Genomic DNA, 72089 nt, shown 5'->3' with positions numbered 1-72089 from the left:
GGACCTCTCCGGCCACCTCGGTCTTGAGAGTCTGGAATTCCTCCTTGAGGGAGCTGAATAAGTCCTCCATGAAGGACCTCGTGACCGGTGATACGCCTCCGGCGGTGTCTGTTGAGGCCCGGGAGGACCCCGGGGACGGCTGCGCCCTGTCTCGCAGTTGCTGGGCCCTGCCGAGCATGTCCGGCAGAGTGCGATCTCCCCGTGCCGCGCCTCGTCTCCCAGCCATCCTGGCCTCCGCGGTGGGTGAAGCCTAGAGCTGGCCGCTGCAAATGTACTCAGCCGCTCGTGGGCATCAGATGTGAAGTCCTCGCCGAGGACAAGGGTAGTGCGTCACAGGCGACAAAATGGTGGCACGGGCCAGGGCGAGACGACTATCGAGCCAGTCAGGGCGATAATCAAGGTTCAGGTCGGAGGCCCTCAGCCGCATGCTTCCAGGGAGGGCGGCAGATGCATAGGCACCAAGATGAACTGAGCGCCTGTATGACAAGGGCGCTGGCGAGGGTCACCAGTACCAGCTCCTCAACGACAAGATGGCGGGAGGGCGGAACCTAGGGGGGCAGCCCAGGCCAGCAAGTCTATGGGCGACCCTCAAACAGCAATGGGTCGGGGAAGTGCGAAACCAGTGTCCCTCAGTTTCACCAGCTAGTACGCCCGGCTCGGCACCGCACAAACTCCAACGTCCCTCGCTTCCAGGCTCGGGGTCCGCAAGGCGTCACACACCGACACCCATGGCAGGGGGGTAGATCGCCGACGCAGGTCTGGGGTCTGTCGTCCAGCGATGACTCTGGCCACCAGGCCGCCGGCCAGGAAGCCTCCGCACTCCACGGAGTCCGTCGAGTCCGTTCCCTCGTGATCCCCAGCTTTCAGCACTCGGCCCAGCCGAGGCGCGCGGACAGCGCCGCACTACGCTCCGCCTCCAGGCCCTTCTGCTCGGGGCGATCCAGGCTCCACTCCTCGAATCGAGCGTTGAACAAACTTTTCGGGGACTTCCCCCGGGGCAACAGAAGGCAAAGTGGTATCAAAATGTGCCCCAAGAACTCCGGCACAGTTCTCTCGCCCGCAGTGCAGCCGCGGGGGGAGAGAAGCGCAGGAATCGGGGCTCGAGCTGAGCTGGGCCGGAGGAGCTACGGGAGGAAGCGTCCGCTCACCCCGCCATCTTGGCCACGCCCCCAATATGTTATTTCTATATAGCTTTTGTATTCATTTGTAATTCTCTGATTGTGTTATGGCATTCTTTTCTTGTGTTGTTCTTCACTTTTTTTTTTCTTTTCTCTTTTTTTTGCGTCGTTATGACGCCATTTATATTCCTTTCTGTTCTATTTATGTTTTATGTGTAATGTATTCAACTGATGGCTATTGAAAACAATAATAATAATAATAATTATATAAAATGTAAAAAATATCAGAATACACAATATCGACTACACTAATTTCACAGAGAATAAAACCAAAAAGTACAAAAGTCTTTAGTAACGCTATTTCACTTAAACAAAATATTATTTAAATATTATGCCATTAAAACCCTTTAAACACATAAAAGAAAATGAAAATGTATTACAAAACATAAAATATTTAACAAATAATAAATGCGTAATACAACTATTATAAAATAATAACTACACAGTAATAAATAAAATTAAACCTAAAAAAGATATCCAAAATACCCAAAATAACAAAACAAAAACAGAAATATATTTTAAACATTAAAGCTAAAATACCAATTAGTTTCCACCAAATTGAAACTAAATGAACACTAACCAATAAAAAGAACTATAAAACAAAAAAACAACGATAATTTTACCAATTAAAAATACAATATAAAAAGAGCCAAAAATGTCTATATTTACCACACCAAAAATACTAAAGCTGCCGCATAGCAGCATTATACCGGATTGCCAACAGAAAACCAAAAAATAAAACAGGAGGAAATTATACCCCTACCTTTAAAAGTAAGTAAAGCATTTATATTAATATAGTGGAAATGTGTTTATTTTAATAATGTTAAAGTACAAAACCTTACCCAGCTCTCTGTTTTTTGTATATCTACCAAACTTTAGCTTCTATGACAAAGCACAGCACAATCTAAAACCTACAGAACCACCAATAAAATGTAATAATCGAACACCCCGGGAAAGGCATGCAAAAAATAATTAAAACCAAACTACTTCTAAAAATCAGATTAGCACTAAAAATAAATATGGTATACCACTTTACAAGGAGCATAGAGGTAAATGTCATATGACAATCAGGTATACATCAATGTCACGATGTTTAGGGGAGAAGCACATGCACTTTAGCACTGGTTAGCAGTGGTAGAGTGCTCAGAGTCCTAAGGCCACCAAAAAGGTACAGAACAAATTGGTGATAAGCAGGCAAAATGTTAAGGGAATAACACCCTAAGGATGATAGATCTAACAGGTGTCAAGGTTCTTTTCAGAAATGTTTAGGAGTTTATTTGAAAACCATTGTATTTCATAGGAAATTAGACCAGCCACACAGTGAAGCTTGTCAGAATCTAAGAGCATTTTGCATAGTAGCATAAGCATACTTAGACATTTTCATTATTGCCACTGGTATCATACCTTGCAGGTTTACGTAATGCATCAGTGGTCATAAAGTTCTGCAGTGTTCTGCAGAGTTGGAAATGTGCAGATTTCATAATAGCCCTGCAGGGAAATCCACTGGCAGGCAACACTTTTTCTCAGTTTTAAGAATATGTGTATATTTATCCTTTAGACTTGGGTCCTGGATCACAGCTGTTAGGAGTCTTTGTAATTTTCTATACTGCATGGCATTTAATTTGAATTGTGGAACTAGTTATCCAACTCCTCAATTTCATAACTAACCTAAATGCAACAGTAAGCGTTTTATAAAAATGTAGGTCCTTTTATGTTCTGTCCAATGCTATATGTCCAATGACCTATTTATTATTTGTCTGTGTTTTTGACCATCCAGCTATAACCCTTAATTGAGCCATTGTACAGTACAGGTGTTAAGGATGGTTCAAGCCCCATCTCCGCTTTACTTGCTGTAAAAGCCTTACTGGAACACTACTATGTTAGTACCTGCATAAATAATACTTCAAGGTTCTTGGAGGCCTATTACGATGGTGGGTGGACTTCGTTTGCTCGCCACCACAACGGAGCACGGGACCGACTGCTGAAGTTGCGGTGGTCTCGCCAGGCAAATTAGGATGCCCCCGCCACACTGGCGGGCACATCCACGACATTTACATTGCGGTGGGTGGTGCTGTAAGCAGCACCTGCCACAATGTTAATGCCCATGTTGTGCATTTCCACCTACCACCTTGTGCATGGCAATGATGGGGGATACCATGGCTACTCCCCAGTGTAAAGAAGTAAGGTGAGGAGGGGCACAGCGGTTTGTAAAAGTACGTTGTAGGAAGGTATAATGGTTCGTGTGCTCTCGAGGGTCGTGGTTCCGTCAGACCACGATAATTACATGCAGAGTGGTGTATGCATCGTGATGCAAATACATCCCCTAGTGGAGGCACAACGTTGGAGTTCAAAACAATGATTCAATAAAAGTTTGTATCCACTTGAAAGTGTTTAATCACATTTGATAAAGTTCAATCCATTGATATTCTTCGTCATATCAGGAATGTCAACGTTGCAAAAATGGAGTAACGGTGATGCGGGGGGAACGCCTCCGATGCATTTCGGGCGGGTGGCCCTTTGTCAAGGAGCGCTAGAGAGAAGACAAACTACCGTGAGGATTGGAGAGTAAAACGGGGTGTGGGTTTTAAAAGTTAAGGTGCCGATCAATGGTGAGGGCCGAATGAAATCTAAGGTAGTGAAGGGAGTGATGGGTACAGGGGTAGCATCAGCGTGTGACGAGGGTGGCGGGCGGTGAGGGAATGAGGTCGCGGTATCGTTGGCACAAGCGGTGCCGGTGTGAACTTACTTCGTAGCGCATGTAGTGAGGCTCACTACTTCAGGAAAGCTGGACGCCTAAGTTGTTTGTTGCGTGGGATCGTTAAATGGGAATGGAAGGAGTGGAGATCGAAGAGGGACTGGAGGGGAGGGAGGGTGTGGAAATCGATGACGGGTTAGAGAGGGAACTGTGGGGGCCATATTGGAAAGGTGTACAATGTTACGGAGGCAAATGGGAACAATGCATAGGATAAATAAAGCAATACATGGTCAACATGGAAAACAAGAATTAAAGATAACAACTGAATTCGATACCATCATTGAGACCATGAGGTTTAAGAGTCTGAAGACGATAAATCCATTCCAGTTCTCTTTGAAGAAGGAATTTGTTCATGTTGATACCTTCTTTTTTGGAAGCCGTCTCAAGGATGATAAATTGAAGTTGAGCAATAGTGTGTCTTGCTTCAGCAAAATGTATGGCAACATTAGACTTGTCATGTTTCAACCGTATGTTTGACTTATATTCGTTCAAACGTGTTTTGATCTTACGTTCGGTCTTGCCGACGTATAATTTGCCGCAGGGACATTTCAAAGCATAAATGAGATTGGAGGTATCACAAGAGGCGTTAACTGAACGTTTGATGGGATGGCCTTTCATTGGGTGTCTGATGATGTTACCTTTAATGATGTTATGGCAGTGACTGCAATTGAGACATGGTTGGGTGCCTTTGTATTGAATGGGATGAGTGGAGGATGTAGAAAGAATTTCTTGGATATTCTTACTCCTGGAGTAAGCAAACAGTGGTGGTTGTTGAAAAATGTCCCGAAAGTCTGGGTCCATTTGAAGAATAGGCCAATGTTTAAGAATGATTTTCTTATACATTGTACTTGAGGTAGAAAATTTGGAAACAAGGACAATGCGTTGTTCATCTTTTTTAGGTTTCTTGGTAAGGCTTTCCTGTCTAGAAATTTTAGCCACTCTGGTTTTTGCCTCTGTGAGGATGGTTTCTGGGTAACCTCGTTGAAGAAAACGTGTATGCATTTCTTTCATGCGAATGTCTGTGGTGTTTTCATCTGAGACAATGCCTTTGACGCGCAGCATTTGTGAAAATGGCATGTGTTTTTTAAGCGATCCCTGGTGGAAGCTGGAAAAATGGAGGGTGTTATTACGGTCGGTGGGTTTCCTATAAAGATCAGTGCTGAATCCATTGGGATTGATGGTCACATTCACATCAAGGAATGAGATTTGTGTGTCACTGATTTCCCAAGTAAGTTGAATTCTGTCATCATTCTTGTTCAGTTCCAATAAGGCATCATTGAGTGTCTGTTTGGTGTTATTCCATACGAAAAAAAGGTCATCAATGTATCGAACGTACATTTTCATGTTGTCTTGGAAGTGTAGCCACCCCCCCCCCCACCCACCCGGGGACCGGCAATTTAATTTCATTTAATTTAATAACGATTTGTAAAGCGCCTGGTGACCCAAGGGCACCCAATGGGCCCCTGTGGAGATTTCCCACATATCTTTCCATGGTGGAGTCTCCACCATGGAAAGGCATGCATCCTAATATGGATGGCATTGCCTGCAAGCCATATTGTGTCCCTTTTCTGCCTGGCCGGCAATCTGACCGGGGGGAAAGGTGGCAGATGGTTTTTCCATCTGCCGGTTTGCCCCTCGCCATACTAATATGGCAGGATGTGAACCAGGTACATTTGGCAGGTGGATCGGCAATTCCGGGCTGGCGGTGACCACTGCCGGGCCGGCGTTGGTGATCCGCCCGCCATCGTAATGGACCTCTTAATCGGGTGAATTTGGAAACTGTAGAGAGCCCTTGGCACGAAATTCATTTAAACTATGTTAATTCAAACTATCCTTAAAATAGGAAGGAGAATTTTTCTAAACCAAAGGATGAGTCAGATGTCAACCTGGAGTGTCATGTATATGACGTTAATGACTTTATATTATTTTGAATAATAATGGAGAAAGTGGAAATCATTGATGCAAAAGATCAGAGGAAGCAACCGCTACTGTTATTTTTGCAGTGCAAAGTAATACATTGCCATACCCATTGAAATGTACTATAGACTTGAGCTCAATTAACTCATGACAAAGATGGAAATATTGAGCCACCAGTCAAAGGTTTTTCAGCATTGAGGGAAACCAGAATCGCAGTTTTGTCTTTTTTATGGACATTTGTAACCAGGTGAAATCGACATCTTTTATTGTAATGCCCCTGTCTGGTGGCAGTCTAGCCTGTCTGATCAGTATACATCATGCTCAGTAGAATCTCATCAAGTCTGAGGACAAGAACTGTGTCGTGAGGTGGGGCATTCAAATTAAGAAGGGCTATCGGTCTATATAAAAAACAGGTTCAGAATTCTATCTCGGTTTTTGAATGAGCAAGATTACGACTTCCTGCATAGTGGGGTAACTCCTCCTTGTTTTGTTAAGCACTTTAAAAGTCAATTTTGTTATTAACTGGGGCATTGCTAATTAGGATATAGACCATGTGATAATAAGATGATGAACATGTGAGAAGTATGTGCAATCTATAGTAGATATGTGTATTTCTTGCAATCCCATGTCTGGCAGTGTTTTCTAAATTTTCATAGAGAAAGCACCTATCTCCCAATATTGGACGTGTCAGTCTACTGTCCCACACCAAATTAAAATATGCTGTAAGAATAAGTCACCTAACGCAAATTCAGTTAGCTTTGTTAAGAAACAAGAAAGAAATGTCTCATGTTCTGAGATTGGGGCATTTAAATTAGCTTTGGGAAGGTGGTGGGGATAGCAATGACACCGCACATTATTCAAACCTACCCTCCTTACCAGCTTTGGTGTATGTTGCCAACAAAGGGACCCAGTCTCAAAAATGATGTCCCTTTTGAGTTTCAAGGTAGTGGATGAATAGTAGCTCAAAGGGAACCATGTGCATTATACCTTCAATGATCACTTCTGCACAATTGAGTCTCCTACAGACACCAATGTTGGGTCAAAATCACTTCTTGTCCTCCAGGTCACCCCTCTTTTCACTGGAGCAAATGGCACTTGATGCTATATGCAATTATTTTCACCATTGTAATTGGAGAAAGTTTAATCTTGTGTGAGGTTTATGCTGGACAAAATGGAGAATTTGTGAGTGAGGATTTCAATAACCATCTTGTTATGAAGTTGTACAGTTGACGTGTAGTATTTCTTCAACCCCACATTCACTTACCCTAATATCCCAAATAACTTTGAAAATGATCAACCCCAGCATAGCATGTAGTCATGTAATTGGAATGTTCCATCATTGTCTGTATCTAACTGAAAGAAATGGTATTAAGCATGGGCGGAAAACCCGTTCCGCTTGCGGATTTTGCAGATTTTCGGTAAATTTGCAATCCGCGAACGCTCGCGAATTTACCGAAAATCCGCAAATTCGCACGCAGCGGATTTTTTTTTCTTGGTGATACAATTTTGCGGCCTGCGGCGTTCACTTACCGTCATTCAGCGTTTGCCGAGTTATTTTTCTCGATATTTTGTGAGTGCTGAGCCATTTTGGATCTTGCTGAGGGATCCCGCGGGAGTTTGGAGACGCATCGCGAGAGTTCGCAATTGCGAACATGTAGGTGCTGCGGGCAGCAACAATCTCGCACTCGGGAAATTACAAAATTTGCAATTCTGCACAAGAAATCCACTAGCAAGCAGCATAGACCTTCTTAAAATGATGATTTTTATCAGAATAACTCCTCAGGTTGACATTTGCCTGCACTTTTTTGGATTTGAGGCCTTTTGACTTTCTTTGGATCACTTTTGGATTATAAATCAACTTTCACAAGTAAGTTTGTTTGGGGCATTACAGTTGCTGTTCTGCAGAAAAACGAGTTTTGCAAAACCGAAAGCACTCAGCAGGTGCAAAAGTTCACTCATCATTAGTAACCATTCCCTGTAGTACTTCCTGAGGGGCCCCTCCAGAGTTCAGTTGCCTATGTTTGTTTGGGGCATTACAGTTGCTGTTCTGCAGAAAAACGAGTTTTGCTAAACTCAAAGCACTCAGCAGGTGCAAAAGTTCAAACTCATCATTAGTAATAGTAACCATTCCCTGTAGTGCTTCCTGACTGGGGCCCCTCCAGAGTTCAGTTGCTAGTTACAACAATTCTATGACCCTGCTCTGACCCTCACAGCAGGCTCATAGAATAGCTACAAGTAGGCCACAAAGGTCCTGGAAAAAAAATTGCACCACAACAGAAAGCAAATTACAGATAAGGAAGCAGGTGTCAGACTGAAATTTTAAAACAGTGACACATTAATAAATCAACCCCAAATTCATTCATGTCAGTTGAAGCAGGGCAGGTGTGCTTGCATTTCCCCCCCATAATCTACAGTGATGATGAACCAGAGGGTGGCATTGATGTCCCAGAGGGTGGCATGGGTGAAACAGAGGGTGGCAGTGGTGAAACAGAGGGTGCTGGGAACCTGTGATGATGAACCAGACGTAGAAACAACATAGTCGCGACCGTTGCGAGCCGACAAGTAAGTTCGCAATTGCGAACTGGTACAAAACCCTCGCGAACTGGCAGAAACCCTTGCGAACACACAAAAAAAATTCGCAAATTTGCGAGAATTCGTGGATTTTGCGGATTGCGAATTTGCAAATACGCAAATTCCCGAACGCCAGATTCACAAAATTCACCAATGCTTAAATGGTATCCTTAGCCTATATTAGGCTGCACTTTGAAGATAGGACTCTACAAGGTGAGTTCTCCCTCCCAGTATACTCAGGCAAGATATATGAATGGGGAAACTGCTATAAAACTACTTAGGGGTTCTGAACTTGCCACATCTCATCCCTCCCCACCATCAAACACCATACCAAGATGGTCACTTATTAGGAAGGTTACTTACTCTAGAGAGTATATAAAAGTCACCTCCATGCTCACAGTCTGTATTATTCGCTATTACATTTTCCAATAATGTTTATTCCATGTTGCTCTCTTTGTGGTTTTGGTTTGAGCAAGTTCTTCTTCAGCCCAAGGTGTGAAGGTCCCGGATTGTCAAAATTCATAAAGCCTTCTGTTTCAGCATCACCATTCACTAGCACAAGTCCTATTTATGCATTACTGCTTCATTTGTGAGTTGCAATTCGTACCCCCACATCAAAGATGATCCCGAAGGGGTATGTCCATTTGTACTGTGTTTTTCTCAGTTATATGTTTTGCTGAGATTTCCCTGAAAGTTGAACAACTCTGCAGGGTAGATTGTGAAATATGTTAACAAACAGCAAAGGTAGAGTTCGTAAAGGAAACTTTACAAATTTTGCTCGTAGCTTGCAACATCTCTTGTTTTTCAGTGTAATAATGACATTAGGCAAGTAGATGCTTTAGTTTATCATTTTGTTGGGCTTGTAGTTGAACTTTATCTAGGCGACATTTGGTGTACCCATCCTCAAACATGACACAAACAAACCTAACACAAAAGTCACAATGTCTTTGCATTTAGCCTCTCCACCAGACCTCTGATGCATTGGTTCTCTCTGCATGACCTGTACTCTAACTTCTGTCTTTTGATCAGTACTCCTTATAGTCTCATCTCAGCTTACTGACTCTGACGGTCAATTGTTGTACTGAATGCTTTAAGAGAGTCTGTCCTATTTTCTGCCTCTAGTGCTCTAGCACCTACTTAGTTGACATCTCAACGCAGATTATCAATTGTGGTTCTTAAAGCTCATCTACATTCTTGTAGAGATTTGTCCTGATATTTACATACTTGGGATTTCCTTTTGATAATAAAGGCACCTGCGGGCACTTGGTAAAAGTTAGGAAGACCAAATTTGACAGGTCCACTACTGCAATGTTTAGGTTTGCTGCAAAGTTAGGCTTCAAATCACTGCACGCAATGGTAAATGTATATAATGCTAGATGCATTTCAGTGGCCCCATATGGGGCGGCTATCTGTATAATGTCTAAAACAACACAAAGTCAGGTTAGCAAAAGTGCCTTTTTAAGACGGCTGCTATCTGTCGCCTCTGGTGTACCCGTATACTGTAATGCGGAGCTGGGGTTACCATATGTATAGGATCAGATAACTTTAATGCTATGGCTTTCGATTTGGGCTAAAACAGAAACATTGCTCAATGAAGCCATAATTACTGATTGTGTAAGGCTTGACAAAGTTAACAACATCCTGTGGCTGACATATATGAGGGTCCAACTTTGCTCAATTGGGTGTTGTTTTTTTTTAATAACCCACAGAACATTCATTCATCATCCAAGAAATTTGTCAAAGATTAACTCCTTGCATTGCTTATGAGAAGAAAATCTCAGGCGTGTTGCAAGAGAAGGCTGGTGGCCTGCCAACTATTTACCACAAGGAATGGCATTTAGCCTTATTTAAACTTTATGCCAAGTCAGCATCATAGGTACTATTTAATTGGGTTCCATTTTGCTATTGCCCTCTTCCTGGTTTCATATCCTAGAGATGCATATGGTGAAATAGGTATTGCACCATGCCCATGTGATTCAGAGTCTGTACTGTCTACACTACATATGTTCTTGTTTTGAAAACTTTATGAAGCTCCAATGAAATTGTTCTTAACCCTGCTACTCAGACAACTGAACACCTGACGACGAAGGCCAGCCTTACTCTATTTACAACTTTTACAGTCTGCATGTATCTGTTTTTCGGTCTATAGATTTATCACAGTTTCAGTCAGGTTACTAGCATGGTGGGCAAGTAATGGTAGGGTAGCAATATATTTCGTGTGAAGTGATTCATTATCTGTGTGTTTTACGTCTAATTTTGTTCTGCATGATTGGTATACTGGAGATAAATAGTCTGATGAAATGACGTAGGGTCTACATTAACAAATCTTTACTCCTGTAAGCTTGCTACTATGTTTTTCTTTTCTTTCTTAATTTCATGCACTAGGAGCTTTTCGACCCGATTCTCAAATCATTGACTGTTGCTATAGTTTCTTGCTATTGTCTCTTAGTATGTTTTTAATGCTTTTTCTATTTGTGTTCCTATCTTTAAACAATTTAATATGATTGGTGCTCTTATATGTGTAAGTTAAATGAAAATGTGTAATGTTTTATGGCTTTTTAAACCGAATAAAGAATGTTTGATGATAATTGTCAATGCTCCTTCTGAACCCTATAAACCGGTCTGCTGTGTGTGGTCAGCAGAGCTAGCTGTAGCACTGGTGGTGCCCAGCGCAACAGTCTTTTTTAGGGTCTCCCCCAATGACCTTCTCCACGGATTAACTTACCGCCACCCTCCAAACCCCCTACCTCTGTCAGTAGCCTCCTCCACCAACTTTCTTTGTTAATAGGTCTACATAGTGCACTCATACTCCGTTCAGTGAAATGATTGGTGCACATTCTTTGCAGCAGGCACATTAACCCTTTGTGCTATGGTAGGATGAGTCAAAATTGCCACAACACTCTGATCTCTCCCCAGCAGGAACATTAATCGTGGAGTTATCTTGACATTTTTTTTATCATTGCCTGAAAACTGCCGGATGTACTTTTAAGCCATAGGTTTAAAAAACAAAAAAAAGTGCCCCATATCTCCCATGGTTAGGCTGGACCAGTCGCACCACCCTAAAGCCAGCCCTGGTGGTCAGACTGCCCCCCGAGCGGATGGACACATTTTAACTAAGCCTATAAATTTCGATCACGAACAACATCTCTGAAGTTACTTTTTCGGCTGAACCCTGATTGTTTAAACATGCTCTTTGTAAACGGTCGCACAACGAACGGAAGGAATGCTTTCTGTCATGGTTAATGTGTTACTCGCAAAATCTTTTCTAATAACATTCTGCTGTATGTTTTTATATTTCATACATGAGAGATCATTTTCTTCAAATGAGAGTGTTCCTTATAGCACAGAACAGATTTTGTCGTACAGAATTTTTTTGTAGCATTTAGCTTATTTGGAAACATTTTAGAAACACAAGGCCTGATTTGCGAACTACACTTTGTAGTACTACAGTAGCACTACTAATATTTACTACACTCCACAGTTCATATGTTGGTTGCTGGAATCAATTTTTTTAAATGCAATGATTTTGGATTTTTGTAAAACTATAATCCTCCACTTTTTGTTTTTATTTTATACACGATTTCAGCACACTTTTTAAACATACATGACTGTTTTGTGAGCATATAACGTAATACGTTACAAAATAAGTGGTCATTAACATAATGATATCAGCTATTATATATGGGGCCTCATTTATGAAAAGTGACGCATCGCTGCGTGAAAACAGCGATGCGTCACTTTTCACTGCGCACTCCTTACGACATTCCTGATGCGTCATATTTAATGTATGACGCATCATGTCGCAAGGAGTTACAGATACGTCAGTATTTCTGACGTATCTGTAAGCGCAAAAGTGACGCATTGCTGGAGTGTGTCACAAAAGTGACGCAACTCCAGCAATGCGTCCTTTCACATGGGGAAAGCCCCATGTGAAAGGGCTTGCGTCAGTCTTACGTCTGCTGTGAGGCAGGCGCAAGATTTTGACGCAACAGCGTCCTAAAAGTGACGCAGTGAAATCTCATAGATTTTACTGTGTCACTATTACGAGGCTTTTTGCGGGGGAACGCCCCCTCTGCATACATTATACCTGACGCAGGTATAATGTGGCGCAGGGGTTTAAAAAGTGACGCATCTCCCTAGTTGCGTCACTTTTTAAATATGGCGCAACGAGGCGCATTTTTTACACCGCTGTTGCGTCACAAAAAGTGACGCACCGGAGGCGCAAAAATGACGCAAGGCCTTCATAAATAAGGCCCATGGTGCTTAAATGCCATTGGGGTCTCCAAGTACCAATAAATTCTGCTGTTCATTTACTATTGAACTTTAGAAGATAAAAGGCTGGTTCAGTATTTGGATTGATCTTTCACTCAGTCAAGGCATGCACAATCCACGGTGGAAAACATAAACATGTTTTCAAAACGATACAGGAACCAATGCTGTCATGAAAAAGAGGCTCTTGATATGTTTTGTAAAACCTGACTCGTAGTAAATCACTGAGAGAATTATGCAAGCTCTGCAAAAGTTATTTTTTGCGAAAGCCGTTTTAGTTGTTCTCCAAATGTCCTTGAGATATGAATAGACATTAAACCTTGCACCAGCCACATTAAAACAAAATGAACCCATCAAGATTAATGTTCAAGCAATGAATACCAGAAGGCAATAATCATGATGAATGATTGCCTGCTTTTGATCAATTGACGCTCTATTTTTAATGTTATTTTTACTGTCTCCATCATAGTTGGAATGTTTTTTGAGAACCCGAGTTTTGACTGCATAGCAGGCTTAATCGATGCAGCAGACTTTTGCAATCATGTTAAAATGGCAATCTTGTATACATTTTCGGTAAAAGTCTATTGCTTAAAATTAGCATACAGTATCCTCTGGAACACTATCAAATAGATTTAAAATTCATAGAAGCATATCTGGGCGACAAACGTCCCTCACAGCCATTACTTTTCGGTAGACTCTGTTGAGATCAATTACTTCTGATGGCCCTGAAATGGCTTGTCACCTTTCTCCAGGTCCTAAAGAGGCCATCGAGTCAGTTATGTCACAGTGCTTCTGAAAACTCAAGCAGGCATCACCAAATAAAGCAGCGTTCTAAATTATTGTTGATGGTTGGCAGCAACGCAGGAGTAGGCAAAGAGGCAAGTGTTGCTTACCAATACTGGATTGTTCCTTGTTTCCTGGGTTTTCAGTTGACATTCTGATGTGGTCTGGAAGTTATGTTTGCTTCATCCATTTGAACCAATCAGACTTTACACTGCTTATAGCCAGTGCTTAATTTGAGACAGTGGTTTCCGGTGCCTCGCACCGGCATTCAATTTTCAACACAGGCACTTTATCGAGTTGCCAGCTATTTGTGTAATTTAGAGATGAGTAGGACAGCAGTTGTTTAATAATTGAAAATACCTAATGCAGGTTGCCCAAACACATTGTTTGAAGTTTGGGGACCTCTAAAAGTCTGGACTGCCTGAGTTGGAGCAGTGTGATGGTTAGTAGTTGTGTAGGTACTATCATTGGCAGCGTTGGCAGGTACTCTGGGTGGTGCGAGCTTCAGCGGCCCCCTGACAAGGGCCCTGGCACTTATTGTTTTACAAAGTAAGCACTACTCATAGCAGTGACATGTCAGAGAAAAGCCCAAACCTGGTGACATGGCAGTAGGGGCTTCATGTACGAAGATCGCATTAGGTAAAAGGAGTCACAGTTTGCACTGCGAATTTTACCAAACGCGTTCTTATTTTGCAAACCAAACTGCATATTAATAGGTCAGTTCTGAACATACAGAATCGTAGTAGGTCCAACTTCTTATTTCTTAATGATGTAGATTGGCAATTGTGAGCACTATGATTGGCTACAAATACAGGCAAGGTGGCCTGCTGGGGTCAGAAAACCATCATGTCTGTGACAGCTTTTAAATAAAGGTGTCATTTTTTTTTTTTAAAGCTGCCGATTTTCCTTTTAGGAATCGGGCTGCATATAAAAAATTAAATGCAAGTATTTGCAAACCTTTTTTAAGGTTAGGCAGTAGTCAGTGGTATTTTTTTCACCATTCGCCTAGAGGATGGGTTACAAATGGGGACCCTTTACTGTTTGCTAATGGGTTACCATCACCTTTTAGTTGGTGGCAACGTTATAATGTTTTGCAACTGGATTTCAGTCTCAAAACATTAATTCATACCTTGAAGAATCAGTAATTGGAAAGAACATTCTTAAAATTTCCTTTCCAAATGTAGATTCCATATGTTCCCTGAACTTTAATGATTCTGAAACCTTTTCTCAGAATCAATATTTGGGAATAATACATTTTAACAAGTGTTTAAGCTGCCACAAACCCTCAGATTTACCGAATCTGGGGATTAACATCTGTTAGTTCACTTTGTACATGAGGCCCCAGATGACCTTGTGGACCCTGTCTGATGCAGGAATCAACTCTGTGTTTAATGACCTCCATTTTGTAGTGTTTGAAGCGTTCATGCTTCTCTATTTTTTTCCACAATGGTATTGTTTTTCTAATAATATAACACATTGCATGTGCTGTAATTTGTTCCCATTTTATACAAGGACCCGATGAAGGTGCAAACTGAGTTTGAGGGAATATATGAGACCCAGGTTTCTAGCCTACTTCAGTCATCTAGGCACTTTACCATGCACATTTGTATCACAGGTTGTAAGCCATATCGGTCTACCAGTTACGTAGTTGGGGTCTCATAATACGCCACAATGTCAATGCTCAACCTGCCATTATCATAGTAGGTCTTCTTTACTTACATTCAATCCATTCCAAAAACTGTCCTACGTCGTTTCTTCCTACTTCTATCATTACTTAATATCGATGGTGGTCTGTGGTCAGACAATATTTTAATCTCAAGGAGAACAGAGTGTCAAGCTGCCACCCTCTCAGGTCTACCTAGTCTGGACAATTTTTTTTCAAAATACAGCATTTCGCTTCTGCCCAACTGTTTAAATCTGCCAGCTTGACAGCCATGTTCAGAGCTTTCAGTGACATCCAAGCCATGTCAATATTGTGTTTTGTCATTAGTATTGCCAGGCCAGCAAAATGGCATTCAAACTTAAAGTCCCTAGGTCTTATCATACCCAGTAAACTAACCTGTGGAACACAATTTATATTCTTTTAAACCAATATTGGCACACTTTTATCAATTGCTTCCTAATAGGGTACTGGATTTGGGCAACTCCGCACCATATTGTAAAAGCCAGCATTGTTTTGATCACACTTTGGGCCACCTTCAGCCATCCCCGCATACATTATACTGAGTTTTGTCAGACATAGGTAGGGGTTGTTGTCTCTAAATAATCTGAATCAGTTTAAAACTCATACCCCCACATGCATCAATGTTAGGTTTTGCGAACCGGTATTTGCGAAAAAAAGGGAATCGCAAATACCGATTCGCAAAAAGCTATGCATCAAAAAATTCACATTTTTTTTGCGATTCGGTAAAAATCTCAATTTTACCGAATCGCAGGAAAAATGCGAATTCTTAATTGCGAATTCGCAAATTGCGATTTCGCAATTTGCGTTTTTACACACATGATGCATTTCATTCAAATCACAGCCTGCAAGCTCTGAAACCAATTAGACCCACCTGAGGCCCAGTTTGAACTGCTGGAGAGGCATTTGTCAGTTGGAACTCAGCCTGCTGGAGCAGTAAGAGGCTCTCTGTGTGTATTGTGGATTTTTAAATGGCAGAAAATCTTTCTGAGGAGCCACATGGCAGGAAAAGAAAAGTAAAATTTAGCGATCAGGAGCTGGAGATTCTGATAGAAGAAGTGACTGCACACAATGATCAGCTTTTTGGAAAGCTTTCCCTGCAGGTGCCTGAAGGGGTAAAAATGAAAATTTGGCTTGGAATACAATCCAAAGTGAATGCAGTTGGTGTAGCGCACAGGGACATCAACAAACTTCAAAAGAGATGGTATGACCTGCGTAGTAGGGCCAAGGATAAAATTGCGACACGCACCAAGTCTGCAAATCAAACTGGCGGAGGGACTCCCAGGGACAGGCCAAACACCCCTCTGGAGGACCTTGTTGAAGGGACCCTTTCAACAGAAGCAGTCATTGGTGTAATTAATATTGATACTTCAGATCAACCAGGACCATCTCAAGGTAAGAAATTGCCATTTTTTAATGTGAAGTTATTGTTAGTGTGACACACATGTCCTGGTGTGTTATACTGTGCTGAACTTGTGCTTATTTCAGGAAGTCTGTAAATTTAATGAGTTTTTCAGTGGGAAAATCAGTGCATCATGGGACTTGTAGTTTCATTCTCAGTAAGCTGACCAAAATGCTTTTTCAGCAACTTAAAAATCATTACCCAGACATGATTTATTGTTGGAAAATAATTAGGCTTGACTCAAGAGTATGTTTCTGAAAGGTTTTTATTTTAAATGACAACACATGTGGTACACTTTACAAATCTAAAAAAAATTCAACTCTTGTAAATCTTAGATGCAGAAGTTGAGACTGACTTCATTGACTACGCTGAGTCATTTACTGAGAATCTACTGAACTCTGCAGGCATGAATTCAGGATCAACTTCACCCACAGTGCAGCCTACAACTTCACAGCGCAGAGTGCGTCATAAAGAACAGTCAGATACTGATGAGGATACTAATGTCACAGTTGAAGTTCAGAACTTGTCAGAAACCCCAGCTCCAGGACCAAGTCAAGTAGGCCGGCGACAGAGAATCCAGCCATTTGTAAGGCAGAGGGCACGCCCTTCAATGCGCAGTACAGCCACAGATGGACACACAAGTGCCAGTGCAGTTGAACTGAAGCTGCTCAAAGTTCAGCGTCTGCAGGGCAAAGACCTAAGGGTGATAAAGGGTAAATTTAATCAGGTCACTAAGGACATCAGTGCCATTAGCAGTACTCTCACTCATATGACTAAAGTATTTGAAAAAGCCCAATCTGTGTCATCAGAGAAACTGGACAGGATGGCACATGCCATGGAAGCTATGTGCAGCACAATGCAGAGTCAGCAAATTGCAAATACCCAAAGATGTATTAGGTCAATGTTAAGTAATCAGGCTTCTTGTAGGTCAATGAATAGGATGTGCCGCACCAATTCTCAGCTCATTAAAGCAATCCTGGACATGCAGAAGGATGTCTCACAGTGCTGTGGGGACATCTCCAGAGGGATGAATGCACTTGAAACCATTGCAAATGAGATGCAAAATAGTACAGCAAAAACATTGTGCAATGAAGGGTCTTTAATTGACGTAACTGAAAGTAATTTTGCTGATGGAAGTAGCAGTAAAGTTGGGGAACGCCGTAGCAAAAGAAAATGTGAATCAGCAGTTGGTGAAGACATTGGCACAGCTACTACATCAGCTAAGGCTTTAGGGGTGTGTGGCAGAAAAAAATGAAATGTCTGACCTCTCCAGTTCATTCAATTAGTTATTGAGAAGTAAAGGTTTTTTGACAATTTGAAAAGAAATGCTTTATAATTTAGTTTGTGTTGAAACAAATTATGTCTTAATTTTTCAAAGTACACTTGTGTTTATGAACTTAATAAACAAAACATGCTAGCACACTATAAACATTTGCTGCGTCATACCTCTGTTAAAAGTAATGTTGAGTGATCTCCGCTCTCCTCCTCCTCCCCTCTACTGCGTCTGGTCCATGTGCTCTTGCTAGAGGTTGCTGGGGTTGATTGTCATTGTTGGGTAAATCCTCCTCTATATCAAGTTACAGGCCTGTCTTGGTGGCTACATTGTGAAGCATGGCACAAGTTACAACAATTTTACAACATACATCTGGCCTATATTGCAATGCTCCTCCTGTTTTATGCATAATTCGAAATCTGGATTTCATGACACCAAAAGCCCTCTCTATGACATTAGAAGTGGCAATATGGGCATGGTTATATTGCTGCTCTTTGCGGGTAGCTGGATTTAGAAATGGTGTAAGTATGAATGATCTCACTCCATATGCACTGTCACCTTTGGGTTTAAGGAAAAGGAAAGAAAATGCATGAGTATGACCCTATAGTAGCATGTTTTGTTTTTGATTTACAAACATTTTTATGTTACTTACCAAGCAAATAACCATCATGAAACTCTCCAGCTAGCAGTCGCCTATGGATGGCGCTATGTCTGAAAATATAAGAGTCATGGGCACTACCAGGGTAGCTAGCGACTATATCTGTTAATATTGTTTTGGCATTACACACTGCTTGTATGTTCATGGAATGGTAGCATTTCCTGTTGCGAAATATATACTCATTTTCTGAGGGTGGGCATATGGGGATATGTGTGCCATCTATACAGCCATGTCTAATCCTATGTAGCATGGCATTTAAAAAGTTACTGAAAAATCTAGATAGGGCACTCTGCGACACTCCACCAGCAATAGCAATGACACCCTGAAAAGACCCTGAGGTAAGAAGGTGAAGGGAACACAGCACTTGGACATGAGTGGGAATGGCTTGGGTTCTAAGGGTTTGTCTTTGGAGAAAAGGGTCCAAATCTGCTATTAGCTCTAAAATTGAATCCCCATTGAGCCTGTATTTGTCATAAATTTCTGCCTCAGTCTGCCCAAACAAAGTAATGCGCACTCTAAAAATCCTCTCATTGATCATCCTTCTTCCCCTTGCAGCAGCTCGCAACCTCCTCCGACGTTCAAATGCAATTACAGCAGCCATTGTGGAAAGGTCTAAAGTGCATTATCACACACCTTTTATACAGTAGAAATGAGTTTTACCTGATTTTCAAAATGTTCCAAAAATTACCACCTGGTCAGAGGGCTTCTAAATATAAGAAATGCAATTTGCGATTTCTTAAGGAATCCCAAAAATTGCGATTTTTGATGCATGCAGTTTTGCACCTTCAAAATGCGATTCCTTAAAAATTGCGAATATTTAAGGAATTCGCAAAAAGTTTTTGCGATTCGCAAAATTGCAAAATTACAAAAAAATGATGCATCCCAAAACATGATTTTGTATTCGCAAACGGCCGATTTTAGCGATTCACACCGTTTGCGAATGCAAATATCATTGATGCATGTGGCCGATAATGTGGGCGATTCTACCATGATGTTCAAAATCCTGAGCCACTTCTCATCCATTACCTCTGATCCAATATCCACCTCCCACTTAGAGCTAGTGTCATTATCATCATTTGCAGATGATTTGAGTAGTGCCTGATATTCGTTTGATAGCAACCTCATATTATTCCCAGACGTATGACTGCCCATTGCATCCTTTCACTTCTGGTTCATCCATTTCATGATTCGGTGATTCTTCAGCAACTCTAACAGCGTTGAGCTCCATGAGACACTGACCAGGTGGAATCCCTAAATCCTATCTAACAAGTAATTTTGTGGACTCAAGAAGATTTCCCATATGTGCCAGCCCAGCAGCAGACCACAACCCTATACTCGTCTAACAAGCAGCATTTTGAAAGATTGAAAGGCACCAGATGGTAAATTCCAGTGCATATGTTGATTGTGCCATGGGTGATTTTAGGCTAATTCTCAAATCATGTCTCTTTGTTAATCCTAATCATGGGAATTGAAGATCAGTCCTGTTTCCTCCCCATGTGGCCTAGGTCATTAAGTACCCTCAAATTCTTTTGTACTAATCATATTTTCTCTGTCTTCTCTTTTAACAGCCATATAACTTGCCATTGGAGCTGAACTGCAATATAATACAGTTCAAAACCTGGTGCTTCAAGACCACATTCTGGAACTGTGATATAAACTTTCTCCAGTGTTGATCTATATCTGCCTACACCTGATGTTTGTCCAATCAGCAACAACTGAAGTTCTATGAACTAATTATGTAGTGCTATAACTTTTGTTTTAAAAAATAATAATACATTAGTCAAGGTAGCATTCCCATATCCAAAAGATCAACCTTTCCTATAAAATAACACCATGTTCTTTAATGTCAAAAGCATCTATCATGTCTGGGCAAGAGTGATATATCCGATTCACCAGCTATCTAGATAGAACAGGCTCCCATTGTACTTGGATACATCTGTTCCTATTGGAGCAGGACCAAGACTGACTGCACATTTTTGTCCACCTCAATGCTATGCACAGAGTCAGGTCCTGTGCTCACTGTACACCTGGAACAAAGCTGAGCCCAACTGAAGAGACCTACCTTGAGCAAAACCGGTCTGAGATTGCTTGTGTTATGGTTCAGAGAGAACCTGTCTTGGTAGTCTGGGCTGGACTGTTCATGCTGGAGCAGGACCAAGAATGATTTGCATATAGTGGTTTCTAATTTGAGGTGCTATGACGGCCAATATAACAATGTACTGGCATGTGGCCCAATGAATTACCAGAGGATAAGATTAGTTCAAGCATTCCTCCCATCATCTTTCTGTTTACTTCAGCGTGACATTCTCCTAAAGTGGTAGGCTGAAGAGTCCATGTGCCAATGAAAATAAAAGCAGGAACCGTGGGCACCCTTTTCTAGTGCATCTTCCTACCGGCAATTGATAAGGAATAAACTCCTTGTTCCACACCCTTGCTAGTGGTTCAGAATTCAAGAGTTTAATCTACTTCCATAGTGCAGGACAAATGTTTATGTATTTCAAGTCCCTGGAAAAATATTCCCATCCTAGAGCATTGAGATGTCTAGAAAAGTCAGAAATGAAATTACATCAGGTTTAGTCACTGACATAATTAACTAAATTAGGGACTTCAAATTTGTGGATGTTCTTTTTCCTGTGATGAACCTATTTGGTCTGAATGACTAGAGTAGAGGGAAATTGTAAGATTTTCTTCACCAGAACATTTCCTCATATCTTGGACTCAAGATTTAATACTGAGAAAGGGTAATACAAAGCACTGTTGTTAGAAATTGAGTCTCCAGTTAGCAGAGGTTTGAACCTTTTCCAAGTACGGACCTCAGTCCTAGTCAGATACACAACCTAAATTAAACTGTGCTCATCTTCTGGTAACGTGGCACAGGGTAGACAGGCTTAACTTAGGAGGTGAAGTGTAAAGTATTTGTGGAACACCTAAAATAAAGTAACACAGTGAAAACACCAGAAAACAGACTCCACTGCAGTTAAAAAAATATAGAATAGTTATTTGAGTAAAACAAGACTAAGGGCCGGATTCCGATGTGGGGGCAGATTTACAAGAAGTGACACATCTCTAAGTTAAAGCAGCGATGCATCAGTTATGCGCCTGCGGGAGAAACTCATGCACCAGCATGTATGTACTGTATTCACAATACGACTCACCAATACACAGGGTTTTTTGGCTCATTGCTGGAGTTGGCATGAAAACCGATGCAACTCCAGCACTGCGTCAAAATAAGAGGGGATGCATCAGTTTTAACTGACGCATTGACTGCTGAATGGGCCAATGTATTGGAGCGTAAAAAGGTGCCAAAGTCACTTTGCACTCAAACATATTGGTCATGGATGTGATACATACAAGTGGGCCTAGTGCCTACTTGTATGTGTGACATCAGCACGTAATGTCACACATTATGACATTACGTGCATATACTTACCTTCTGTGGACAATTTACCTTGTGACTTGATTGCAGATTGCAATCAAGTCAATGCAGCTGGTGTGGTCCGTTGGGTACAGCCAATGCGTCATCCCTACGCCTGGGTTTAGCAGGCATAGGGATTGTGATGCATTGGCAGCGCAGCTAAAGGCTGCACCATAAACAGAAAAAGTTATAAATACCATTGCAGCATTTTCAAGGTAGTCGTTTCCAAAGGATAAGTTAAAATCTAAGGCGGTGCAGGCGATTTTCACGCAGGTGAAAACTGATGCAGCCTGTAGAAAAGTGACATATCTGCATCCATGTAAATATGGAGCAGATGCAGCACCGCTGTTGCGCCCAAAAAAGTGACACAATGGCCATGCAAGGAGGCACAAGGGGCTTGTAAATCTGCCCCGTGGTACGGAAGGCCTCCGAATGAGATTTGGCTTTTCCAGATCCGATTCGTAGCCCTTGTTTCCGACCAAATTATACACAGGTCCAGACAACCAAGTACGATGCGAAGATCACATATGCGTTGACCGAATCATTTCTGGGACCCAAACCTGTTCGTACGACGCATTCGTACCCAAATTGTGCAGCGCAATGGAGCCGGAATCTGACTGAGCAAGTAGGCTGCAGGATTCGGACAACTGAATCCACTCGGTCTAAGTGAGATGAAAAGGCTGTCAGAATCGTAGATCAGTGGGGCGTAGCAGGCCCCCCTTCACCGGGGGCCCTCAGAATCTGTCTCGGTGTTGTGTCCATGGGTCCCCTTGTCCACTCATGCACAAGGTGTAGCTTTTTCCCAACCACGCCTTTTTGTAAGGGACCCTGTGTACGCGTCTGTACACATGCTGTACACAAGTTCCCATGAAGTTCAATGGGAGTCTGAGCGAACCGAGTCCGTATGCATACGGCTGCATCGTACTTGCTCGTTCGGACTCCCGGATCCTGTTTTGCATGGAGAGCCCCCCAGATCTGATTCGCACGTAGTGCTTTCCTAGCGAGATCGGAATCAGGCCCTTAGAGGACACAAATCCAATAAGTAGAAGTTGAGATATTTATTTTTAAAGATTAAAACCAAAAACAGAGCTAAAAGGTAACTTGAGGTTGCGCTAGACTGAGGTAAATCCAAAGTTCCTGCCAACCACGATAGAGAGCAGGCTGGCTACATTACTCAGAGTGGTCCTACTGAATAAATACTTGGCCTGGAGCAAGTGATGACGTCGAGAGCCTGATGCATAATTTTTGAGCTGCACAAAGTGGATCCCGCAATGTCGTCAAGTTCTATTGAACTGCCAGCACTGCGTGGTCTTCAAGCAGCTTCGACAGTAGGATTGCTGTAGTTGTGGAGCCACGTGAATTTTCATCGACGAGTGGAAATGGCAGTAGGATAACTGTCGACATTGAGCCACGCCAGCCTTAGAAACTCTATCTTCAAGTACCCACTGTGTTATCATCAAAGGGCAATGTGTCGGTGCTGACTGGGGCAAAGTTGCAGATGCATCGAATTTGATGTTGAAAAGCAGTTCAAACCCCATTTCTGAGGCCCAGTCCTTCCTGCTCCCATGCAAGAAGCTGCAGGCAGCAGGTCAAAACAGCAGTGCAAGTAGCATAGTAGCAGTCCCTACTGTACCACATGAATCAACACACAGCAGGCCAACACAATAGAGTGGCAGTCCCTCCTACAGAACAGCAGCTCTTCTTCTTGAAAGAATGTACTTGATTCCAGCAAAGTTCTGATCTGGTGGTGTCACGGACCCAGTACTTCTACCCACATGTGCCTTTGAAAATAGGGAGACTTCAAAGAGGCCTTTAAAGATGACAAAGCCCATGAATTTCCTTCACTGGCTCCATGCTCACTCCAGGGGGAATTCAGCTCTCTGGGTGGGGGTAGGCAAAGCCCAATTCAGGTGCAAGTGTCATATCCTCCCTCCCAATCTACCTCAGGAAGTCCCATCAGCCTGGTGATGGGCCATAAGGATGCAAATGTCTCACTCCAGCTTCCATTGTGTGATTGTCCAGAGGGAATGCACAAAGCCCAGCTGTCGCCCAACAGCAGACGTGCATTCAGAGACAAGCAGAGGCACAGAATGGTTAAAGTAAGAAAATGCCAACTTTCTAAAAGGAGCATTTTCAGACATACAATTTAAAATCCAACTCCACAATAGGTTATGATTTTAAATTATGAGCCCAGAGATACGAAACTCCAAATCCCCATCTATTACCAACTGAAAATTACACTTAAAATATGTTTTAAGGCAACCCCAATGTTAATGTATGGGAGAGAAAGGCCTTGCAGTAGTGAAAAACGAATTTAGCACTTTTTCACGAACAGGCAATGAAAACTCAAAAGTACATGAACTAAATTTTGAATAGTCTGCCCACTGCTCATAAGGGTGACTTATTTGTAATAAAAGGTAAGGTTTTGCCCTGGCGAGTAGGTTAACTTTTCATGTAAAAATGGCACTTTAAATTGCACACACATGCTCTGCAGTGGCAGACCTGAGCCATGTTTAAAGGGCTACTAGGTGGGTGGCACAATCCATGCTGCAGGCCTACTAGTATATTTTAATTTACAGGCCCAGGGCTCATATAGTGCAATTTACTAGGGACTTATACGTAAATTAAATATGGCAATTGTTGATAAGCCAATGTTTCCATGTTCTGAGTACACAGCATAAGCACTTAAGCACTGGTTAGCAGTAGTTAAGTGTCTGGAATCCTAAAGGCAGCAAAAATGAAGTCAGCACAAAAGAAGGTCAGAAGGCAAAAAGTCAGGCAAAACCACACCAAGGAAGCGAGGTCTAATAATTATTAGATTCATCATGGCCTGTTTTAGCATCACTTCTATCACATTATTTGGGGACGTTGACAAAATTCTTGGAATGCACTGTAAATTTCAGTCAACTGTGGGAGCAATAAGTCTGTGTGCATCATAAAAATCTTAGCTAATGGACACTTCTTTTGATAGAGAATTGCTTCCACCATCTCCCTTTGCTCTACAGTTAGTCTTGAGAGAGAAACTCCAGTCATGAAGTTTAAAAGTAGCTCAGAGTGCACAGCAGGTGATGCTGTATATATGGTCATGTAATGCTGCATAAAAATGCAGTTCTTTCTGATGCATGCCACGAAGCTGACTGTCAGGTGCCCTCGTTGACATTACATGGTATTGAGAGAATAGGGGTAGACATGTAAACCCCTTGTAAACCCAGGGGGAAACCAGAGTCAAACGTATTTTAAATGAGATATAATGTAAACACATTTATAACGTTTGTGGTGTAATGAATAAGGAAACAATCAGCAATAAGTCTGTAATAAAATACATCAGTATGACATGTAAACAGAAAGTGTTTTCATTTAATTGTAGTAATCATAAGCACAGTGATAAAGCTATTTGGATCAAGAAATAAGTGTTAAGTGTTAAAGAAGTGGACCCATGGTATAACATTGAAAAAAAGCTCAAATGCTTTTAAACAGGAAGGATATGGCGATAGATTGTGATATTTGCAAAATATTTGGGTCAATATTTGTGTATTGTGTCAAGAAATTTAAATTGATGTTTCCAGGTAAGACAATGGAGGTTTGAAAATTGAATAACATAACATATTTTGAATATGTTTGAATCCATAATTATTTTCTACATGTGTCTCTTGTATAACTTTTGTGGTCATAACTCTTCAGCAATGACATTGTCCAGGTCCGTAGCTGCCAAAGCACCCAGGCAGAAAGTATTTGGTATGTCGGGCCTCATATATCTAGAAAGTCACCTTTTACTCTGCCTTTCAAGTAAATTAGAAAAACGTCATCAAGAAACATTTGAAACTGAAGAATTTGCATTTAGCTTTCACACTCAACAATGCCCCTTTTGCTTACATCAACATGTAGATAAACTTGTTTAATTTTATATTATCTCGATTCAATAATATTTGCTGGGTAAAAAAAAAACATGGACTCTAGTAGCTATTATGTATCATGCCATATGTAGGGTCCCTGATTACAAAAGCAAGTCAGTATGCCTACACGCTACTGCCACATCTGATGCGCTCACCTGGCTCCCTCTCTGTCTCCAATGTCCCCAGGCACTGATGCGATTTCAGGATCTTTCTTTATACCTTTTGGTAAATAGAAGTAGCATGAACCTAGCACAGGTTCAGCACAATCACCTCCATACAGTAGGTGTTCCCAGATTCAAATCTCTTACCCCCATACAAGTGAATCACTCCTCTCACTTCTGGTTCAGACTGCCCAGTACTCTACAATAAGCCCACAAACTCTGAAGAGTAGTGGTGCAGAGGCAAGCATTTCTTGACACCTACACAATGGGTGCTGGGTGATGTCTGGTGGCGTGCCTGCGCAGACTCTTTTTAACAGGTCCTTAAAGCAGAAATTCTGTGATTGTGCAGTCCCTCCACTCCGGCTGACTTAGGCAAAAATATGTGGTCATACTATTAGTTTCACAAATCACAGTACGCTGCTACCATTGTTCTAAATACTAAACCCATGACATTGACAGCAGTCCACTGCCTCAACTGACCCTCCAGGTCCAAGACCTATACATAGTTAGGGACAGGCCTAAGCCTAGTTTGGCAGGCCTAGACTTCTGCACATATGACAGTGCCAAAAATCAAATGACTTTCGAGCCACGGACAAGGTACCCTATGTGATTCAGGAAGGGAGTAGACTTGAAGTAAACGTGACTACAGGCATCCCTTCACCCCTTTTGGACTCATGATGCTGTATTAAGGCATCTTACATATCATTCAGATATAACACCAAAACGGTTTCTGTGTATATTTTCCTTCTTTCCCATTTTTTAACCATACCGACTAGAGGTGCAAATATTTTTTTTCCTATTTTTTTATTTCCACTTAAACAAACCAGCACTGTGGAGAAGTGTGGCTCAATGGTTAGAGCAGCAGACCCTGATGCAGAGATTAAGCCCGGGACCAGGGTTCAATTCCCCGCCTTGGCGGGTCTTGGGCTCAAAAATTCCACAGACCTGATAATTCTCGCCTCGGTGCCTATTCCAAATATGGAGTCCCACTCTGCAGCTCTGGGCACCAGCTTGCTTAATCTCCACAACGGCCCCCACAACGCTAAGGATGCCTGGCCTTCATCCTGGGGGTGCCCAGGAGTGGACGCCTCACAGGGAAAGCCAGATTGGGTTCCACAGCGGTATTCGTACAAGCACCTTGAGACCCTTGCAGGTGAGTAGTGCGCTATACAAGTATCAATATACATTTACTCCTATTCTTTACATCTTTATTAAAAACACCCAAAACTGCTCCCACAAAACTTATAGGTCGGAGCACGCCTTGTTCCGCAGAGGAATAGGAAGGACCCAATGATGAAGCATTCCACCGAAGGGAAACCACGGTGGGTGAGAGTTATCTAAAGAAAACATTCTGTTTTCTAAAGGCAGAAGTGGAAGTCATGTCCGTGAATGATGGACGGGCTCTCTTTGTTTCTTGATAAGACGGATAAAAAGACAAGTCTGTGTCTCTTCCTCCTCTACCTTCCCCCTTTTTGTTCCTATATATATAGAATACAAACTATACACAGTTGGGAACTCTGGGCAGGGTAACACTCCTTTTCACCATGCAGGGTATACCCTGTTCCAGTAGAATGTACCCAGCATAGTACCACAAAATTATATTAGCTGGTTTAAAATTTACTAATTATGTAGATTATTATTTTTGCCAACAACTAAAAATGTATGTGAAATATTGGTTACAAATGCTGAATACTGACACAGAATTAAAAAAAATCTCTACTATGCCCAAATGACACTGTTATACCACAAAAGTAGCTTACAAAGTTACCTTTTTTGACGTGTTCAAGAAAATGGTATTCAAATCAATGGTGCTCAGGCACTACCATTACTCACTGCAATATTTGAAAACATTTCACAGAAAGCTTCTGCTTATGTTTTTCTTTCAATGTGGCTGGCATGTCTACGCATCCTAATGCTGGAAATCGACAGGAAAGAGCTCAAAGAAGATCCACCATCACCCACAAAACGCTGTCCTAAGGTATCACTAAATTTTTTGTTGGATGAAATTAGGGCTTTGCCCCCGTTTATGGAAGAGACTAACACCAGGCTGCAGACACTCTGGCTGATGATTTACACACACACCCTAGGGCTTTCACTATATACAAACACTTATTGGGTGTCTCCTGTGTTATACTAAGTTTAATTCTGAATTAGCATGGGAAAAGGATCTTGGTAGCACTCAGCCTTTATCTACTTGGAAGCAGATTTGAATTAAACTCCGAATTCCTCTTGGGCAGCCAACAGAAGACAGTCGCTTTTCTTCGTACATAATAGACTTTTCATGGCGCCGAAATTCCTTCATAAGATTAACTCAGATATCCCTGAGACTTGTTGGGCTTGTTCTGCACAATCAGCTGATTTAAAACATTTACTATTCACTTGTCCCTCTACCGCTACTTTTTGGTCACAAGTCTGGCAACACATTAACTTTATTGTTCACTTCAATGTCCCGTATTCTATTTTTAAGGTATTTCTAGGAAGTGTATCTCATGTATGGATAAATGCTTCTAAGAATATTGGACCTGCTATTAGCAATTGCCTTTCAGCAAATTACCTGAAATTGGAAACATTCTACAAAGTTATCATCCAGCGAGTGGTGGTATGCAGTATATCACAACCACTGATTAGATGCTGCATATCATGCAACCTTTATCTCTTATTTTAACCACATGGCTGCTGGGCGTTTCCCCCCCCTGTGCTGGAAAATGCCATTTTAGTGGCACCATGACGAGCTCAGCTCGTCATCAGCACACGACACCCGTGGGTGATGACGAGCTGAGCTCGTCATCAGCATCGAAAGGGTTAATCCAGAAGGACCTATGGGAACCCATCCAAATATCTCAACAACTTTGCTCCGACACCCAGCATTCAAGAAGTTCTACAACTTCCTTGACTCCATATTGCGTACATAACTTTATTGCTAAGCATCCTTTGTTATTTTTTATTTTATTTATATTGTTCTTTTGATCAGACATGGTTGTACATCAATTGTATATGTAGGTCCCCTCTCTCTCCCCATTATTCATTTAGCTGTGTTGTAGTATTACTTTTATCTTAATAAACTTATTTTTTAAACTCAAATCAATGGTGTGAAAAGCGAGAGATCTTTGTTTACTATTTCAAGCCAAGGACTTAAGGCAAGGTCACATTTAGGCACCCAAAAAGCAATAGCATCTGGGGTTGCAGAGGCCCCTCTCAGTAATTTCTCTTATTGTCTTAATAGGTGAAAAATATCTTGTAAAATGTCTCTTTCAGAACCCTCTCGGTTTCTTCGTTGGAAATCAAATATCATCTTATTAAAATTAGTTTTAAATGTTGCTCCGAATTGTGCTTCCATTTTAATAATGTGAATGTGAAGGGGCGTTCTTGCTCGAACAGCCAGGTCTTGAGCTTCTTCCTGAAGGAGAGGTGGTCTTGGGTCAAGCGCAGGTCGGCCGGGAGGGAGTTCCAGGTCTTGGCGGCCAGGTAGGAGAAGGACCTTCCTCCTGTTGTCGCTCTTCGGATGCGTGGGACGGCAGCGAGGGCGTGGCTGGCTGATCGGAGGTGGCGTTTGGGAGCGTAGAAGTTGATTCGGTTGTTGAGGTAGCTCGGGCCTAGATCGTGTAGGGCTTTGTGTGCGTGGGTGAGGAGACGGAAGGTGATTCTTTTGTTGACTGGGAGCCAATGCAGGTCTCTCAGGTGTCCGGAGATGTGGCTGTTTCGTGGGACGTCGAGGATGAGTCTGGCTGAGGCGTTCTGGATCCGCTGGAGTCTCTTCTGGAGCTTGGCGGTGGTTCCGGCGTAGAGGGCGTTGCCGTAGTCTAGTCGGCTGGTGACGAGGGCCTGGGTGACGGTCTTCCTGGTCTCTGTGGGGATCCACCAGAAGATCTTCCGTAGCATGCGCAGGATGTTGAAGCACGACGAGGAGACGGCGTTGACTTGTCTGGTCATGGAGAGGGAGGAGTCCAGGATGAAGCCCAGGTTGCGTGCGTGGTCCGTCGGTTTGGGTGCGGTGCCCAGGGCGGGGGGGCCACCAGGAGTCGTCCGAGGCGGAGGGCGAGGAGCCCAGGATGAGGACCTCCGTCTTGTCTGAGTTCAGTTTCAGGCGGCTGGTCGTCATCCACTCGGCTATATCTTTCATCCCTTCGTGCAGGTTGGCTCTGGCGGCGGCGGGGTCGTTGGTCAGGGAGAGGATCAGCTGGGTGTCGTCGGCGTAGGAGATTATGTTGAGGTTGTGTTGGAGTGCGATGGCCGCGAGGGGGCTCATGTAGACGTTGAAGAGGGTGGGGCTCAGCGAGGATCCTTGAGGGACGCCGCAGATGACTTCGGTGGCCTCTGACTTGTACGGTGGTAGGCGGACTCTCTGTGTTCTTCCGTCGAGGAAGGAGACGATCCATTCCAGTGCCTTCTCCTGGATTCCGACGTTGCTGAGGCGCTGCACTAGGGTGCGGTGGCAGACAGTGTCGAATGCCGCGGAGAGGTCTAGGAGGATGAGGGCCGCTGTTTCTCCGTTGTCCATCAGGGCTCGGATGTCGTCGGTGGCGGCGATGAGGGCGGTCTCGGTGCTGTGGTTGGCTCGGAAGCCAGACTATGAGGGGTCGAGGGATCCGTTCGTCTCGAGGAAGGCGGCCAGCTGTTTGTTGACGGTCTTCTCGATGACTTTGGCTGGAAACGGGAGGAGCGAGATGGGGCGGTAATTCTTGAGTTCGGTGGGGTCTGCTGTGGGTTTCTTGAGTAGAGCGCTGAGTTCGGCGTGCTTCCAGCTCTCGGGGAAGGTGGCGGTGTCGAATGAGGTGTTGATAATGTCCCGCAGGTGGGGTGCGATGACAGCGTCGGCCTTGTTGAAGACGTGGTGAGGGCAGGGGTCGGTCGGAGATCCGGAGTGGACGGAGTTCATCATGCGGACGGTGTCTTCGGTGCTGATCGGAGTCCAGGCGCGGATGGTGGTGGTGGGCGGCGTTGCTGTGGTCGTGGCGTGCGTCGGTTTTTCAAGGGCTCACCGTCTTCTGATATTTCCAGTGTGGGCTTGATCAAACATCAATTGAAAAATAGAACAATGCAGGAATAAATATAAAGATTTTTAATTAGCTTTTTACTATGTTAATTTGACACTTCAATATGTGAACGGTTCAATTGTATCTCATGTACATTTATGCACAATAGCATTATTTTAATGTCCATCATTGAAGTACATGTGTTCTAATCCACTCATGTATGATGAAACGTTCAAAGTAGTTTTACTTGTGTTTCTGATAGGTTAGGTAATAATTTTTCCAGGCAAGCAGTGGTGGTATTGTCAATGTTTTGGTCTTGAAACTAATACATAATTGAGAACATCCTCTGGACTAATAGCCTAATTTGGATCTTGGTGGTACTCCCATCATCCCTCCTTGGCAGTGTTTCCAAATACTCAACAAAAATGACAGATTCTCGGCCGCCCAATTGAGATGTGGGCGGGCTAATCCTCCATCCGCACTGACAGTGTGTTTTCCGTCATGTAAGAGACTCACCTCAGTCGAAGCGGCAGAACCCTCTGCTGGCCAACATTAATCCATCCCCATCAGGTTGGCGGGATTGTGTCAAGCTTATTTGGATTTCTCAGTTGTGCTGGCGTTTTCCTAGCATCAGACTCCTGATGAGGGATTCAGTTATGGGACACGTTTAAGATTGTACTATTCATGTGGCTTTTGGATGGCTACTAGCATCACACACCTGATATGTTTTAGCTAATTGTTTTCACCTGCATACCACACTATAAAACACACTCCATTACAGACCATGATGTTTTGCCCTTCCACTGCAGCACAAAATTGTTCATGAGAATTTTTTCTGTGAAGTCAGGTTTTTCACACGTTTTCAGTCCAGGACCGTTCCCTCTCCTATCAGACTTATTGGCAATTGTTAGCAAGGCATGCGCTCCTTTTGGAGTCACTTTTTAAACATATGTAATATGTTTTGATACAACTATTGCACTATGACACGCTGTTGTTTAAGACTGCTCCACTACATGTGTTGAGATTATTCACAAGGATTGGCATGCATGATAGGCATGATGCACACTTTTCTATATAGAATTGTTTACTTTTCTGCCACGCTGGCTTATATTGTTTATGGGGATCAACACTATTGGTTATAGGCACGTGATGTGGCATGAACAGTAACATTGAGGTGGGTCCTTTTCATCCAGTTAAACGATTTTGATTCTTTTCAGGAATCACAGGGTGACCGTTATATTGATGTCTGCTTAAGAGAAGTCGTCCTCACTTTGTTATGTTTCCTTTTTGAATTGTTACCTCCTGATGAAGGGCAACCCCAGAACAAAATGCCTTGGGATTATCCATACTATATGAATGAATTGCTCAATGAATAGAACCACTAATTACATTCAATGTGGAATGATGAAATGTCATGATTGATCAGCGAAATTCAACATGGAGATTCATGAAATAATAAAAGACAACCTGAACAATTGAAAATTGGCTAACTTGTTGAATTGGCATTTAATCAGAATATTTCCCTTTGGGAATCGTTGAAGTGCATTCAGGGGACATTTCCCCAGGAGGGGAACACTACATTTTTTATACTTCAGACACGCTTATGGATCAGAACTCGATACCTTGCTGCACACCCTAAAATCAATACAGATTGATTCAGGTTACTACTTTTGTTGACTGAATTGGAATGCGTGAAGCATTCTATTCTAGGATCTAAATTAGGCCATAAATATTTTTAGGCAAAATGGGTGACCCCAATTTCTGAAAAAGAAAAGTAAAAATATGTGTACCCTGAAAAACACATCATTAATGCTAACAAAATAGTGACTGTAGTTGCATCAGTGAGCCAATAATCAAATTTTTGGTACTTATGTTTTAGACCCATGTAAAATAATGTTATGGATTTATAGTTGTGTGCATCATTAACAATGTGCAATGTGCATTTTCACATACGATTTCATATCTGTGGACTGAATTAAACCAGCTGTTTTCAAAAAGACCACATTTCAATACAAAATGTCTTTTCAACTAAGATGGAAGTTGTTTTTGTCCCTAACTGTGTCGTTCCCCACTGCGCATATCCTCTCCCCACAAGCTCCACAGAACATAGCCCAGCTAAAGTCATATTAGTTTATTTTTCATTATTGTTATTGTTCTACTGCTTATGGTGAACTTTCTGTAATTTGGATGTCACTGGCAACATGTAATCACATCTTCCACTGCTTCAACAAAATATATTCTGTCAAATAGTGTGCTACAGCAACTGTAATTAGGACATTGGGTAATGCTGCAGTGTTAAATTAATAACATTTAATTTCGATGTGCTCAGATTTGCTGAAGAAATTATACATTTCCTCATATCACAACGATTCTGCAAAAGTTCTTATTTTCATTGCAGGAATTGTTTATTAAAACTCGTATCAATTCTGGGGTTGAGCCAAAGCTTTCCTTAATGCTAGTGGGGATGCTGCCCATTTCATTTCTAATTTTGTTGCTAAAAAAACAAAAAAATATAATAAGTTCTATTTTGTGATTTGTAACATATCTAAGCTATTACATGGGGGGGCAGAAAACCTCATCAAAATCACTGAATCAATCAGCTCTCAAATGAAACCATGGCAGGCACTCCGGGCTCCAAGCAAGAAATGCCTGAAACTAAAGAAACTATGAGGGCTTAATAAACATGTGAACAGAGAGTTCATTAAAAACCTGCACACAGAAGTGAGCCTGAAACAGTGGCCATATTTAATGTGAAGTAACAGATCGAAACAATCTTGAATTAAAAAATGCACTGACAAATTAAAAGGGACAAAGTCCCTTGGTCTCTGTCAAAAGGTTAAAACAGGTTTTGAAGCCCATTATATTTGACCTACATGAATGTGCAAATGCTGCAAGCCATGCACATAACACAGGGTCAATGATGCAAAAACTGAATAAAAACATGTCAACAAAATTATTAATTGATTATAGTCACAAGATTTAACAATCATCATAGCAAATATCTAAATAGTGTTACTAAAGAAAAACAGGACACAATAATGCTTCTCCTGGCACAACAGTCTGATGTACGTCAATTACTCAGTGATGGAACTGGGGTTTCTGGTTGGTGAGGTATGCAATCTGTCCAAGCAGGAACCACTGCTTTAATCAGGGTACGCTAGACTCACGCTAAAAGATAACCTGTGCTTACCCTCTTGTAGCTTGGCACAGAGCAGTCAGGCTTGTCTAAATAGGCAGTTTGTAAAGTATTTGTGCAACGCACACACACAGTAACACAATGAAAACACCACAAAAATACTTCACACATGTTTAGAAAAATAGGTTGTATTTTATGAGTAAAATAAAAACAAAAATCCAATAGGTAGAATGGAGTTCTGAATTTTTAAAAATTGAATAAAAATCTAATGCTTAGAAGCAAATAGCGCCTAGGGGTTACTTGAGGTTGCGCTGAACCGGAGTGAATCCAAAGTTCAGGCCAACGGTGATGAAGGGCAGTCTGGGCACAGAGTTATGCAGGACCTGCTGAAAAACTACTTTGGATAGAGGAAGTGTTGACGTCAAATCTCAATGCATCGGTTACGATCCACTCAGACAATGAAGGCTTTGTCGATTAACCCCTTTGTTATGCAGGTACTATGCCATCAGCAAGCCGCACTGTCCGTCATCGTAGAGCCACATAGTCTGTCTGTGAGATGTCATCAGTCAGCTCCTGCGTCAGCGCCGAAGGGCAGTTCGTCCGTTCCAATCAACACAAAGTCATCACTACTTCAATTCTGATGGTTCAGGACAGCAGATATCATATTTCAAGGGCCCATAATTGGATTGGCATCAACTGGTAGGGCAGGACTCACAGATAAAAGAGTTGAGGTGATGTTACAGGGTTGAAGAAAGTCTTTGATTGATCTATGACTTCAGAACAGGGAGCAAGCCGATCAGTCAATCAATCAAAATGTATTTTATTAGTTAATAAAAACCTTAAACATACATAAAATTCACAACACAATCACCAATACAGTACATATAAAAACAAAAAATCTCTACTATAGGCAATCTAAGCACTGGTGTGTTTATCACATGCGCAGCGAGCCAAGTCTAAACATCGTGCATACAACAGGATACAAAATGGGGAATTTTGACTAATTTGAAACCAATGGCTTTCCTGTATCATGCATATAAGCCCGTGGAGAACACTAAGAATACATTATAAAACTGGTAACTAAATATATGATGCTGAACTAACAAGGATCGTACAAACTGTGGAGCATGCAAAAATCCAATGGTTACTGTACAAAGGCTAAGACAATTTAAACATTTCAGGATAGAACGTCAGCACACATCACCTGCTAGAGTCAAGTGCACAACAACATTATTCAAGAAGCCTAATGTATACTTGACTTTACTGTGCAAAAGTGGCATTGTCAAGGCTTAACAGTACATTAGTACAATTTGTGTGAACGAGAATATGCGTAAAGCTTTACCAAAGTACCTAGTTCAATGAGTTTTGTACAATTGAACAATTGAACAACATACTTTGTGAAACTGTGCAAAAGGACAATTTGACCCTGCTTGATGAAGCATTGGCAGGAATGCGAAGAAAAAAAAACTTGTTATCACACATCTATCTGCCTAGGAGTTTTAAGTGCCTAAGGCTCCCATTAAAATAGATGCACAGGGGAGACATTCACTGTGCAAATAGCTAGTTGAAAGTGTTGTGTATATCCCTTTCTAACCCATGGACGCCAATGAAGATAACATTTCAGCCTGTTTGTTAAAAGTTGCTAAAAACTGCACTAAATGGATATTCTAGTTGTAAAAAAACAGGAGTAGTAACCCATTAACCGGGTTGGGATTGGGGTTGAGGACTATATATAATGAACAATGTCCCAACTGGTATAATTTATAGACAATTAGTATGGATATGAATTAAGCATTATCCGAAGAGAAGCAAGGAGACTCTATTTGATTATAATATGTGCTCAAGGCATCATTCATGTCAACATTTTTAGAAAAATTGGTCAAAGGCAAATAACAGTTTATATCAGCACTGCAATTTACAAATAAAGAATAGAGAACAACCCAAAATTGTACAAGGTGCTCGAGTGTGTGAGTGAGGGACACTACGGCGACGCAAGTGACAATGTGGTCAGCGTGGACGGCGCAAAGTGATTAGTGCATGAATATATACAGTGAGTAAAAACAGAGTGGTTCCAGATGATTTGGAATGGTTGTTTAAATTTTCTTCAAATTTTCTCCAGTCCCCATGGACACCTTCCCTAGTGTCCATGGGGACTGGAGTTGGAATAGTAAATGAAACTATTCAATATCCAGCACCCCAAAGCACTATGCGTTGTAAAGGTTTGCGATGTAAAAACCGCGTTGTAAAGGCATGCGTGGTAAAAGCATGCGTTGTAACGTTATACATCCGTTACAACAGTATTGAAACACAGTATTAGAACGTAGAGGGAGACATAAATGTGAGAAAAATATGAAGGTTGACAGTATTGTTATCTCCAGAATGGTGACTAACAATGACTTAAACAAGAGTACAATACAGTCCTCTAAAGTACCAACTATAATCCCATCTCCCACCGTTCACGAAAGCCCTATGAATAGACTAAAATATATTAAAAGCCACAATTTTAAAGGAAACTATTACCTACAATTATCCTGTCTTATTTAATACACTATGTTGCGTTCTAATCCCAATGTAAAATCTCCACTCATACATTGTTATCAACTTTAGTAACCATGGGCCCGATGTAGGTGGCTCATTACCGGTCTGTAAACCCGAAATTCGGTAAATTTCTGGCTTACCAACCTTTTTTGAGCCATTTCTAATGTAGGTGATGAATCGGTAAATACAGAATCAGTATTTACAGATTCTGGATTTACTGAATCATTATTTACTGAATCGGGTATGTAGGAAGCACAATTAAGAGTGCTTATGTGCTTTAAGGATTCGTTATTTACCACCAACTACAAGTTGGTGGTAAATATCGACAACCTTTGAAAAAGCAATTTTTTGGTTTTTTTAACAGTGCCATGTGGCAGACATACATGCTCTTAGGGCATGTATGTGTGCCACATGTGCACACATGCACGATAGGGGTGCAACAGGGTGTCAATGTAACACCCTGCCATCCTTGAATGTGGTCCCCCTAATATTGATTCGTTATTTACCGAATTGGTAATAGTGAATGGCTTCCCATTCATCCCTATGGGCCTCCAGGCCCATAGGAATGAATGGGAATTACCAAATCAGTAAATACCGATTGGGTAATACAGAATCTGTAATATTTACCGAATTTTTAGCTACATACCCATACTCAACTGCTACTCTTGCCACAATCCCTCGAATATTTAGATCCAGAGCAGGAGGACGCTCATTCTCATACAACATTGCCAAACTGTGGAATACTCTCCCGCTGCAGATGCGAAACAACATAAATCTCACCAGCTTCAGGAAACAGCTCAAAACCCTCCTGTTCAACAACTAACAGCCTTAGTAGCCAGGTTTGTTAGGTTTAGCTCCAGCGCCTGGACGCCTCAGGGCAACTGCAGCGCTATATAAACCTAATTTTCATTTCATTTCATTTCATTTCATTTCATACCATTTACCGATTCTGAAATACCGAATCGGTAAAATTCGGTATTTCAGAATCAATAGATACTAATTACCTACATATGACCCCATATCTCTTACAGAGTCTGAATATTATTAATCATAATGGATCTCCTCATACCTGAATCCAAGTTAGTCCGAATCTCTGAGTATTGAACGAAGCCGGAATCAATACAATAAAGAAGTGGAGCTCTGGTGAGTGCTCCCAAGCAAAAAGTTGGCATGGACAACCAGCGCCATTATGGAGACGTATTTATACACCTACGTGTCCAAACACGCACAAAACACCGTCCAATATGGCCACCATCTTTAATTGGCAAAAGTGACTAACTACGTGTATAAAAGAGCAAAAGCAAGCTGGTTTTGGCTGGATGATGGAACACATGTGGGTACTATTTTTACCTTTCTCCAGATTGTTGGTCAGGTATTCTGCTGCTAGTTTCGCCGAGAGGCACTCACCATGCCTTTAAAGGATTTTTCTTGCTAGGTGGGAATTCCTTCAGGATTCCCTTCGCTTTTTCGCTCACCAAGCCTCCAATGTTGTCTGGGCTCTATTTGAGGTGTTTTAAATTTTCAGTGTGAACTTCAGCAAGCACTATCCAGGCATGATCTACTATGGACACTTGGGTGATTAGACAGATGTTTTGTGAGTGGCGGTCCCTATCAGAGCTGTGCTCAGTTTTGAAGCTGACTGCTCCACTAAACAGCCTAGTGCTCACCATCGTATAATCAAGGTAGGAGATCGACTTACATGAGGGCCTTGTCCAGAGGGTTGGGATGTCCCTCGTGAGGCATCCCTTGTGTATTGCCAGAGCAACTGCTTTGTAAGCCTTCAAGAGCCTTTTCCCCAAGATTGTCATGGTGTCTACGCAGGGGGTGACTCTGTACTGGCCGCACCTGTAACACCTGTGGAGAAGTGTGGCTCACTGGTTAGAGGAGGCAGACCTGGAAGCAGAGGTCAGCCCAGGACCAGGGTTCAATTCCTGGCTCGGCCGGGTCTTGAGTCCTAAAAAATGTCCATGGACTCGACAATTCTCGCTCCGGTGCCTACTTGATTCACGGGTTCACACTCTGCGACTCTGGGCAATAGCTTGCTTAATCTCCACAACGGCCCCTCGCGGCGGGATGCCTGGCTTTCACCTTGCGGATACCCTGCTGGGGTTATCTCACAGGGGAATACCAGGACGGGTTCCCTAAGCAAGCGCTTAGAAACCGCTCGGTGATTTGCGCTATATAAATTCCTGTACATTTACATTTACATTCACCTCATCACCAGGCTCATTTGTGGCTTGGAAAAGGTTCAGATTAAAATCTCCAGCAATTACCAGGTTTGCTCTCTGTTCATCACTTTTTTCCTCCAGGAGCAGCTTGACAAGTTTCTCCACTATTTTTAATTGTTCTCTCAGGTTTATATAAATATTAAACAGGGCCAGTGGAGTTGTTGACTGCCTGTGCCAACACTCCAGAATTCGATCTAGTAACCAGGGTTCCTCTATATTGAGGTGTAACCCACCTTTTGCTCTTCTGTGGGTGCTAGAATTGCATGCCCATCTTTTGAATCATCTTGGCTCCCAGTCCACGCCAAGGTCCTGAATGCACAAGTGCTATAAACATCGCCTACCTTATCTCATAGGTGGTGAAATAATGTGGATTCTTTAGAAGTTGCACGGTAGACTTGCGTTGCAGGAAAGGGCTCTTTTTGTACCTCATCGAGGGGCCAAGCAATCCACCGATGAGAAAGACAAAATGGCGGTTGCCATGCTCCGTGGAGACGCTGACTCTTAGGCTCCTCTCCGGTGCGACCGGAGCAGTATTGGGGTGCTGATACTTCCATCGCAGCATTGGAGTGAGCGGTGGGCAAGAAGCTGCCGTGCCATGACCACAGAGATGGTGCATCGCGAATTGTGGCAGGAGGCGTCATGGACGTCACATGACCAGCAGGGGGTTGCATCTCCCCCAAAGAGCAAGGCGGGGTAGTCTTGAGCCAATCTGGTGAGGCCACGGAGCAGCGGGAGTGCGGGGGGCGCCGGCCATCCATGATAAACACCACGAGCAGCAGCACACCAGGTCCAAGCAGGATCGCGCCTGATCTTAAATTGGCGGCCGGCTCCCCCTCGAAACCATGACTGATTGAAGGGATCATCACAGTAAGTGCCCCTGGCGAATATTACAACCAGCTCACCACCAATGGGCAGCAGCAGAGAAACATGGCAAAAGGGATCCTAAGCCTTCCCCACAACTAAAAAGCGGGGATACAGACTTCCAGTAGGCCTCCTACTGCAGGAGCCAGCCTTCCAGGATCTGTTAGCGCCTCACACTGGATCCAGTGTGCTGAGGGGTGAGGACAAGTAGGCATAGCCCTGGATAACAGACATTGGGCACTCCGTGGAGAAAGACAGTGAACACTCTCCAAGGACAACACAACAAGCGCAGATGCTAGGAAGACACTTATGCCACCTAAAAAGGCGACAAACAAAGTCTCCAGTTTCTTCACCCCTGCAGAGAAAAGACAGATGTTAGAACAAGGCAAACCCATGGATAACATGGCCCTCATGAAGGAAGACTTGATGGCATCCCTGAGAGAATTTAAAGTTGAACTACGCGCCAAGCTCAATCAAGACATCAAAGCTTCTATTGAGCAACGCAAAACTGACCTAAATGCCTGCATGGCCACGCTGCAGCAGGATTTAGACAAATGGGGACCTTTAGTCACCTATCTTACACAGGGTCTTCTCCTAGCGGTCTGTCCGCCCTCACTTAGAGACATGCATCTTTTTTAGTTCTAGATCCCTTGTCCATGGACACAAGACACAGCTACAGGCTCACTCCAGTAGGGAAACTTAGAGAGGGCCGGTAATGCACATGCAAGACCACAAGGCACATCTTGCACATGACTAGAATGCAGAATGCACTACACACCTGTCACCACCACTATCAACTTAGTTTGTTGGGAGGGGGAGGGTTTTTCTTTTATATATGGGGCACCTTCTATGTTGGAAGGGTTTTACTTAAAATGTGTCGGAAAAGAAGAGATGTGTTGAGCGTGTACGTTTTCTTTGTATACAATACCCAATGCCTCTACACTATGTGAAATTGTACCTGTATTTCTATGTACCAAGAAGGGAAAGGCCCTGGGTGGTGTTATATGTGGAGGCTCAACTGTAACAATAGTTACTAGGTTACACTTTGTGAAAGTTGCTTCAGCGTCAGATTTGATGAAATGGTACTAAGTGTAATTCAAATGTGAATAAAAATAAGTTTGACAAAAAAGTGTTTTTAATAATTTCCAATGTTAGTCTATAGGAGGATTTGGCCTCACAGTAGTGAACAATGAATTTAGTTGTTTGTCACTACTAGGACATGTAAAACTTACCAGAACAAGTCCTACCTTTTACGAATACAGCACCCTGCCCTTAGGGCTATCTAGGGCCTACCTCAGGGATGAATTATGTGCAGCAGACGCTCGCACAGGTAAGTACAGTGGGGCAGTGGGATGGGGCGGTGTGGGGTCGGGGTGGTGGAAGTCGACAGATGACTGAATAAGTCATATTATATAAATAAAACAACTTACCTTGCGCTTGCCGCATCGCTGACTTTTACCATCCTCCACCCGCCCCCTCTCACTTCTCCACTACTCTTACCTGTGCAAGCCACCATTCAAAGGGGAGTTTGAGACTTGGAAAGTGGTTCTAAATGGCATGTTGAAGTGGCAGTAAACAGCACACAAAGGCCTTGCAATGGCAATCCTGAGACGGGTTTAAAATGCTACTTGCGTGGGTGGCACAATCAGTTCTGCAGGTTCACTGGTAGCATTTAATTTAAAGGTCCTGGGTATATGGTGTACGACTTTACAAGGGGCATACATATAAGCTAAATAGTCAATTGTGTATACACCAATGTTATCATGTTTAGGGGACAAGCACATGGACCTTAGCACTGGTCAGCAGTAGTAAAGTGTTCAGAGTCCTGAAGCCAACTAAAAGGTCACAAAAATAGGCAGAGGAACGCAAAATGTTAAGGCTAACTCTTCAGAGAGAGACATTTTCCAACAGTTGGTATGCATGCATCGCCAGTTAGAAAAACCAGGTGCCCATGCTGGATATATAGTGAGGCACTAATAATGGATCATGATTTTCAATAGAAATTGACTTATTCACAAGAAATGTTTGCACAAAGGGATGCTAAAGCTTTGAAATTAGATAGGAGTTTAGAAAATCGGGGTGTCAATGCCTCATTGGCATTTAATTTATTTGCTACTCATCAAGCATCTGTCCATCCCATGAAAGTTGATAATCAGTGGACAGAGCTGATGGGATTGATATGTCAGTCAGACCAGCCAATTGACAACTATTATTTGTATTCACTTAAAGGGACCGGTGTATGTGAATATGAGGTTGAAGAGTACAGCCATTGTACTTGAATGCTTGACAATATCTTTATCTTTGGGAGTCATTCTGGGTACTGCGAGGAATTCTTTGTGTTACATAGCCATTAACTTGATCTAATCGGGAAGCCAGGATTTAAATACAGCCTTGCTATGCTGGCAGACCACATTCTCTGTTCTTCACATCTGCTCTTATTTGGTTAGTTGATGAAGTCAAATATATGAACACATTGTCTTTGTATATTCATGATATAGTGAAAGTGGCAAAGTCTGTAGGCTTTATTTAAAGAGATGTTATGAGCACTTAAATATCCTAGCAAGCAAATTTGACTATTTTGAGATGATGTTATTGTAAATATTGTATTGGTTAACGTATCACATTCAACTTTAAGACTCTATCAAATTGATGTTTTCTTTTCTCAATCCAGGTAATAACAAATGGGTTTTAAAATATCCTGTTTTCAAATAAAAATGTATAGGGGCAAGTCCCCAAATTTACTTTCATGAACATAGAGTCTGACACAGCATCTCAGGATGCACAAAGTTTTTAGAAAAAGATTGGAAAAATTTAAGGAATTTCTTGGACAATCTAAAATCACCAGATTACATAAAAGGAAATAAAAATGTACAAATGTACATGTGGCAATACTTAACCATATGTGATGGATATTTTCAAGGCATTTCCTGTACCAGAAACCAAAATAGGACCCAAAATAGCTAGTCTTCTGGATTGTATACCTGAATAGCTGGAATGAATTCAGACCAAAAGGATGTAGCCAATGCCAGGGACAATATCTTCCACTATTGTTTCCTTCCCCTCCATCTGGTCCATACTTTTGTTGGGCTAATATGTCTGTTCTCCCACCACCAAGAATCCATTCCCGGTATAACAACCCACTTTTATAGAGCGGGTTTGGGGAAAAGGAAAACAAAATAAAGGGAACAATGGGAGAACATCTATCATTGGATAACCTATAAGTAGGACCAAGCACACCTAATCAGGAACCACCAAAATGTGAACTGTGGGCCTCATTTCTAAAGGTAAACTTACACTTTATGTAAGTGTACTATTTTTTCAATTCACAAAGGAATTTTACGAGTAGTATCTTTACGACTGTGAAGTCTCTGCACCTGTGGCAAAGACTTTGCACATAAAAAGATAGGCAGTCGAAAACATGCAACGACTTGAAGACAGCCTGCCAGCAATTTGCTCCTTCTCAGCCAACAGGAGCTCAATTAAACATCTTAAAAATGACAGATAATGAGGTAATTCGATGATGAATAGCAAAGGGCAGATGGAAGAGGGCCTTGGGCTAAGTTCCTTTATGACCATTCAATCAGCTCCGTCCATCACCACTCCCTTTTGTACCGCTTTGTTCTCCATAAGTTGGCAGGGTATGCTCAGACGTGAGTCCCTTGCTCACTTTGCCACTGGATTCAAGCAAGCCTCTGTCTGAACTGGGGTGGCAGAGTGGGCTAAAGAGCGGTGATGGATTAAACCGAAATCTGTTGCGTGGGTGTGATTGTTTGATTGGTTCAGATGCTCCGTCCATCACCACCCCCTTTTGTACCACTCCAATCAGCAGCGGGTTGGATGAGTTATCAGCCAGACCTTTAAAGGATCTCTTCAAGTAACCTTCAACAGCAACGACTTGAAGACAGCCTGCCAAACATCTCCTCCAACTCAGCCAACAGCAGCCCAATTAAACATCTCAAAACTGACACATAATGAGGTAATTAGATAATGAATAACTATGGGCAGAAGCAAGGGGGCCCTGGGTCCAAACTGCATTCATTCTGAACGTATTCAAGCATGATGAATCACACTGGGCAGAGAGACTCAAATCAGTCTTTTCTCAAATTAGTTTGAGGGAGTAATACTATTGAGAGGATCTGTAATCTCCCCTATCTTCAAGAGTGTAGGTAAATCTTCTCCCAAAAAATCACTGACTAACAATAATTAATAAATAGTATTTTGCCGGGACACTTCTTGAGGAACTCTAACAATTCCATCATCTCACCAAATCAGATAGGGTTCTCCAAACTGACTGGTACCATAATAAACATCGTGGCTATATCCATCCTGACTGATGCATCAAAAGACTCTAGGATGCCTTCGCACTTTTGCTTTATTTTCTATAGGGCAGCTTTTCTCCTTGTCGATCGGGGCAAACTTTGTCTCAAACTGGCATATTGGAACATCAATCAGGCCCCCCTGAATATTCTCATTTGGTTACCCATGGAGACATGGGCACAGGTTAAGCTGGGTGTTGGAACACACTCCTCGAGGCAAATCTCAACAACTAAAGTTTTGAAGCAGGGGTGTGAGCTCACTTCCACCCTGTTTAACCTTTTTTAAATGATCTAACATAAAAGGTAAATACCTGCAATAACTACACTCCAAATATAGGTGACATGACTCTCTCCAGCCGGTGGGCGTGGCTAGGACGCCGATGGTGGAGGCGGCATGAGCGCTTAGCTCCGGGCCGGATCCCGCCAATTATCCTGCAAAATCGACCTGTGATGCAGCCGTTTTCACATCTACGGGTGTCTGAACATTCGGTGACCCCGCGGTCCAGTGGTGGTGCTCCCTGAGCAACGAGGAAAGCAGTTACGGCGATCGTTGCTGGGGCTGAGTTCGACACTGGGGCGGCAAGATGGCGGCGGGGCTCGATGCCTGAGATCGAGATGGAGGGCCCTGGGTGTGTTGAATCCCCTAAGCTTGCGGTGGAACTATAGACGCAGACCACACTGGAACCAGTGACGGCGAGACCCCGGCTGTGAAACTTGCCTATCAGTCGGCGACCACGCACTTCGAACTTTTATTGGAACAAGGCCTCCGTTCGTTCTTGCAATCCAAAATGGCGCTGAGTCGCAGAGCGGCCTGCAACAGAGGAAAGTACACTCATGCTCGGATACGGAGGGTATGGAGCTGATATTTTTCTCTTGGCTACTTGAGCTTCTGTCTTATTTCTTTCTTTTCTGGTGAAAGAGTTGGAATTTAGTTGATGGGGGCACAGATAGTATGACAGATTGTTGTAATAAGGTATACATTTTGTTATATGTATTTTCATAGGTTCTATTATCACCCTGTCCTGAGGAGGCCAAGATTCGTTGGAAGGCCGAAACGTGACCGCGTCGACACTTTCCATAAAGAGGAGTCTGATCTAATCTTTAAATTAAAGTGGAATTATATACATTGACACATTCCTTACATTTAGGTTCTATATCTCCTTTTTGAACCGATTGTGTCTGACTACCTCGATGTGTACTTCCTAGAATAAATAGGAGGGCACTTAGCTTTTGCTTTAATAATTTTTTCTGGGTGAAGAAGGAATTCTTTTGTGATTACGTGTTTTTTGTACAAATCTGGTGTATTTGGTTTTCTTTGTTGTATATATCTGTGTACATATGTATGTATATTTGTGTATAATGTAAATTTGAAAGCTACAGAAATTAATGCATAATGATTCCTTGTGATTACGATGAATAAAATATGTAATCACGTCTTCAAATAGTCGTGATGGTATCTATATCTATAATATAGCGGACACGTGTCTCCAATATAGGAGAATTAACAGTCCCCTATTATTTAATTATTTAGATATCTATTCCTCCTTTGGCATTTTTCCAGTTTGCTGATATTGCATGAGGCTACACTGTGATGTCACATGCACAGGACCCAGTAAACCCAGAAGTGTCTCCATGCATGGGATTGTTGTTTCGCAGTTGGCAACGTGTGGATGGATGGATGCAACAGGGTGCATTGGTAGACAACTACCTGCGACAAAATAAAGGGAAAATGTTTTCTCAGCTGTATTGCCCTTTTTTTTGGCTTATGGAAGCTGTGTCTCTCCTTTTTCAATCTTGAAGCATGTGGCATGATTGGCCTTTGTTTGTCCCTTTCCATTGTATTACTACAGGCTTTCTCTCTCCTTCTATGAGTTCTAATTCCCTCCCCTATGTAGGGAAGGGTATGACTGTTAGTCTGCCTTTGTGCTTTAGAAATGAAATGCACCTCAACAATTTACAATGATACACATGGGTGATGTATTCCCTGTTCTGTAAGGAATGGGCATGTACATGTGACATTGATTTCTATTTGTATTTTTAGGATGTACCTGATTCTTGTCATTTAGAACAGCAAGTCCAATAATTTGTTTTCTGTGATACATGTTTCATTATCTCTTACACCTTACAGAACACACAACCATCGTACAGCAGGTGAGTCCGTGTTAGGGATCCCAAGCCTGAAGAAGGCCACTGACCAACCTGGACGTCAAAGTTTGCTAGACTATGTCAAATTATGCATGTAGGGATACTTAACAATCAACATTCTGAAACATCTGCTTGCCTTTTTTAAAGTATATTGATCTTTTCAGGAGCACCCTATTAACATTTCTTGAGTGACCCACTATGCAATTTTTGTATTCAGTATCAGGATACCATCTATTATTTACTGCCAAACATACAAGATCTTCCAAGTATGGTTGATACCACTCATTCAAAAATGCACCTTGAATGTGGACTTTTTTTTAAGAGAACAAGGGGAACCCAATAAATGGCCTGGGACCATGGGTATCAAGTATTTCAAGGAGAACAAGTGGTCCCTAGCATAAGCAAAATAATTTTAGCAAAATAGTATATAGAGCACAATGGGCTGCTATATAGTGCAAGAAATCCCTTGTCCAGCCGGGCAGGGATTATTTATTCAGGTAATAGTTTGTCTTAATGTATGAATAAAACAAGTAACCAAAGACATAAAGGTTACTGTAAGGCACAGTCCTGTGCCATACATGAGGGAAGAAGTGAAAGAGGACAGTGAGTACATACAATATCAGGCAAACAAAGTGAGCTGTCAGGCCACTGACACAAATTGTGATTAACAGTGTGTCCTGGAGTGAATCAACCATACGCTAATACAATAAATTCACAATATGGGACACTCTTAAAGCAGTCGACGGACATTTCGATCCCAAGCTCAATTATAGGGGGATCATCTTCAGGACTTTCGTAATCAAAACTTTTGCCTGAATATAACCTATTAACATAAAACCGCCAGAATTGTATCTGTTAATGGGGGTTTTTTCTGTTGGATGTCTTCAATAGTTAGGGCGATAGCATGACATCCATGTTTGAAAATTGGATTCCGAGTTGGGCTTCAAATAAATGCAGCAAGGATGAAGTTCTGGTTGTGGCGCCAATTTTTGTCGGGACTAGTTGGACTTTGAATCTATCCACTCGGGACTTGTACTGGTTGTCCCCACGTTTTTGCGCTTTAAAAAGATTTTCTGCACAAAAATTGAAATTAACTCTATAAGCAGGTCTGTGCTGATGTATGGTAAGTATTATCTAGAGCCCCTGTTCGGTATATTCTGATCTCCGTTTTCAATTAAGGAGTTTCGATCTAAATTTAGCTGCAGTGGAGGCAGTTCCTACTCCTTCCTCCACTGCAGCTAAAAAAGCATCAGTCTGATTGTTCTCTTAGAAACTAGCCACTCCTCCTTTCACACGTCGACTGTTGCACACTGTCCAGCTGATTATACAGGGCTCTGAACCCTTTCCAATAGGTTAGTTCAATGGAAATACAACATGTATGCATACATTCTTACATTGATACAAGCAAGGAAAACAAAAGCAGTTTGAGAGTCACGATTGTGTTTGCAGCCCTATGCCCCAATTTGTGCCTCATGCCCCAGACAGGCATTGCGGTTACTTGCCCAGCAAGCTTATGCCCACAGCCAACCCCATCATCATGACATGATAACAAGAGTATGAAATCCTTTTTGAAAGTTAAAACTACTAAAATGTATCTTGTAGGACAGTTCTAAGTTTGAGCACAGAACTGGATTCTGCTTGTACGTTTATCTTCACTGCACCAATTAGGAGACTTCAAGGGCTCTCTCGTTCTGTGCAAGTGATGTCAGGAACATGTTTTTATGCTGGGGCCTGAAGGCTTGAGAAAGGGAAAGAAATAAAAGAGAATAATAAAGTGTGCATTTACAAGATGATCACTAGAACAGAACACTGTAGGCGTTTCATTGAAAACCTTACCTTCTGGCTATCTTGCCAGTTTATAGCTGCCAGGTATGCAGTAATTAGGCTATGGCCCTTACAGACTTTACAACAAACCAGCTGAAAAGCGAAATAAACTGGCATGACAAGGTAATATACCAGCGTCAATGTTGGCACAGTTACTGTCATGTAGTTAGCTAAGATGCAATGCCACAGTGCTGTCTGCCAGGCACAGACTGCTGTGTGAAAGGCAGGTCACTTACCAGAATTACAACTGCTGCCTAAACAATGAAGCAATGAATTGTTTACCTTTTTCAAGCCATAGCGTTTCTTACAATATCCCAGTCATTGGCTGATCAGGTGACATTATTGATACTGTGTTTATTTACATCACTGCTGAAGTTACAAGAAAGGATACACCTACCCTGCATGATTGTACTACTGAATATCGACATGAAGAATTTCGAGGGATAATATACCAAATGATAAATCCATACAGGGAAGTATAGATTTCTATTTTTAACTTCACATCTACATACCTGTAAGATATATTTACCATGTGTATGGAGGTAGGTATAGAGAATCTAGATTTACCTGTCGATATATTATTTCATATTGTGTCCTCAATATTCTGTCTTCGATATTTAGTATGCTCATGCTAAAGTGCAGCAGCTTTTATAAATGGCTTGTGTGAAATAGTTAAATATGTATTTTGCAATCAAGTACAAGCTGCATATTGGCATGTTTGACATAATGTTCAGGTTTCACATTTATTCCACCTATCAGCAACTGTGTCTTTTTCTGAAGTAGTAAAAAGAGGATTTAAAACAGGAATGGGGAAAGGGGAATGATGTCATCCAGAAATATAAGGGATAAAATATTCATTTTACTCCTCGGAGTACTGGAACTTCAAAAGGCACTCACCCTCCAGCTACACTCCTCTATGTAGTCACTGAACAGTTCAATGACTTGGAATATCCATATAATGTACTCGAGGGGGTATTTAGCTTATAAATATCCAGAATGTTAAGCCATAGTTCTGAAACAGTAGGGATGCTGACAAGTCACAGAAGTTCATACTTTTAACTGAAGTCTTATATTTACAACCCTGGTCAAGGTATTTATATCACTGAGGGTGTTATCCTGAATGTTGTATCGGATATAGATTTAACTAAAGAGCCAGCACCCTTAGAGGAATATGCACTGATTTTCACATAGGTTAGAAATATCCTTATTATGACTTCTAGAAGTGCAAGCTATAACCCCTTCTCGGATTTGTATACTAAAGGCAATGAGTCACGAAAGGCCGTGTTCAAAAGTCCTAAATCTGCACCAATATCTATGTGAGCGGACATATGTATCCCACTGTTTTTACCTATGACTGGACAGAAGCATAGAAAGTTATGATTGTTTGGCTTTTGATTTGTGTCCACAATATAGAAAGTTTAGTTTTTTGTGATCTTTGTTGATTTATACTGACAAATTATTTAGAAGCATATTTTTCTTAAATGGGTGTGCTATATTACAATATTATTTGCAGTGATATTCTGTGGCAGCAGAAAGTATTTTTGTGCTGTATCTTTTAAATGTGGAGTTTAGCACTGACCAAACATTTCTACCAATTGTAAATCTTATGTAAAACATAACCATTTGTGGTGCTCTTCATTTCAGAGATAAAGATGGTATGATATTCATGTATTACATGATGGATTTTTCACGTTACGATTTAAAACAAATGTGACTGTCCAAACGGAAGTAATCCCTCCCTCAGTTTTTTATTACATCTTTTTGGAAGGGTGCATAAGAACATATATATCTTCTCATTATTTCTAATTGTGATATTTTTATGGTGATGGGACAAGCTAGATAAGTATAGTGATATGCAGAACACAGGCATATTTACAAGCCCCTATTACCATCACAACGTCACTTTCACTGACATTGTGATGGCGATAGGGGCCTTGCCTTATTCACAAGGCAGTGTTAAGCCACTTAAGGTCTCCTTTCATGCCATGATTAGCGTGAAAGGGGAGGGCAATGGGTGTTGCAGCGGGCGCTCCACCGCAACACCCATTGATTTTGACGCTGCTTCCATTTACAAGGGCAGCGTAAATAGGAGGCAGCGCCAAAATTAAGACCAAGACAAACCTGGTCTTAAACAGGTGATACGTGGAGAAGTGTTTTTTTCTCCTCAGTTTTGCTATTTCCATGTGTGCTGCCTTGTGCATTTTAAGATTGTTTATGTACATAAACAATCTTCACCTCTACAAAGCCACCCTTGCACTATGGTGCAAGTGCGTCTGCGGTGGGGTTAAGCAGATGAAGTTATCGCCAGTGCAGGGGGTAACGCAGAGCTGCACCATATTTTTGTTATTATGGTGTAGTCCTGCGTTTATAAATTGACGGAGCGTGTTGTTAGCCTTCTAGGCTGAACGACGTGCTCCACCACTTTATTTGTAAATATGCCCCCCAGTGTCTTAGTATCAGGAGAAGGGTAAGACAGGCTCCTGTCGGAAGAGGTGTGCTATCAAGGATTTACTGAACCTTAGAGAAGTGTTTTATGAATGAGGACTAATAGAAGCACGTCCCAATGGAAGAACCTGGATAATTAATGGCAGAAGAGGGTTTTCATGTTGCCAAGTGAATGACAGGAGGGGGCAAGGAAGCTGATGCAAGGCATCTGGTTGGATGGTAAGATAGAAGCAGATTAGTAAGCTTGACCTGAATAGTCTTGTACACTACACATAATGCCTTGCATTCGATCCTTTGCTTTATTGGGAACTGATGAAGCTTTGTCAGAGTGACATTTCAGTCTAAAGGTGATGTGTGCAGCTTAGTGCAGCAAAGTTGCGGACTCACTAGAGTTTACTGATATTTTTACCAAGTTGGGTACTCTGAACACCATTCAGCTATGTTTTCTGGAGATCACCAATTCCTGGACAGGGGCTCCCTTTAAGGTAGGAGTAGCAGAGGAAGAACTGTTTATAGGATCTGCAGGCTGTGGAACATATTTCATCCCTTAGGGCCTCATTGAGGAATTAGAGATGTAAAATTAGTTTTTGCGAAAGCTCGAGGAGAGCCTTTGTAAGGAGGCCAGTTAAATGGAAATTAATGGGGTTTGTCTAGGCCAACACGGTGAATCTATTTCTTTGATGATTTGAAATACAATTTAGCATTTCCTGGACCCCATTATTGCTTGTGTGTTCTGTCCCTAAGACCTAATGGGTAAAATTGTCTTTAAACAAATGTTCTATTTAACTTCCAGTTAGGCTATGGAGATTGGCAAAGAAGTTGAACGAGTAGCGTGGAAGTTAAATGTCATCTGTGGTACAATGTGTATTTACACCACCAACAAATATGAAAAAATACATGGCTGCAAAGAACATCACTGTGCTAAGGCTGAGCTCAAGTTTAAAGGCCCTGCAGTAACTCTTGCGAAGGAAGCATTCCTTTGCCATACAGAGGAGCCTATTTTCCTACATTAGTTCATACCTAAAGGGTGCTTGTAAGCCCACAAGGTAGCAGGTCTGATACAAAAAGGGACACACTATATATTTAAAATAAATGCTCTCACAGTGACTAGAGGCCTAATAGCTAATTTCACTGTATAGACTGCACCAAACATTTCCATCAGCAAGCATATGGGTGATTAAAATAGCTATTCCATATTTCCACCTTCGAAAATGCTAGAAAGAAATAAAAGGTATTTTGCACTCAGTGCCTGATAACGATCTTAGAGGATGGGATACTCCTTCACAAGCAAGACGGATCCTGTCCAGCGTATTACATGATCCATTATATCCTATGGAACTTGCAATAAGCCGGACGGAATATCCGTCACATTTGTGACAGAATATCCCATCCACCAAGATTGTAATCTGGCCCTCAATTTAGAAAAATGTGATTTAATGTAGAAAATAAATTTTTGATAAAGTTTGTGGCAAAGTAACTTTCTAAAAACGCACTTTAGACTGCCAGACTGGCTTATACTCAGCTCTGTCACTCATCACGTCTCCAGACCTGAAATATACATTCTTGGCTGATAGAGTTAATGATCTTGGCAAGGAAGACAATACCCTGCCTCTGAGCCCAGGAAAAGAGGTAGTATAAACTACTTGCCTCCTCACCTGGATTAACCATCTTGGAGGAATGCAGGCCAGCTGGCAAATCAAAGGACAGTCAATGGACATTGCCTTTTTTCCGTGGAGAATCCAAAGAGGGTTGTTTTAATCCATCTCAGGACCCTCCTAGACAGCCTGGATCCATGGGCAAAGCAGAACCACTTTGAACTTAGTCAGGTGGGGTGAAAGCCAATCTTAAAAAGGTAGTGACTAGGGAAATGAAGAGGAACTTACATGATGGCAGAGGGGTTCAGCCATTTTAAAGCATGGGCTCCTGGTTAATCTTACAGTAAGATGAAGAGGAAGTGCTGCAAAAAGAAAGCTGCCAGGCTTACTTGATTAGTCAAATTTTTTAGAACAGCTATTAAAAATCACTTATTGAATTTGAATTCACCACCCATCTGCTGAGGGTTTTCCCAGCCGGGTGCTGAGCCCTCTTTTTGATGTTTGTTGCACCTCATATTTAACCGTCATATACTGTTTACTTTGGACCCAACCATAACACGAAGATGTCTCAAATTTATTCATAAAGATATTGACATAGCAAGAAGCTGCGGAATTGCCCATTGATGTACCTGTGAGCTGTAGGCAGTATTCGTCTTTCCACTTGAAATAACTCCGGTATAGAGTAAAAGTTAAAAGTTCCATGAGAAAAATTTGAAAGTTCTGGTCAAGTTGAGAACACAGTAAGGTTTCTTCAATAACTTCCATCCCCAGGTTGTGTACAATCGAGGTATAGAGCGATTTCACGTCTATGGTACATAGCCATACTTCTTCATTGTCAGGCAAGGTTACATGTTCAATTTTTGTAAGAAAATCTGTTGTATCTTTAACATACCTTTGGGCTTCTGTCACAAAGTTTTGTTTCTCTTTTTCCATTTAAAGCTTTACACCGGTCACTTTTCACTTAATTACTGTTTTAGAGGTTATGTGGAAATTCTTTACGAAACTTCAAACACCTGATCTCTCTCTATACTGTTGCATGATCTACCACTATTCCGTTCACTATACAGTCAGTCAGTTTCACGAAACGCCATACCGTGGCACTTTTTCTCACAACCAACAAGGGTGAATACAACGATTTAACAACCGCTATTTCTTTACTGGCTATACAAGTTCACACATACTTGTATCCTCATACACACATTCTTTAAATCACACTAGATTCCCCTGATGAAGTCAACTGGATGCACGAAATGCATTGGGAACATTAGCATTAAGAAGTCAAGACTTTTTGGATGATGAATATACGCTGTAATATGTGACTTACAACATATGCATAAAACAATGGAATAAATGTGATTATTTTTTCATCGAACATTGTATTCTTTAACTTTATTACATTTGGATTTATATTGACAAATCGCAATTTTGCGATTCCTTGAAGTTGTGCCCAGAGGTATGACCCCTAAGTTTGGGGGACGCTTATTACTAAATCTATTGAATGCAAAATAGATGTGACGTATTCATTTTTTAAAAGCTCAAAGTACTCAGTTGTGGCCGGTGCATGTAAGCATATTGGGGCAGTGGAACAGGGCGGGCGGGGGGAAGTTGACAGATGATGGAAATAGGTTTTATTTATTCATTTAATTTTACCTATGCTTTTGTCTGATAACTTAAGCCCCGCCCACCCCACTGCCCCACGGCGCTTACCTGAACCGGCCGTTGTTGAAAATACTGTGTAAAAAGACAGTGGCGATTTCTACAATTTATGGTCTCCCATATCATAATGTTATTCAGAGGCAATTTAGCTTTTTCATGCACACTGCTTTACATTTGGAAACCAAAAACAAAAGTATTTCAATTGATAATTGCAAATTGTCTGCTACTCTGTTTTCTCACCCTTTTCCTCATCAAAACAGTAACCTAGCACATGCGAGGAAAGAGTCACAGTTTAGGTTTTAATTATCCCAGAATAGCCTTGCTACCTTGTTGAGGCAGAAACACACAGTTGTTTTAACTAGCAAGATGTCTGAGACAGTGTGGAGTTTCTTCTTTTGCTAACAAGAAAACTAATCTGCATTTGCACAAACTCACAGTTTTGTGCCCTAGCAAAGAGCCAGACACAGTTGGGAATTTTTCTCAGGCCGAATAATAATGTAGACTGCACCTGGCTCATTGCTTGCTCATTGATTCACAGATACTGCCTCTAACAATGCTTCTCAGTCTTTGTGAAACATATTGAGTAGGAGCAGTGTGTTTGTGTCCCAGTATCTGTTTGAATTATTTTCTTTAAGTATGAACACATCTGAACAGTGCCTGATTGCTTGATGGGGCACAGACACAACGTTCTGTGCACGAACATGAAGCCAGAAGCAGGTTGGGTTGAGTTTTAGTTAGAATTACGATACCCTCATGATTGATGTGTCTTTGGCTGCACCTATTGTCCAGAAACTAGTCAATTAATCTTAACTGGGGTAATTAAAATGATAGATACATTTAAGATGTTGCCAATGGAATTAGTAATTATGCCATTGCATGCAAGCAGACTAGAACAGTGAACCTCCTGTATCATATGGCATTTTTAACATTGGTTTCTGTGACCCCTAGATAACTAGCAGTGCACAACAGAGTTTGGCCCAAAAGCACGTCATCAATAAGATGACCGGAGTTGAGTAAAATGTACAATAAGCATGTCTGCTCCTCTTACTGGACAACTGGTGGTCTCAAAATACAATTGGCCCATGTGAGAAGAATATACAGGTGATGCAATTAGAGATTCTATCAATTGTTCATACAAGGGGATTTTAGGGATTCATTTGTTTGTGTCTTGTTATCCATCAGATTGCCCCAAATGGTCCAAAATTTTCTCCACATCTTTGGGAACAGACTAAGGATAATAATATAAAAAGTCAAATAGGCAATCACTGAGTTAATGTAATCTACCTAGACATATATCAATTTTGATTTTGAAATATATTTTATTTGGCTAAATCATGTTTTTATATATTTTCATGTTCAAAAGACTAATCAAAAATTGTGACAGCAAGCACCCAATTAAAAATGGTGCCTAATAAATTTGTGGTAGAGCACTCAACAATTTTGAGATTAGTTTCTCTGAGCCACAGACTCCCTTCATATTCTGTACAGTAAAGAGCAAAGATTTAGAGGTAGGAGTCATTTTCCTAATGATTCTCCTCCAGCACTTTTTTAGGAATCATTTCTGTTGATGTCTTTGCAACTTCCTGGTTGGAGCGTTTATTTCTCCACTGATTCTTTAGAACATGTCTTGTATGCTTGTTCTTATGTTTGGCATAAAGATGACTTGTCAACTTAGATGTTCAATACAAATGCCATGTATAATGTCCTCGACTAACAATTCTCTTGCACAGCCTCAAAGTAACCTTCCTGGTATTCAGCTTATTTCCTGGTTCATGTGTGAAGCATTCCCATACTAAGGAATTCTTGTGGGATTTTCTCCTTCCTATTATGTCTATCCCTTAAACACTATTTACACCTCAAAAATAAGGTTGCTCTTTTTAAAATAATTCTTGACGGAAATGTTGCAACAAAAGAATAAAACGTTGAAAGCTTGTAGAATCATCAGTAAATTGCAGACAGCGACATACAATGGTCATTACTTCATATCATGGTTGAAATTGTACTTGTTCTGTGGGCTGTGATGTCTAGCACTCTTCTCTCTACAAAAAAATGTCTGCTTGTGCAGCAGACTTTTCTATTTAGTTATCCTCCTTGTAGATGTTTTTACCCATCACCAGTTCAGGAATAGGTCCTCATAAAGAAAGTCCACATACTCTAAACTGGAAGTCCCATCCTAGAATGTCTCTGCAATGGCAGGTTTTACGGTTCTGAGTCAGTAGATTATCATACTTGGTCCACAGTTGTTCTGATCTTTGGGCATCTAATGAATATGCAGACGGACATTTTTAAAGAAATCTTTGCATATGGATGAAGTCCACGGACCATATTTTTAAATCTGCAACCTGTAAAACTGAAAAAACCAAAACCCACTCATGTTCAGTGGCCAGGGACTAAAAATGATTACAAATCGATTTTTATTAGTTAATACATTGGTAGTAATACTGCCAAAAAGTGCTCTTGCTCTCATTGTAACCCTTGCAGAATGAATTACTTTTCAGCTGCTTCACTATGGGATTGAGGTACAATCATGTTTTTCCCTTTTGCAGTTAATCTACAGCTAGAAGCAAAACCACCAAAGGGGCAACCCCACCAAAATTGTGTGATTTGTGAAATTCAGGAGTGGTAGGAGAAACTGAAATATCTTTTACAGGATCCATTGCATAAATGGAAAGTACAGTTTGGGGTCTTCAACACAATCAGGCAACTCAAAGCCATATATAAGATTAAGAATAAAAGATATCACGAAAAGGACTTGTCATGGACATCCACGTCACAAGTACAATTAATAAGTGAACCCAAATCTGGTACCCTCAGGAATTACCTCAAAGGTCCCAATGCAGTTTTATGCACAGATGGTTCTGCACTTGCACCACAAGTAGAACTTACATTACTCAAACTTAAAGCAACAAAAGTTTCTACTATCGGACTCATGGGTGTAAATTCTGATGCTTGTTGTTGAGCATGAACAGCTGAGTTTTGAATCCCATTTCCCCTGGAACCATGTTTATATATAGAAACTATTGGTACATTGGTAACAGGAACTGTGAGTGCATCATCTGGGACTGTACAACCAATGGAGGTCCCAGGAATATAAGTCCCTGAATTGCCTCCTATTCACTGTAATAGTCCCATTCACGACCTGGTCATTCTGCAGATTAGAAATCTCTATCATACCAGGACTTATACTTACAGGTGCAGTAAGCAATTCAGTAATTTGCACCTGCTACTTTGCTCCCACCTCCCTCCATTCAAACTTCATTATATGGAGATAGTCGCTCAGATATTATTACACCTAAAAGACTATCACAAGTATCATTATCACTGTTTTCATCTTTGTCTCCACAATCTCTTGTTTTATCCTTCTTTCTCTTTTCAGTCCCTCTTTCCACTTCTCTGTTCTGCAATAATGGGTAAAATTTCACTGCCTCTATCATGTTGAATCTCGATCTTTTCTGCTGTGCCTACCAGCCTGTGTCTGCATAAGTATGCACTGCCTTTTTCACTCTTCCTTGATATCTCTCTTTTTCATTGGCATGAGCTGCACGCTCCGATATGTTAAAGACTTCAAATTGCATAGGTCTAGGTTGTGGTTTCATCTCATTTACAATTCTCCTCAAATTTTCAATAATTCTCAAATTAAATGTCCCATAACGTGGAAATACCAGGGCACCTTCTTTCTCAGGGATCTTGTGCCATTGTTTTAGCCAAATATATGTGTGTAACCCTACATTTATCACCATATATTGACCTGCAGTGTCTTTGGGAGGGATCTGAATATCTCCTCTAAACAGATCTCGTACAGCTTTAAGACATTTGTCTTTAATTAAAATGTTTTCATTTCATCACAAAAAATCAATATTTTGCCTACAATCTTGTTTCAAATCATCAACCTATAACAGGGCAGCTCCTAAGGATGTAGACAGCTAATAACAGTGCACCTTCAAACCATCTGACCAATACCAGTGAGGCACACTGTGATGACAATCTCACTCCTCTCAGCAACTGACTGTCCTTTACAATTTGCACAAATGTACAGTTTTCAGCAAGAAGCTTGTAACTAAATACTGCTCAAAAACAAAAAGTAACAATTGCCTGTTTTCCTAAAGAATCAACAGAAATCAATCATACTAAAATAACATAAAGACACATTCATATGAAACCTCATCCTATGGGTAATCACTCTGATCACTGCAGCTTTCCTCTGTGCAAAAGTCAGCCACACTAATCATACCTCACTTTCACACAAAAGATAAACGTCTCTATGTCCATTGGGCTGTCAATGATGTCTCATGACAAACCCCACAAAACCTCAGCAGACAATTACAATACTGTGTCTTCTACACATTTCAATATCATCCCAGGATCTTAGGGCACAACGCACCTGATAAAAACATCTTCAGAATATGTGCTACACTCACACAAGCATCTAAAACATTACCATATCATATCATGCAATCTCCGCAAAACACCACACAATTGCCACAAACACTACAAGCTAAGCATAAGCTGTTTACACACAACCATCACTCCTCTGTTACAACTCTCTTTTGAACGATTGGAACATCACCAAATCCAATTCTCCTAGTCAAAGCATGGGCACCAGGGACTGCGATTGGATCTAGACTAATTGAAATGAACAGTTTCTAACCCCTCAACTTCAGGTACTAACCATCCTAGGCTACAATCTGAGAACTCTCTGTGCCATTCCTTCCAATTCGATTCTGGTCAAAAGACCTTTTTATTTGTATGAGAGGAAAAGGGTTAGCAAAAATTTAAATCTTAGGGTACAGTGTGATCATTAGGCGCACACTATAACAGTCTAAGTCAGCAACTTGACGTTGAAAGATTTACTACAAACTCAAAGCCAGACAAATATAAATTAATCTCAAGAACATATTGTAGAATTAAAAAATTATCAAAGGAAGAGGGAAGTATCTTACAATATTGGTCCTCAACAGCGAAGAGAATATAAGGATCTCAGTAGCCACAATACAGAAAATAAGGAAAATAATTATATAACTAGATGAATAGGTTCAATCCTTCTCCCCATGCATGGAAAATATTTGCAGCTACCAAACCCTGCACTAAACTACGAGTAGGGAAAACCCTATTGAATCAAAGTAGCAAGAAAGGTGTCAGCATCAGAACCTCTGTAGAAGTTCTATAAGTAATAGATGGCAGACAAAGTGCATTCTCCCCCCGCCACACTGCATGCTTTACAATGACCCAACCCCACATCAAACTCGGGAGTCGTACTTGATTTTCTGCAGTGTGCTGCTTGTTTATTAAAATTTAAGTTCTCTGGTCAATTACCTCATTGACCCACCAATTTTCTTTATTTATTCGTACATATTCAAATACAGTATTTAGGAATAAACTTGCACTTATAATACAATATATTCACCGCCCATTCCACTGGGCCTTTTATTTGACTTCAGGGTTGTGCCAGCAGGCCACAATCCAGATCACCTGCCCCATACGTTAACCCCCTTCTGGTCAACAGAGCCGCAGGTGAGGAAAGCGCCCACTTGGGCAACCAGCGGCCTCTGGGGTAGGGCTGAAAAGCCAAGGCCACCAGCAGGTCGGCCCCAACTCTCCCGCCAGCCCAGAGTCCATACTGATTTAGCAAACCTGTTCAGAGTTAACTGTCTCTAGACAAGAAGTTCCCGTGGTATTCTTGTACGGAACCCCGCTACTGCCCTAATCGAATCCTTATTAATAGGGATGGGTGGGTGGGTGTCTTCTCTTGGAGACGTCCGACTCCTGGATGATCAGCGGACTAAGAGGGAGCCTCTAGGCTGGTCGCGGGCTTTTAAGCCTCGCGCCCTACTAACACTTCCGGGGCGTACCTCGTCCTTTGTCCCCATTGGTCCTGACGCGACGCTCACTTCCGGGTCACGCAACCCGGAAGTGACCCGGCTCCGGGTCGGCCCTTTGGCTGCCACTAACGACGCCATTCCCCGATGAGGGTTGGCGCCTTCCATAGATGGCAGACAAAGTGCATTCTCCCCCCGCCACACTGCATGCTTTACAAGGACCCAACCCCACATCAAACTCGGGAGTCGTACTTGATTTTCTGCAGTGTGCTGCTTGTTTATTAAAATTTAAGTTCTCTGGTCAATTACCTCATTGACCCACCAATTTTCTTTATTTATTCGTACATATTCAAATACAGTATTTAGGAATAAACTTGCACTTATAATACAATATATTCACCGCCCATTCCACTGGGCCTTTTATTTGACTTCAGGGTTGCGCCAGCAGGCCACAATCCAGATCACCTGCCCCATACGTTAACCCCCTTCTGGTCAACAGAGCCGCAGGTGAGGAAAGCGCCCACTTGGGCAACCAGCGGCCTCTGGGGTAGGGCTGAAAAGCCAAGGCCACCAGCAGGTCAGCCCCAACTCTCCCGCCAGCCCAGAGTCCATACTGATTTAGCAAACCTGTTCGGAGTTAACTGTCTCTAGACAAGAAGTTCCCGTGGTATTCTTGTCCGGAACCCCGCCACAGGACGAGGAGCTTACTGGCGGACTCGACCTCCCCCCCCTGTGCTCAAGAGCTTCGGAGACGGCTCCTAGGACTGTTTCTATAAATATCTCCATACCCGCCTCCGACAAGTGGACTCCGTCCTTTGCATATAACTCCGGCCTTTCTGCCTGAATTAATTTATGGTGAATCGCTTTAATACTCGATTGTTTCAGGATTTCCGCCACCGATTAGTTCAGTCTTTTGACAGATCTGTTTATTGCCTTCATGGGTGCGCCCCGAGCCCACGCGAGTCTCGGGATGACTTCCGACCACAGTACTATAGCTTCTGGGAAAATGTTTTTGATTGCTGCTAGGGTAGAAAACAGGGATTCCTTCACTTCTCTCCTCCCGCCTGGAATCATGTCGTTGCCTCCGCAGTGCAACACGAATACGTCTGGCGAAGGCATGCCTTTTGCCAGAGCCGCTTTTACATCCCTCGGGACGTCCGCTAGGCGCTGCCCGCCTATTCCCACCCAATGATGGTCACAACCTCGCATCATGGTCACCCTGTCCCTGAGTGTCTTTTCGAAGTGCGCCCCGGCCCTGCGAATGAAGGAGTGGCCGCACCAACAGATTTGGGTTCTCTTAAGGGAGGTACCTAAAGTAAATATGAAGAGTAAATGTGAAGAGATACAGGCAGTCGATTCTCACAAAAGGAACGCAAGCGAAAGATACGTCAGACTAATTGCGGGCGGATATAACGTTCATAACAGGATGATTTCCAGCGACCCAACCTTTTGATTACCTGTTCGGGTAGGCCTAGGCCAGCAGCCGTTGTCGCTGCTCCAATTCTAAACGAATGTGATGTAAATTCGGCCGGATCCACTCCGATCCGTGCCAGGGCCATTTTTACTACCCGAGTGAACTGGAACCTGGTAAGGGGTAACCCATTCTCATGAATCAAGAGTCTATCATCAGTTCCCTGGGGCCTGACTTGGAGAAATACCCTCAGCAAATTGACCGGACAAAAGGGGTTCACCCTCTATTCTACCCAGTTGTAACCAGGTACCTCTACCCAGCGGATCCGTTTTCGATCTCCGCACCCTTAGCCGTAGGACACCTTTGGACTCGATTATATCAGAGCACCTCAGACCCCCTTCCCTATCTGATTTAGACGCCGGGAGTAATTCTGAAATTCTCAGAGCCCCACAAAAGGCCAAGGTATAGGCCACCCGGAACAACTGTGTCTCATACTGGGAGAAACATACGAAAGGGAGAGCTCCTAAGATTTTTATCAGTTTTCTACGTTTATCGGCCTCCTACAATCTTTCTCCCCGGGCGCTAGGCGCTCCCAACCTCTCATTGCTCTTCTAACTCTCTGGTCTTTAGTCGGATCAGACACCCCCCGTAGACCCGCATAAAATGCTAAAGCCGACAGCTGCCTTTTCATGAATGCTACCGACTTCGCTTGCTCTTTCTGCTGCACGATGAAGCCTAATACACTCTGGGGGGCAAAGATGTCCGCTACACCCACACCCCTCAGGTATGCCATATACGACTCCCATGACCTCTGATACATACTCATAGTCCTTGGAGCCAAGGATGCAGATATCAACTCGGGGGCTGTGGGGCACCAAACTTCCATAGCTCCGCTGGGAAGGCTGACATTGACGTCTCCGCCTGGGGCCAATGCTCCCGGAACTCTGTCAACTTAAAACGAGACAATGCATCAGCCGCTTTGTTTTCGACACCTGGAACATGTTTAGCAGTGAATTGGACATTATGGCTCAGGCATTGCAAAACCAATTCCTTCAACAACCTTAGTACCCAAGTACAGGTGGCCCTCTGGCTATTAATCACCATGACTACGGACATATTGTCTGACCAGAATACTATACTCTTGTTTGCCAGAAGATCTCCCCACAAGTGCAAAGCCACCACTATGGGGAAAAGTTCAAGGAAGGAAATGTTAGTAGTCAGGCCTCGCTTGATCCAGTCATCTGGCCAGCACTGCATACACCATTTTTGACCGAATATAGCTCCGAAACCAATACTACCTGCAGCGTCGGTGAACAGCTCAAGATCCGTATTAGAAGAGCCGGCTGCTCTCCACAATACCGTGCCATTGAAGTCCCTCAAAAAACTTTTCCAAATCATAAGATCCTCTCTAACTGTGGCTGAGAGCCTCACTCTGTGGTGTTTGGCCCGCAGTCCCGACATCGCCCTCGCTATACTCCTGGAGAAGGCCCTGCCCATAGGAATGGCCCGCAGAGCAAAGTTTAGTTGACCCAGAAGAACTTGTAGCTGATGTAAGGTTACCTTCCTTGCCCCCAGGCAGCCATCAATAGCGGCCCTAAAGGCATCGACCTTGACTTTTGGCAGCCTGCACACTCCTGCTGTCGTATCAATTTCTATGCCCAGGAAGGTCAAACACGTGGTCGGGCCTTCGGTTTTTTCCGCCGCCAAAGGTACTCCGAGCGCCTCAGCCAAGCGCTGGAAGCCCAGCAGGGCCTTCCTGCACGACTGGGAACCCTCGGGACCCATGAACAGAAAATCGTCCAGGTAGTGGACTACAGCATGTGAGTTGTCCGAGGCCAGAAACTGCTCAACCGCCCATTCTAGGAACCTTGCGAAAGTCTCGAAAACTGCACAGGCAATAGAACACCCCATAGGCATGCACAAATCCAGAAAATAGTTACCGTCGAATGTGAATCCCAAGAACCTGGTGTCGTCCGGGTGCACGGGCAGTAATCGAAAGGCTGATTCAATATCGGCTTTAGCCTTTAGAGCTCCCTCCCCTAATGCCTGCAATTTCTCAATAGCCGTGTCAAATTTGGTATACTTCACTGAGCACAGATCCGGATCTAACTTATCGTTGACTGAAAGCCCTGGGGGACTCGACAGATTATGGATCAGACGGAATTTACCCTCCTCCTTTTTCGGAACTAGACCCAAAGGGGAGCAAACCAGATTATGGGTAGGTGGTTCTGTGAAAGGACCCCCAACCCGCCCCAACGCTACCTCCTTCATGATCTTTTCTCGAGCTGCCTCCATATTTCGCAACACTGAGCTCTGATTGCGAGGTGGGACATTGGAAGGTGGGGCTGAAGACGGGATGCGAAAGCCAATTGTAAAACCCTGCAGTAGGAATTGAGCCTCCCCCAGATTATCGTATTTACTGAGGAGGTGTGTCAGGACATGCCGTTTAATTGGAGTTGGTAGTTTTGTCGGGGGTCTTAGCTGGCTTTCCTTTTGGGGCACTGTGGCTGGCTTGTTCTTTGGGGTTACTGGTTTTCTTAAAACACCTAATCTCGGGATGAGAGGTACCCCCGCAGTAGGAACAGCAGTGTTTGAATTTACACGAGACCCCCCTGGTACACTCATTTCTATTAAACTGCCAGCAGGCCTGTTTTTTCTCACCGATCCCTTTGTCAGTCCGAAAGGACTGGCCCTGAGTTGAGGGCACTGGGGTAGGCGTTGAAGGGGTGGAATAAAAGACTGTATGCCACAAATTAATCTCCCGTTGGTCCCATGCTATACCCGGGTGAACTGCCTTCATCTGCCTGAACATTTTATCGTATTTCAGCCACCCCTGGCCTGGAAACTCCGTTGCCGCTCCATGTATCAATGATATATAACTCATCATTTGTGGGCCTAAAACAGGATATTTTTCAAGCATAACAGCGGCATATATTGCAAATCCCGTGATCCAATTCTTCATGGACCATTCTACCCATGATTTCTTCTGATTGTAATCTCCCTCCTTTCCGGCTTTGGGCTTTCCGGCCGCCACCCCCGCGTTGATAAGGTCGAACACTTCTATGTATTCGCCTCGGAGTATCCTGTCCTTCATATCTGCTGGCACATGCCAAGTTATCCCCGCGGATGGCGATAAGGTCATCGAGGAAGAACCAAACATTAGAGGGCTGAAAGCTAATAACGGGGAACCAGCTGGTTGCCCCCCAAACCCTCCCTGCATCTGGCCATTAGAGGGACCCGGAACCTCACCCACTGCATTCGCCCTTGAGCCCTGACTTGGACACCCTAGATTAGAGAAAGCGGTCATCGCTAAGGGGGACCCGTGAGCTGAGTAAGCAGGAAACATTGAGCTCACCGGGCTGCTACCTATCGCCTGACCATGTGACCCATATAATTGCATCCCTAGTAACTGTGCGACCCCCCCGGGCTGAACCCAAACTTGCGACACTCCGCTACCCGGCTGTGCCACTACTGGCGGTAACATACCGTGCGGACCGGACCCCCCCACAGAAGTGACGGGGAACCCTCCTATCAGCGTAGGCCTAGTTGCCTCATACTGCCCATCGGCATCATCTGTGTCGTTTTCTGCGCCTGAGTTCGAATCAATTGCCTCTGGCGCCTCCTCCTCACCTGGTGATACTGGTCGTGAATCCGTTGGCCTAGACCGCTTGCCTCTTGCCGAGCTTCTAAGCTTTTCTGGGGTCTGCTTCGTTCTTTTGCCTCTCCCACTCTCCTCCTGAGAGTTCGCATCTGCTTTAGCCCCTTCTCTCATATTCTTAAGTACCCAATCCATGCCCTTCTCTCTTGTGAACTCCAGCAGCTCCGTAAAGGCAAGGAATTCCTCCTTCTTGGCTGCGGGTTGTTTACCCTTCGGTACCTTCTTCGACGGCATCCTGCACTTAAAGAAAACAACGTTAAAAAAAAAACTTATCGAGAGACGCAAACGGCTTTTTAGGCCCACCGCGCCACGGATGTGCCCGGGCCCCAGGAAATCGAATGATCGAGCGCCAGCGCTCGCCCTCCCCCCCGGACACGAGGATTTACCGCTGCAAACCCCCCCCTGTCAACAACATTTAAATCTAGAAACTAAGCACGAAAGGCTGTAAAAGGCTGCAAGGAAATCTAGCACACACTGCAAGGCCCGCTAACCTAAACCACGAGTCGGGGTAACTCTCGCTGTATACTCCAACGCGATGCTCCCACGATGTCTTCTCTTGGAGACGTCCGACTCCTGGATGATCAGCGGACAAAGAGGGGGCCTCTAGGCTGGTCGCGGGCTTTTAAGCCTCGCGCCCTACTAACACTTCCGGGGCGTACCTCGTCCTTTGTTCCCATTGGTCCTGACGCGACGCTCACTTCTGGGTCACGCAACCCGGAAGTGACCCGGCTCCGGGTCGGCCCTTTGGCTGCCACTAACGACGCCATTCCCCGATGAGGGTTGGCGCCTTCCAGGAATCATGTATAGCATAAAGCCACAAATCAGAGATGTCAAGAGATATCTGTACCTCTCCAAGTCTAAAGGGAATATGACTAAACACTAAGGGTGGGCGTAGTTCGTGAAGTAGCGCTTCGCGAAGCTACGCGAAGTGCACTTCGCACTACGCGAACTTCACGTAGCACTACGCGAGCTGCGTAGTAGCATGTTCGCACTGTGCAAGATGTGTTTTCAATGATTGTACAGTGCAGACAAGCATCCGGCACTGTGCAATCATTGAAAACGGCATCTTGCACAGTGCGAGCTGTAGTTTTCTGCTTCTCGAGTAGATTATTACTCGAGCTGCAGCTCTCTCAACGCGAACTGGTAGTTTCTCATTGAGAGCATGCGCAACCACTCACAATGAGAAACCTTACCTCCCCACTTTGAGAATCTCGCCGGGATGTCATTTTGCTTGCTTGTGGTCGCGAACATGACGTTCAGGACCGCGAACAAGCAAAAAATGAGTGTGCACTACGCTACGCTGCACTACGCGTGTTCGCACTGTGCTACGTGCAGCTCACGTAGTGCGAAGTTGCGCAAACTTAGCAAACTCCACGAGCGTAGCGTAGTGCTTCGCCCAGGGTTATTAAACACGTGGTGGGTTCAATAATTAAAATACATAAAGAACATTTGAGAATACACGACCTTATACACATCATAAAGTTGTCCAGTTCCCAGAAAATAACTTGGTGCCTTGAACATTTCTCCCATACTCCAGTCTCTGCTTCCAAATCTTACATGTACAGTGCTCTAATACCCTGTCAGGTTCATGTTCGCGCTTTATAAAACATTTCAAATAAATATATAATCCTTGGTTCCTCCCTTTGGCTGACAGTACCAACTGATAACACTCCCTTTTATCTTCATTAAAATCAGTTGACCTTGCCAGATATTCCTCGACTCTCCATCTCTGAAATGTAATGTGCTTTTCACTAACTAATGAATGGCTTTGGTCTGCACCTGCAGAAGAGAAACATGAAGAGAAACAACTTTTACGTTATTATTAACTGTCTCGACTGTGACCTCCATGCCCCCAATATCACTAAATTACCATTTCCCTTTAAAAACTTATTAAGGCTACAACCTACATATAATCCAATAAATGAAATCTTTAATAATGAATCAAGCTATGTTGTGCTGCACTCTTATGCCACTGAAGTCAAGCTATCCTGGCTGATGAGGGGTGAAACCCCGAAACCGGTCCTAGGATGGTTGTATCAAGTCCAGGGCTGACCTGGCCTGGCAGTTCGGTCTGGACTGTTCCCATTGGGCACAGGGTCAAGACTGATTTTCATATGGCTGGGGTCAACCTGGAATGGCATAGTGAGCAACAAAACTATGGATGTAGGCCCAAATCTCTGTACTGGAGTGAATGTATGACATTGTTCTGCATTCTGTCCATCAATTGTTGTTTTTGCATTTGTCACCCCGAGTGGGTTGGGTATGCTCAGACATGCTTCCTGTGCTCTCCGTACCACTGGAGTCAAGCTATCCTGGCTGATGAGTGGTGAAACCCTGATACTGGTCCTAGGATGATTGTATCCAGTCCATGGATGACCTGGTCTGGCAGTTCGGGCTGGATTGTTTCCATTGGGCACAGGTTCAATAATGATTTGCATATGGCTAGGTTCGAACTGGAATGGCATGGTGAGCAAACAAATTATGGATTTAGGCCCAGAACTCTGTACTGGGGTGAATGTATGACATTGTTCTACATTCTGTCCATCAATTGTTGTTTTTGCATTTGTCACCCAAAGTGGGTCAGGTATGCCCGAGACGTGGGTCCCGTGCTCTCCATGCCATTGGATCCAAGCTATCCTGGCTGATGTGGGGTGAAACCTCAAAACCGGTCCTAGGATGCTTGTATTCAGTCCAGGGATGACCTGGCCTGGCAGTTCAGGCTGGATTGTTCCCATTGGGCACAGGGTCAAGACTGATTTGCATATGGCTAGATTCGAACTGGAATGGCATGGTGAGCAAAAAAACGTATGGATTTAGGCCCAGATCTCTGTACTGGGTGAATGTATGACATTGTTCTACATTCTGTCAATCAATTGGTGTTTTTGCATTTGTCACCCCAAGTGGGTCGAGTATGCCCAGACGTGGTTCCCGTGCTCTTCATGCCACTGGATTCAAGCTATCCTGGCTGATGAGTACTAAAGCCCTGAAACCGGTCCTAGGATGCTTGTATCCAGTCCAGGGAGGACCTGGTCTGGCAGTTCAGGCTGGACTGCTCTCATTGAGCACAGGGTCAAGACTGATTTCTATACGGCTGGGTTCAAACTGGACTGGCATGGTGAGTAAGCATGGGCGCAAAATCCGTTCCGCTCGCGGATTTTGCGGATTTTCGGCAAATTCGCGATCCGCAAACGCTCGGGAATTTACCGAAAATCCGCAAATTCGCACGCAGTGGATTTTTTTCCTTGGTGATACAATTTTGCGGCATAAGTTCGCAATTGCGAACATGTAGGTGCGGCGGGCAGCAACAATCTCGCACTCGCGAAATTACTAAATTTGCAATTCTGCACAAGAAATCCACTAGCAAGCTGCATAGACCTTCTGAAAATGATGATTTTTATCAGAATAACTCCTCAGGTTGACATTTGCCTGCCCTTTTTTTGATTTGAGGCCTTTTGACTTTCTTTGGATCACTATTGGATTAGAAATCAACTTTCACAAGTACGTTTGTTTGGGGTATTACATTTGCTGTTCTGCAGAAAAACGAGTTCTGCTAAACTGAAAGCACTCAGCAGGTGCAAAAGTTCAAATTCATCATTAGTAACCATTCCCTGTAGTGCTTCCTGACTGGGGCCCCTCCAGAGTTCAGTTGCTAGTTGCAACAATTGTATGACCCTGCTCTGACCCTCACAGCCGGATCATAGAATAGCTACAAGTAGGCCACAAAGGTCCTGGAAAAGAAAAAATTGCACTGCAACAGAAAGCAACTGACAGATAAGGAAGCAGGTGCCAGACTGGAATTTTAAAACATTGACACATTAATAAATCAACCCCAAATTAATTCATTTCAGTTGAAGCAGGGCAGGTGTGATTGCTTTTTCCCCCCATAATCTACAGTAAAGATGATGAACCAGAGGGTGGCATTGATGTACCAGAGGGTGGCATGGGTGAAACAGAGGGTGGCAGTGTTGAAACAGAGGGTGCTGTGAACCTGTGATGATGAACCAGACGTAGAAACAACATAGTCGCAACCGTTGCACGCCGACAAGTAAGTTCGCAATTGCAAACTGGTACAAAATCCTCGCGAACTGGCAGTAACCCTTGCAAACACTATAAAAACAAAAAAATCCACAAATTTGCGAGAATTCGCGGATTTTGCGGATTGCGAGTTCGCAAATGCGCAAATTTGCAAACGCCAGATTCGCAAAATTCACCCATGCTTAATGGTGAGCAAAAAAACGATGGATTAAGACCCAGATCTATGTACTGGGGTGAATGTATGAAATTGTTCTGCTTTCTGTCCATCAATTGTTATTTTTACATTTGTCCCCCTGAGTGGGTCGGGTATGCCCAGACATGGGTCCCCTGCTCTCCATGTCATTGGAGTCAAGCTATCCTGTCTGATGAGGGGTGAAATCCCAAAACCAGACCTAGAATGCTTGTATTCAGTCCAGGGATGACCTAAGCTGGCCGTTCGGGCCGGACTATTCCCATTGGGCAAAGGGTCAAGACTGATTTGCATATGGCTGGGTTCATACTGGAATGGAATGGTGAGCAATAAAACGATGGATTTAGGCCCAGATCTCTGTACTGGGGTGAATGTATGACATTGTTCTGCATTCTGTCCATCAATTGTTTTTTATGCACTCTTATATGTAGCACAATAACTCGTACATGTAATTTTAAGTAAAATCAACCACTGGTCACAATTTATAAAGAAAGCAATAAACACACATATGATTCATTCTCATGAATCCCTGGCGAATGCACTGCATTAAATTAATTTTAGCGCACCACCTTACAATCTAAACCTATACAAAATTAATATCCACGATCCAGATGTTCTGAAAAGAAAAACGATAATATGCACACACACACATATATATGTGTCAAAACAAACAATCGATGCCCCTCCAACATCTTTGCCATACCTTATCTCATTAGTATTAGTGTCACATGAGTACATAAGGCCAAGTATAGATGTATATGTATATATAAGATTTGTAATTACAAAATGCATTTCAGAGTAAACTGTTTTATGAAAGAATATCTTTTGTGCTAAGAAAGTAGTGCACAAAAAGAACAAAAGAACCACAAACAACAGCCACTCACGTTCTGGGGTTCCTGTACTTTCATGCATTTTTTTTTCACCAGAAATGGCATTCACAGTAAATATTTACCCCAAATTTGATTAATCATGCAAAGTTGCTTAATGACATAATTTGAGTAATTATGTATAACAAATATAATGAAAAAGTCCAAAAATGACAGCAGCATAAAGGGCCTCATTTACAGGAAAGTTCTGCAGTGTGTCACAGTAAGCTCTTTTGCTGCGCCATGCTACGGCATTTTCAAAGCACATGGATGCAACATATTTACAATAATATGTCACATTCCTGTGTTCCCCCTGTGCGAGTGGACAATGCGCTTCCATGGTGCAAGGATGCCTACGTCATGGGGATGATTGTTTATGTGGTGCAGGAAGGGTTCCCTTCCTGCACATAAACAATCTGAAATGGCATTTTTCAACTTCTATGTGTGCTGTATTAGCACACTCAGAACTCGCAAAATGCCATTTTTTTAATGATTGTTTATGTGCAGGAAGAGACACCTTCCATGTACATAAACAATCACAAGAGGTGATTTCCTTATTCTATGTGTACTGCATTTTGGACTGGCCTAGACACAAGCAAAAAGGGATAAATAAGTAACATGTGAGCAATAGAGTAAAGCATGTTACACACAGGTATATCAGTCAATCAACTGGTTGACCCATTCCTTGCCCCTGTTTTTCATTGGTGTCAGGGTTTAGGGTAAAGGCAGATCTTGTTAATTAAGTAAATATCGCTTTGAACCAAAACATAAGATTTTTGCAGCAGCAGACTCCAGACAAGCCTCCTTGCATACATTAGCAGGACGAATTGCAAAGGGGTCAGAGCACAGCACATAAATAGGTTTTGTGCTTAAAGGCTGCCCCATTCATATTGTTTGTGGTTCGTTGTAATGCTTCACAAACCTTTGAGATACTTTGGCTTCATTTGGTGAAAAAATTGCACAAGTATTTATGTTCAAGAAATTGGAAGCACCAAGGAATCCTGAAAATAGTTGATTTTCTAATATAATAATACTCTAATATCCTTTTGTTATGCGTATTCCATTGTCCCTACTTCAAAGCAATGGAAACTGAATTACTGCTTACACCCCTTACTTCAAGATAAACTAACCTTCTACACTTTTAAATGTACTACTCTATCCACAGATAAGGGGTCAACACAAAGAAATAACTTAAGGACTGTATGGTGTGTGATAAATCACAAATTCTCAGACCCACCTATGTCACACTGAAAAGATTTTTGGAAAGAGCATCTTTCATCCCACTCATTGCTGAACATGTAAACGGACTGATTGTGACAAAATGCACGTACTACTTTTTTTTCCATTTTGAAATTGCAGTTCTGCTTGGCACATTGCAAATACACAGTAAGTCAAATCAAATCAAATCAAAGATAGCTTTATTCGATTTTTACACAAGAAAATCATAAAAGCACAATTTAATACAACATAAAAGTTAAATTCAGAACACAGGTATAAAAAGTAGAAAAAGATGTATTACAAGAGTGTTTAAACTGATCGAAAGGTAACTATCAGAAATAAATCAGTTCATGGACGCTCTACACCTTACTGCGAATTTCAAAAACCTGGCAACTGCAGTAATCGTAAGTTCATCCTCAAGCATGTATAGTTTAAGTAAAGCTGGCCTACATTGTCTTAGACCCCATAACTTCAGAAGTGGGAGTAGATGTTTCTTTCTTCCCCAGTCATAAAATTTACAAAACAAGACAACGTGTATGTTGGACTGCTTAGAAACGTTGTCACAGGGGCAAGCCGCCAAGTCGGCAGACCAGTCATTTATAGTGGGGAATGTTAACAGACGTTATAAGCAGTCCGTCCTCATCCTTGTTAGCAGCAATCTAGTATAGGCCGGGAGGGTCGGGAGAGATAAAGGGGAATGCCTGCATCATGCAGCAAGAGGTAATGGTGGGCAATCGTTGGTTTATTTCCTTCAAGGTAGGAACGCCTATCCTCGAGCAGGCCTAGACAACGGGCCTTAAGATCCTTTTTCGAGATTGATAAACATGAAGTAGGATTATCATACAAGTCAGCTAGTCCCAGTGAAGTTAAGAATTTCTTAATATAAACAAGCCAGGGTATTTTCCTTGAGTCTGTTAGAGCCATACAGTCCTTAATCACATCTCGATTGAGAGCTGTCTTTTCCGAGGACCATATTTTATGCCATAGCAGAATTGGAGTGGTCTTGATTATGTCTGAGATGTGTACCCGGGCAAGCTCATTATGGCAAACTGTGGTAGAGAAGGAGCGAGGGACAGCCAGCAGATATCTCAAAAATGCGTTCTCACTGGTTTGTATCTCGCGGCAGTCCGCCATGCCCCAGATTCCAGCACAATATATTGCTGTAGAGACGCATTTGGCTGCATAGATGTTCAGCAAAATCCCAACCGTTTTCCCACCTAGT

This window comes from Lissotriton vulgaris, chromosome 4_1 (assembly GCF_964263255.1).
Source record: "Lissotriton vulgaris chromosome 4_1, aLisVul1.2, whole genome shotgun sequence".
In the NCBI taxonomy this organism is placed as follows: domain Eukaryota; kingdom Metazoa; phylum Chordata; class Amphibia; order Caudata; family Salamandridae; genus Lissotriton; species Lissotriton vulgaris.
Note: the sequence above shows the minus strand (reverse complement) of the source record.